General features: G+C 35.9%; 2 pseudogenes; both read right to left on the reverse strand.

Moving 5' to 3' along the window:
* Nucleotides 1-25,065: 25,065 nt before the first annotated feature.
* Nucleotides 25,066-25,149, reverse strand: LOC121040601 (uncharacterized; annotated as a pseudogene).
* Nucleotides 25,150-58,628: 33,479 nt separating this feature from the next.
* Nucleotides 58,629-59,558, reverse strand: LOC121041831 (armadillo repeat-containing protein 1-like; annotated as a pseudogene).
* Nucleotides 59,559-72,089: the final 12,531 nt, after the last annotated feature.

A 72,089-nucleotide genomic window follows, 5' to 3' on the forward strand; every position in this document is an offset into this window, starting at 1 on the left:
ATTATAAAGGGGTCAACCCAACAAGAAGGTCTAACAATTATAAATACTTATGCCCCCAAATTGGTAGATTCCAAATATATAAAATAACTAATAACAGACCTAAAGAAACTCCTTGATAATAATGCAATAATAGTAGACTTTAACACCATATTTACATCAATGGGCAGGTCATCTAAACAGAAAATCCACAAGGAAACAATGGCTTTGAATGACACACCAGACTAGATAGACTTAACAGATATATTCAGAACACTTCATCCTAAAGCAGCAGAAAACACATTCTTTTTGAGCAAATAGAGAACATTCTCCAGGATAGATAACATACTAGGTCACAAATCAGGCCTCAACAAGCACAAAGAGATGAAGATCATACCATGCATATTTTCTAACCACAACACTATGAAACTTGAAATCAACCACAGGAAAAAATTTGGAAAAACCACAAATACATGGAAGTTAAAGAACATCCTAGTAGAATGAATGGGTGAAACAGGAAATTTAAAAAGAAATAAAAAAAACACACAGAGAAAAAATGAAAATCAAAACCGATGGTCCAAAACCTTTGGGACACAGTAAAAAGGAGCATAATAGAAAAGTATATTGCAATACAGGCCCACCTAAAGAAACAAAAAAGCACCTCAAATATGAAAACTAACCTCGCATCTAAAAAAGCTAGAAAAAGAACAATAAATGAAGCCTAAAGCCAACAGAAGGGAAATAATAAAGATTAGAGCAAAAATAAATGATATAGAAACAAACAAACAAACAAACAAAAAACAATAAAACGGATTAATGAAATCAGGAGCTGGTTCTTTGAAAAAATTAATAAAATTGGTAACCTCCTAGGTGTACATATCCAAAAGAAAAGAGGAAGGATCTAAAAACATAAAAACATGGAAGAGAGAGGAGAGATTACACACAACACCATAGAAAAAACAATTAGAGTATTATGAAAAATTATATGCCACCAAATTGGGCCATCTGAATAAAATGGATAAATTCCTGGAAACATAAACTAACAAAACTGAAACAGGAAGAAACAAAAAACTTGAGCAGACTGATAACCAGCAAAAAAATTAAATCAGAATCAAAAATCTCCCAACAAACAAAAGTCCAGGGCCAGATGGCTTCCCAGGTGAATTCTACCAAACATTTAAATAAAAATAGATACTTATTCTTCTTAATCTGTTCAAAAAAATAGAAATGGAAGGAAAAGTTCCACACTCATTCTTCAAGGCCATAATTACCTTATTTCCAAAAATAGACAAAGACCCCACTAATAAAAGAATTAGAGGCCAATATCACTGATGAAAATGGATCCAAAAACTTCACCCAAACACTGGCAAATCAAATCCAACCGTATAGTAAAAGAATAATTTACTATGATCGAGTGGGATTTATTCCTGAGTTGCAAGAGTGATTCAATATTCACAAATCAACCCATGTGATACACCATATTAATTAAAGAAAAGATAAGAGCCATATGATCCTCTCAATAGATGCAGAAAAAGCATTTAACAAAGTATAGCATCCATTCTTGATTAAAAACCCTCAACAAAGAACTGATGGAAGGAACATACCTCAACATCATAAAAGCCCTATACGATAGATCACAGCTAATATCATCGTTATTTGGGAAAAACTGAGAACTTCTATGAAGTCATAAAGACATGCAAATAGGCAAAGAAGTCAAAATGTCACTATTTGTAGACAACATGATACTCTAAATAGAAAACCCAAAAGACTCTATCAAAAATGTTACTAGAACTGATACAGAAAACTCACAGGAAACTCACAGGAAAGAAAATCAACATAAAGAAATCTGTTGCATTTCTATACACCATTAATGAAGTAGCAGAAAGTGAAATCAAGGAATTGATCCCATTTCCAATTGCACCAAAAACCATAAGATACCTAGGAATAACCTAACCAAAGAGGTAAAATATCTGTACCCTGAACACTATAGAGCACTTATGAAAGAAATTGAAGATCACACACCAAAAATTGAAAGATGTTCCATGCTCATGAATTGGAAGAACAAATATTGTTAAAATGTCTATACTATCCATAACAATCTACACATTTAATGTAATCAATATCAAAATAAACCAGCCATTTGAACCTATGTGGATGGAACTGGAGGGTATTATGCTAAGCAAAATTAGTCAGTCAGAGAAAGACAAATATCATATGACTTGACTCATATGAGGACTTTAAGAGACAAAACAGATGAACATAAGGGAAGGGACACAAAAATAATATAAAAAGAGGGAGGGGGACAAGACATAAGAGACTCCTAAATATGGAGAACAAACAGAGGGTTGCTGGAGGGGTTGTGAGGGGGGGGGATGGGCTAAATGGGTAAGGGACATTAAGGAATCTACTCCTGAAATCATTGTTGCACTATATGCTAACTAATTTGGATGTAAGCTAAAAAATATAAAATTAAAAAAAAAAAACAATAAAAAATAACACTAGCATTCTTCAAAGAGCTAGAACAAACAAGTCTAAAATTTGTATAGAACCACAAAAGACCCTGAATAGCCAAAGCAACCTTGGAAATGAAAAGCAAAGCGAGAGTGATCACAATTCTAGCCTTTAAGCTATTTTACAAAGCTGTAGTGATCAAGACAGGATGGTACTGGCACAAAAACACATATATCGGTAAAACAGAATAAAAAACCCAGACATGGACCCACAACTATATGGTCAACTAATCTTCGACAAAACAGGAAAGAATGTCCAGTGGAAAAAAAGATGGTTTCTTCAACAAATCATGTTAGGAAAACTGGACAACAACATGCAAAGAAATGAAAGTGGACCACTTTCTTACACCACACAAGAATAAATACAAAATGGATGAAAGACCTGAATATAAGACAGGAAATCATCAAAATCCTAAAGGGAAACACAGGCAATACCTCTTTGACCTTGGCCGCAGCAACTTCTTACTAGGCATGTCTGTGGAGACAAGGAAAACAAAAACAGAAATGAAGTGTTGGGAGTTCATCAAGATTAAAAACTTATGCAAAGTGAAGGGAAAAATCAACAAAACTAAATGGAAGAATTTAGTTTCTGAATGGGAGAAGTATTTGTAAATGACATATCTGATAAATGGTTAGTATCCACAATCTATAAAGTCTTATCAAACTCAACACCCAAAAACTAAATAATCCACTGAGAAATGAGCAGAAGACATGAATAGACATTTTTCCAAAGAAGACATCCAGATGGCCAACAGACACATGAAAAAGTGCTCAGCATTATTTATCATCAGGGAAATACAAATCAAAACTGCAATGAATAGCACCTCACACCTTTTGGCATGGCTAAAATTAACAACACAGGAAAACTTCTTGCAATATTGGAAGGAATGCAAACTGGTGCAGCCACTCTGGAAAACAGTTCCTCAAAAAGTTAAAAATAGAACTACCACACAATCCAATTATTGCACTACTAGATATTTACTCAAAGGATTCAAAATACTAATTCAAGGGGATACATGAACCCCAAAATTTATGAATTTGAGGGGATACATGAACCCAAACATTTATGGCAGTATTGTTGATAATAGCCAAATTATGGAAACAGCCCAAATGTCCATCAATTGATAAATGGTAAAGATGTGTTTATTTATATATATATATATATATATATATATATATATATATATATATGCAATGGTATGGATGGAGATAGAATGGATTATGCTAGGCAAAATAAGTCAGTTAGAGAGAGACAAATACCAGATGATTTCACTCATATGTGAAATTTAGGAAATGAAACCAATAAACATGAAGGGGAGGAAGAGAGAGAGAAACTCTAAGAGACTCAACTATAGAGAGCAAACAGTGTTTCTGGAAGGGAGGTGGGCAGGGGGATGGGTCAAATGGATGATGAGTTTTAAGGAGGGCACTTGTGATGAGCACTGAGTGTTGTATGTAAGTGAAGAATCATTGAATTTTACTCCTGAAACTAATATTGCACTGTATGCTATCTAACTGGAATTTAACTAAAAAGTTGAAACAAACAAAAACAAAAAACAAAAAACAAAAAAATGAAAATGCACTATATTTCTTTTCTATATGTAAACATCATCTAAATTCAGATATAGTCTCACTAGGACTTCTTAGTGCTAAGGAGCAATTTTGATTGTAGATGCCTTCAAGTTTGACATTTAGGTCAAAAGTAAAAATAAATTTAAAAAGTATCAGTAGGGTGACATTGAAGTCATTACTTAAAAATGATTTTTTAAAAGCGTAACTTGGGGGCACCTGGGTAGCTCAGTCGGTTAAAAGACCAAGTCTTGATTTCAGCTCAGATGATCTCACAGTTTGTGGGTTCAAGCCCCCCATCAGGATCTGTACCATCAGCACAAAGCCTGCTTGGGTTTCTCTCTCTCTCTCTCTCTCTCTCTCTCTCTCTCTCTCTCTCTCTCTCTCACTCTCTCCCTTTCTCTCTCTCAAAAATAAATAAATAAATAAATAAAATACTGATACTTGATGTATATCACAAACACCACTACTTTATGATCTTAGATCTAAGATTAACTGTTTTATTATTATACCTATTTGTTCCTTGCTCAAGTATATAAACTGCATTTTTTCACACACACACACACACACACACACACACACACACACAGAAGAAAGGAACAACTTTAAAAAAAATTAGAAAGAGGGGCGCCTGGGTGGCTCAGTCGGTTGAGCGTTCTACTTCGGCTCAGGTCATAATCACAGCTCGTGAGTTTGAGCCCCGAGTCGGGCTCTCTGCTGACAGCTCAGAGCCTGGAGCCTGCTTTGGATTCTGTGTCTCCCTCTCTCTCTTCCCCTAACGCACTCACATTCTGTCTCTCTCTCAAAAATAAATAAACATTAATTTTTTTTTTTAATTAGAAAGACTATAGATTTGATTTTGTTTCACCTTCTTTTGGGGAAGTGTTTTAACAGTAATATTATAAAAGTAAATATACTTTGAGCTTCATGCTTTTTCATTAAAAGTTTTGCTTTTGTAAATATGCGATTAATATTAGTCAAATCCTTTCTAATCCATGTAACTCTGTGTTTAGAGCTTTGTAACATCTATCTTTTCTGGAGGAAAACCATCATTCCGCATTTCTATTGTGCTTTAATCAACACATAAGCTAAAGACATGCTAAACTTCCCATAAAACTTGTTGAAATTAAAGAAATTATTGAACCATAGAAGGTATAGATTTTGAATATCTTACCTCAAGGAAGAGTATATTTATTAACAGGCAAGAAAGGTGGTATAGATATTATTCCAATCACCTGAAGAGAAATTCAAACATTTACTCAATATTTGGACAACCACTACATATACTGTTTAAATTGTCTGTGTATTTGTTTTTGGGTGTTTTGGGTTTGTTTTTTTTTTTTTTTTTTTGAGATTTGGAAACTTTTATTATCTCTATTTTACAGATGAAAATACAAATGCAAAGTAATTTGCTCAATGATACATAGCTTTAAAAGTATGGAAGCTGTAATTTTGAACCAGATTAACTGTTTCTAAACAATTTTATTGTTTAGAAAACAATACTAGTTTTCATAGTATTCTATGGTAAAAGATGAATAATGATGAATTACACTGGAGCATGACAAATAAATGTCTCGAGAGCACACAAAAAAATCATCTTGACATCCAGCAATCGGGAAAGCCACCAGGGAGGTAACATAGGCAAAGTGTCTGGATAGCTTTATGTCTTTGAGGTGGCTGGTCCACTCCCACATACATGGTTAGCAGGCACCATACCATCAGGATAAGTTCTTGACATTCTGTCTGTAGGTATGAGCACCAAATCTTGAGCAACTCTCTCAACTCTCCTGACCCAGTTCCATATGTCCTTTGCTCCCTGTCTCTTGTTAGTACATTGACAGAAGACTTTCACTCATCATATTGAATATTGCTGGACATTTCTCCTCCACTAACAATTTTGTCTTTCAGCTTGAGTTTGACACCCACAGGTTCCTTGGTACAGTTTTGTCTAGAGTTATTTGGACTCTGCTACAGTGAAGCACCTGGGACAGTCTTCTTCCCAGTTAATCTCTTGGACAAGAAAGTAGACGTGGAGTCCTCTTAATTTTTCATTGTTAGTTTTTCTAATTTTGACAAAGCTACTTTGAGTGCAAACCCAGGTTTAATATAGTGGATCCAACGAACTTGTTTTCTGGAGCCTGACTGCTTGTGTATAACTCTTGGTTTTGTTACTAGCTCTCTCACCCTCTGTGTATTTGTTTTAAAAAATTTAAAACTTATTGGTGGAGAATAGAAATAGTGATTGTAACTAAAGTTATTATTTAAAAATCTGAAGAAAGCATGCTATTATTTTGAAGATTCAATCGACATAATACTTTGTAGCATTATGGATTTTTGTCTAAAATTCAGAAATCCTTTTCGTGTTTGATGGAGCCTACACCCAAGTGGATCAGAATAGTTTTGTTAAAACTACTAAACATATCTACTCTTTGGAAGCTGTTTATAGTGTGAGCTTCTTTAAGGTAAATTATACTTTATAATTTATTTCTATGACAAATGAAAGTAACTTTTATAAAAATATTTTAGAAGATAGAGATATAAAATTTACAAAATGGGTTTGGTTGCTGCTTACCAGCGTAATCATCCGGTGAAGATGTTAAAACACGTTGAGAATTTTTGCAGTATATTTTTGGGGAGTTAATGCCTAGATTTTTACAAAATTAGTCATGGGAGCTGTCATTTGCTTCTTTTGCTTACTCTCCATATCACTAACCTTCGCTAATAACAGAGGCCCCAGAGTTCTTTAGGATGCTTTCCTGTACCTATTCCCATCATAGATGAATAGTTTTCTTTCATCTCACCAAAATGCTGCCATCTTTTACCAGAATTTCAGCTTAATATGCTTTAGCATTGAAAAATACTTATATTTCATGAGAAAGTTTCACAATTCCTCAACATAATGTGAAAGTTCCACGGTCCTAGAAGACTGACATGTAGCAAAGGACAGGGTCAATTTTGTGTCCAATGACCAATTATAAAATAAAGAAAAAAAAAAGAAGAAAGGAAGGAAGTGGGGGATGGATGGAGGGGGAAGGAAGGAAGGAAGGAAGGAAGGAAGGAAGGAAGGAAGAAAGGAAGGAAGGAAGGAGGAAAAGACCTTCTCACCACACAAGCTTAAAGCTAAGACTGTTTTATTCCCATCTGGAAGTGATTGACACATGAAATTCTTTCACAGAACCTAATGAAAGCCCTCAGCTCCACCTAATCCTCATCAAACATTCTCAAACCCTGGATTATTCAAGTTTAAATAACATCTGTGGTGGACAATGAACTCTAGCAGTCTAGTCAAAATCTAAACTAAATCATGGCATGAGAGATATATATGAAATAAAATGAATGTGACATGCATTCACATATGTAGATACAAATACCTATGAAAAGAGCTAGAAGTATGTTTCTAATGATTTTTTGAGGTCATAGAATTCAGCGTTTTTATTATCTTTTCTTTATTTTTTATTTTCTCTAATGTTGTTACTTTCATAATGAAAACTAGAACTTACAACTTAAAACAGGTGTTAGTGAGTAAGAAAGAAGATAATGCCATAATGATAATGTTCTGGTTTGGGATTTCTTTTTTCAGCCTAGTTTTGCCTCAGAAAGCTTTCACATTATGAACAACTTCTTTACCTTCCATGATATAAAATGAGGTAAAGTACTAGGAGGTTGAAGAGTGTGTTTCCTCTTCTAAAAGGAAATATGGGCTGTCCAATCTAGATGGTCCTGGAAACAACTGTATGCTATTTTGGAGTCATTTTAGGATTTTGCTGTTTTTACAGCCTAGAAATTCGCTTTTCCTTTATTTTCTAAATGGCTATGCTAAAGGTTACAGGAATTTTAACTGGATAGACATATGTTACCCATCTTAGTTATTGTGTGGAAAATGATATTTTTCAAAGCAAAGAGTTCTGAAAATAAGAAGGCAGGGTTATGTCTCCACTTTGGAGATTAAAGAATTCATGCCTTTAACTACTCAGCTGTCATAGCTATTTATGAAAATACACTCTCTTTGTAGCTTCAATTGTTAACAAAATTAACAAGACAAATACATTTTGTGCTTCACCAGTCTTTCTAAATTATCTGTTCAGATTAACAATGAGAATTGAGCAAAAGGGTGAATGACTGCAAAGCTAAAAATAAAATTTAAAACAGCCAAAAAACTTGGGTTTCTGTAGTAAGAAGCCACACATTTCTGTATACCTATTAACCCTTTTATACAAATAGTTCTACAATAAATTTATTTTCTTCAAAATAGTTTGGTATCAATATGACAAATGACATCTGCTTTATTTTTTGGCCAAAATATGTATGGATAGTTTGAGAATGAAACCAATTCCTAGAAGTATCAGTGCTTGTCTTGCTAATATAGTCAAAGACATACTATATTTTGCATATTAATTATATTTGTCTTAGGGATCTTCATAGTAATATGAAGCAACTTCATTATTTTTGGAAAATAAATTGAAGCAGAATTTCAAAGAATTTAAATCCAAAGTTATGATAAAGGTAAAATGGATTCATTATCAATAACATACCTGAGGCTGAAAGAGCCATGAAACATACATAAAGTTGCCAGATTTCACAAATCAAAATACAGGACACCCAGTTAAATCTGAATTTCAGATAAAGAGTGAATACTTTGTGATTCAAATGGGACATACTTATACAAAGCAAATATTCATCATTTACATGAAATTCAAATATTTACATGAACTGAATATTATCTGAAAAACCCTGAGTATCCAAGGATTCTTCAGTCCCTACTGTCAGTCTACAGAACTCTATATTCTTGGGCTATATTTTGGGGTTGGTTCTAGAAAATTGTTATACTTAAAATTTAGAGCAACTCAACTCTGTTCATTAACACATATATGAAAGGAATCATCACTAAGATGTACCAGGCTTATTTTAATTTACTTTAAAAAACAAGTTGTTTTATGCATTCATCTCCTTTTCAAAAATTTATTGTTGTTCCTGATCACAAAATAAACTTCTAATCACAATAGCACAGATTTTATTCACTAGGGTTAACACCAAAAGGGATAAAATGTGTTGATAACAATGATTTATTTCTTTTAATGAAACAAGCAAAATCGTGTATCTATTATTGCACCCTGCATTAAAAAAATAAAACTTCTCATGTTCCAGGATGTAGGTTCTGTCAAAAACAAAAATGTTTTCAAGCAGTTATGTATTCATTTGCCAATATATGAATAGAACATTTTATAGAGTCCATGAATTCTTTATATTCTACCCCAATGTTCTGTTGTTAAGAAGACATTGCTTCATCCTTGAGTGTAAAGATTTAATTTGATAACTCGGATGTTTTATTTTCTGATATTTACAAACTTCACAAGACTATAGTTTTTTATTGTTTTTCTTTAGGTTATTTTAGTGGGGTATAAATCTGTAACTATGCTTTTGAAAAGAAAAAGTGATTCACTTTGTTTTACTCACTTATATTCAATTTTATGAGAAATAATATTTTACATAAAGTAAATTCAAGGTATTCAAATAAGAATATAGACCTTTAATGTTATCTTTTTATGAGCAGATTGTGATATTGTCAGGAATATGGGTGCTAGAATTGATGGCCTGGGTTCAGATGCATAAATTGGGGGAAACTATGCAAATTTTCTATGCCACATTTTCTTCATCTGTATGAGAATAACAATATTTTCACATAAGAGAATGGAGATGAGATTTAAGCGAATTAATTCTTGGAAAATGCTTAAAACTGTAAATAGCACTTAAAAGTTCCTACCCTAGTTAAATCACTAGTTTTAGGTCATTACCATATTTTCAATCATTTATACTTGTGATGAACTACTGTAAACATTAATTATTTGACATATACATAGATTAGACATGATTATATCAAACATGTAAAACGGAACTACCATACTTTTTGATTTTGAAACTCAGTAGTATGCAGATATCCAATCATGTATACAAAATATTTTAAAGGGTTGTCAAAGTGTAGGAGCTTCAAGTTACAACTGTTATGGACTGCAAGCATTTTGTGGAACATAGTCAATTCTTGCTTAACAGGGTCTACTACCTTCCTTTGAACTTAGACATTAAACAGAAATGATGTTAGCGCTCTAGATTCAAGAAATGTAATTGTTCTGGACTAAATCCAAATTTAGGTAGTAAAAGGATCTTAGATGTTTTTGGGTAATGATCCCACGATAAAACTTCACATCATAACATAAAAAGATGTTATATAGTTAACTTTTTATAGGATCATAAAAGTCCCATATTTCTTAAACCACATCAAAATTATATCAAAACTGGTTTCAAATTACCTGACATCTAATCACTCTGCTGGAATGATTTTTTTTTTTTAATTTTTTAACGGTTATTTATTATTGAGACAGAGAGAGACAGAGCATGAGCAGGGGAGGGTCAGCGAGAGGGAGACACAGAATCTGAAACAGGCTCCAGGCTCTGAGCGGTCAGCACAGAGCCCGACGCAGGGCTTGAACTCACGGACCGCGAGATCATGACCTGAGCCAAAGTCGGCCGCTTAACCAACGGAGCCACCCAGGCGCCCCTGGAATGATTTTAAAGTTCTTGATGTTTTTAAGCTTACTCACTTTGGGGTGCGTGTGTGTGCGTGTGTGTGTGTGCGCGCGCGTGTGTGTGTGTGTGTGTGTCAGTCTCATAAATGGGAGAATATGAGCAAAACATTGATATATATATGAACATATGTACATATTAAACATTTCTTCTATGTAATTTTAGCTTATTATTGTTGCTGTTGTCACTGTTATTTTGATTTGCTATCAGGAGATTGTAGGGTGGATATATTTGATGCCCAGTGAAACTTCTCAGGCATCCAATATACAAGGACATTACTAGAATCTGATATTTCTACAAATAACTGCATGGCCACTGCTGGCAGTAGAAAAAAATACATAAAAGGGGATCCATTATGCTATTGACAGTTACTTCTCTTGTCCCAGACCAAACATCATTAGGAACTTCAGAAGATATTGCAAGTCATGTGAAGTATGAACCAAGCATGAACCCTTCACTAAAGGACTCAAAATACTCCATTTCTTCTCATAATCAGCCTTACTGAACCACAACCAGAAGCTCTGGTCTCTAAGATAATCCTGCTCTATCCATACTTTCTAAATCCCCTTGTTTGACTCAGTCCTTCCCTTCACCTTTCCTGAATATCATAAAAACATTTTATTTTACTTTCTTTAAAAAAAAATTAAGTGTTTTCTTTATTCTTGAGAGAGAGATCATGAGCAGGGGAGGGACAAAGCTAGAGAGAGAGGGACACAGAATCCAAAGCAGGCTCTAGGCTCTGAGCTGTCAGCAGACAGTCTGACGTGGGGCTGGAACTCATAAGCCGTGAGGTCATGACCTGAGCTAAGGTTGGCTGCTCAACCTTCTAAGCCACCCCATTTTAGGCGTGGCTTAATTTTTTAAGCCTTTTAAAATAGCCGTCCCTATTTTACTAACACTCCAGATCTGTGATTGGCAAAATTCCTTATATACTTAACCCCTTTAAAAATGTTTCTTTTTAAAACAAAATGTTTATTTATTTATTTTGAGAGATAGAGAGCATGCGTGTAAGTGAGGGAGGGGCAGAGAGAGAAGCAGAGAGAGAATCCCAAGCAGGCTCTGTGCTGTCAGCACAGAACCTGATGCAGGGCTTGATCTCATGAACCCCGAGGTCATGATCTGAGCCAAAATCAAGAGTCAGATGCTCAATCAACCGAGCCACCCAGGCACCCTTAAACGAATCTTTTTTTCTCTTCTTGACAGTAATTGATCTTTGGAGTATACCACCTCCCCCTAATTTTGTCAAGTAGAGGCTATTCTCTAAATTGTCATTATTATTACCTTTATGGTCCCACATTCCATGTGTAAACCTCCATTGCCTCTTCCAATCCATAGTTCTTTCCTTCTTCAAAAACTCCAGATTTATATACTACCTAAATTTTGATTTAATCCAGAGCAAATACATTTCTTCAATCTAGAAAGCTAACATCATGTCTGTTTAATGGTTAAGTTCAAAGAAATGTAGTAAACAATGTTAAAGAAAAATTGACTATGTTCCAGTAGATGCTAGCACTCCATAACAGTTTTAACATTGAGCTCATACTCTTTGACAACTCTTTAAAACCTTTTGTATAGGTGATTGGATATCTACATACAAGTGAGTGTATCCTATGAGACATAGTACCACCCATGTATTCTGTCATTGCTATTACCTTCAGGTTTTCTACTTATTTCTCTGCGGTTGATGTGAATTACTGAGCCCTGTTTTCCTCTTCATCTCCACTCCTGTAATTCTTGTAAATCTATCTTCCATGGACATGACAGTAGTATGCTTTTTTTAATGTTTATTTATTTATTTTGAGAAAGAGAGAGAGAGCACGAACAAGGGAGGGGCAGAAAAAGAGGGAAAGAGAATCCCAAGCCGTTTCTGTGTTGTCAGCGCAGAGACAGATGCAGGGCCTGATCTCACAAACCATAAGATCATGACCTGAGCTTAAATCAAGAGTCAGTTGCTTAGCTGACTGGCACTCCGCCTCAGGGTTCATTTTGAAAATGAATCCCATCAGATGGGATCCCCCTCATTATGTCATCACCAGCTGAACCCTTGTAGTTACATGTGGCCCCATATTCTTTAATTTTACAGTGTAAAATTGTACTATGTTATCAGTTGTCAAAGGCTATTTCTTTTATACTTGCTCTGGAACTCTTCCCTTTTTTTTACTCATAAACACTGTCCCAACAGTTACTGGAAGCACTCAAACATATATGTTTGATCGCATACTTCTCCTGTCTCATTTCTCCTCTTCCATTTACTGAGAAAGCATTTCACATGAAAAAGTGCTGAGATTGTCTTTCCTTCCAATGACATTTAAAATGACTTAATCCAGTTTCCACCATTCTTTCTAGAGTTCTTGCCAAGGTTGGATACAATTTTCATTGCCCAAATCAAGGTGGTTGCCTCCTTTTCATTTTAAGCTACTCCTTAAGACTGTTTAATACAATTGATTTCCTTGAAACAATTCTTGATGTTCTTCAATGGATGCTACTTCTCCATATCTTGTAATTCTCAAAATTCTTTAAAAAATCTTTAAAAATAGTTTTAAAAATTTTTTTTTCAACGTTTATTTATTTTTGGGACAGAGAGAGACAGAGCATGAACAGGGGAGGGGCAGAGAGAGAGGGAGACACAGAATCGGAAACAGGCTCCAGGCTCTGAGCCATCAGCCCAGAGCCCTACGTGGGGCTCGACCTCACGGACCGCGAGATCGTGACCTGGCTGAAGTCGGACGCTTAACCGACTGCACTACCCAGGCGCCCCTAAAAATAGTTTTTAAATAGACTGAATATAACAGGAAACATCCCTGGATCCATTTTTGTTTACCTTGCTTTTCTTTTTCTATGTACATTCTTTCCCTACATCATTTCGTCTACATTTAACTTCAACCCATGTATTGTGACTTTCAAATATATATCTTTACTTCCAATGTCCCTGGGTATGCAAAACTTACTGCATAATTATTATAGTTGAATGTTTAGGTAATCATAAAATAAATGGCAACAATTCTTGAATTCATCCACCAAAGGTAAGCCTTTATCAATTTTTTGCCATTTCATCTATGTGCCCTAGCTAAATTCTACGATTTCTCTTCATCTTTAATGCTATCACCCTAATGCAAAGGACTTTGTTTGTCTTGCAGAAGACCATAATTAATGTCAGAAACAGTATATGGTACATGATAGTTATTATGTAAATATTTCAAGTAAGAAGAGAGAAGTTCCACAGGTGTCTTTAGAGCTGTTCTTTTCTTAGAAATAAGAAAAATTAAGGAATTGAAACTTTTTAATCTTTTGTTTATATGTATAAAATTGCAAGAAATAAGCATGGGTGAATTTTTCGAAGTGTTTTTTGGTAATAATAGGTCAAAAAGTATACTGTCCAAGGTCTTGAAAAACAATCCAGTTTTGAAGTAAGAAATACAGGTTTTTCTATCACTTCTGCAATTTTCAGTGTGTTGTTTTTCTCATTATTATGACTATCATAATTCCCAATATCACATCCTTATGTAATAATGATCCAAACAAGAAGGAAAAAGTGATGCAATACTCTTTGTTCTTGCACTACTCTAATTAGAAGAGCCCATTGATCTGTGATACCTGAATGATTACTCCTTGACATAAATACCTTTGACCCAGTAATGCTTACCAACCTCTTCCTACTTACCTCCCCTCAGTTCTCTCAATCCTTAACTGATATGTTAAACACCCCATGTGTATTACTTGATTAATGAGTCTCATGACATACTGTGACAAATTTAAGAAAACAACTTTTGGGCAGGGATTCCTATGACTGTCAGTTAGATTTCATACACAACCAGTTGGTTGAACTTATATTGTATGTAGCATCTCTCTAACAAATAAATCCTTTTACCTCTGTAATTCTGCTGCTGTTCCAATTAACTTGTAAGCACCAACATTTACCTGGTGAAGCCCTCTTCCCCAATGGTGTGAGCACTAGTAAACTACGATCTCTTATATTTGGTGTTGGTCATGGTATTAGTATAGCCATCTTTCCATGGGTAGGAAACAGTGGAGCTGAAGATGTGGTCCCTCTAGGGTCGATAGAAACAAATGTTCTCATTTTTTTTTCACCCTATAATCAAGAAGAACAATTCTACTTCGAAGGTCCTCACTAGCTTCTACTTATTTTTTCATTGGTTATATCAAATCTTCACTCTTTGCCAATAACTGGCAAAGGGAAACAAATTGCCAGGACTAGCTTAGTTTGGCCATGATTAATCATTTAGGGATGATCAACTGGAAGGAAAAGGGAAAAAAAAAATTCTGCTGACTAAGTAACCAACAATGTTTGATACAATTGCCATGGAGTGAGGATTGCCAAAATAAGCAAATAAAAATACAGGATGACCTGTTAAATTTGAATTTCAGATCAGCACCAAATAATTGTTTAATAAAAGATGTAAACAGAATTATCTAGGACAATTATGTAAACATATAATTGTACAAAAATTTATTAATTGTTGATCTGAAATCCAAATTTAACTGGATTTATTGTATTTTTCCCGACAATCCTACATTTAACCAAACTGGGAAGAAGCAAATATTTTTTTTATGCTTGAATCTCAAATGATCTTTCAAATACCTTTCATTCCATAAAACATTTGTCACCCAGATAAGCCAAAGGATAATATTGACACTAAGTCTAGGGCTTCTTCTTCTTCCCTCTTTTCAAGCATTTTCTCTGTTTCTGTTATTTTGTATGCAGGTTTTTTTTTTTTTTTTTTTTTTTTTCCTATCAAAAGCAGTGTGGTGTTGAGAAAAGTGTTTAGGAACTAATTTCAGAGCTAGAACTAATTTCAAACTCGGTTGAACTGTTATCTGTGTAACCAGGGCTATGCTATTGCTTAAAATGCATTTGAGTTGATATGAGATTAAAGTAGTTTAAGATAATTTTAGAAGATATAGGAATATATTATATCATTATTATGTAATAAATAAGTACCAAGGAACCTTTCATTCTGAAGCTCGATAATCTGAGTTCATTTTGCGACGGTGTAAGTGTTCTCCTCTATTCACAAGAAGTATGTAGAAGCTTCGTGGAAAAACAATATTTTTTAAAAAATTTTTAATGTTTGGGGCGCCTGGGTGGCGCAGTCGGTTAAGCGTCCGACTTCAGCCAGGTCACGATCTCGCGGTCCGTGAGTTCGAGCCCCACGTCGGGCTCTGGGCTGATGGCTCAGAGCCTGGAACCTGTTTCCCATTCTGTGTCTCCCTCTCTCTCTGCCCCTCCCCCGTTCATGCTCTGTCTCTCTCTGTCCCAAAAAAATAAATAAACGTGGAAAAAAAAATGTTTTAAAAATTTTTAATGTTTATTTATTTTTGAGAGAGAGACAAAGTATGAGCAGGGGAGGGGCAGAGACAGAGACACAGAATCTGAAGCAGGTTTCAGGCTCTGAGCTGTCAGCACAGAGCCCAACACGGGGCTTGACCTCATGAAATGAGAGATCATGACCTGAGCCAAAGTTGGATGCTTAACCAACTGAGCTACCCAGGCATCCCAAATGATATCATTAATATTGTCACTGAGGAAGTTTCAGACCTCATGGTAGTTTCCACGTGGCCACATTGCCCTCCATTTCATCAGCTCTTGAAACACACAAATTTCAGAGAGTTCTGTGCTCTGCTTCTGCACTGATATTCTACCACCTGGTTTCCAGGAAATAACACAACCATTTAATCGTTACAAGGAGAATCATGTGACCAAATTCATATTGCTGTAGAATTTCTAACAAAAACAAAAGGACACCAAAATATTCAGATGTTTCTAACTCCATGCTGTAATATTTTGTAACAAGGCAAGCTTCACAAGGCTAATTGGCACTCCAGCTAATATTAGTAAATCTATGCTTTTAGAATATGAAATCTAAATTTATCCCCAACACAAACACAAATGAATATTCTCTTATATCAAGGAACTCTTACAGATGACTGCCAAAGGCAGTAGTATTTTGCTAAGTTTATGTTACCACAGCAGTGCATTGGAAAAGCAAGATCATCTTCTACGATTCACCCCATCTGGGGATAGACTACTTTAAACTTTATAATTTTTAAAGAAAAAAAAAGTGAAGAGAGAGGGAGAAAGGAGGGAGATCTTCCTTCTTGAATCATGAGAGAATTTGCTCTAAGAGTTGGGTGATTTAGTTTCAAAAATAACATTTTGAAGAAGCAATAAACATTTAAGACAAAGGAAATATAGCTCAGTTTTCATCCAGTCATCTAGAAAACATTAGTTGACATTTGTAGTTCTATATTCCTTGAGATTTTCTGATTTCTTTTTGTTTGTTTGTTTGTTTTTAATTATGTGGTTAAAGACTCTCCTAAACTTTCACATACTTTTATCTTACACACACAGCTAAGGGCTAGTCTATATTAGCCATTAAAAGAGTATAACGGGCCAAGCACAGAGGATTTTAGGACAGGGATACTACTTGGTATGATACTACAATGGTGGATACATGTCATTGTAAATTTGTCAAAACCTACAGGATATACAGCACCAAGGGTGAACTTTGGGTGCTAATGATGTGTCAGTATAGGTTCACAGACTATAAAAAATGTACCAGTCTGATGAAGGAGGTTGATAAGTGAGGGGTTATGCATGTGTGGGGCAGGAGCCATATGAGAATCTCTGTACCTCCTGCTCATTTTTTTCTGTGAACCGAAAACATCTCTAAAAGACAAAGGCTATTAAAAAATGATGAGTGGATAATACAGCAATTTTTTGTCTTAAGTCACTTGCCTCAATTATAACTATAGATATAACTTGTGCATATTTGATATATATGACTCTTATAATCCAAACTGTTATATTGATATTAAAAATGTAGCAATCTTAATTTTTTTCTCAAACATTTGTGTTGAATATATTTGTAGATTGACTCATAGACATCACAAAATAAAGCGCATACTTCAACTTTGAAGCAAACAATCTTTTAAAAAATTTCTTAAAATGTTATTTTAGAGAGAGAAAGGGCCACAAGTGGGAGAGAGGGGCAGAAGGAGAGAGAGAGAGAGAGAGAGGGAGAGAGAGAGAGAGAGAGAGAGAGAGAGAGAGATTAATCAGGTTCCATGCTCAGTGCAAGTTCAATACAGAGCTCAATCCCACAACCCTAGGATCTCAACCTGAGCCAAAATTAAGAGTTGAATGCTCAATTGACTGAGCCAACCAAGCGCGCCTGAAACAAAAGATCTTTTGAAAATAAATTAGCAGTAGTGGGTAGGACAGCACTCAACCTTTATAGAATATCAATTATAAAATAAAATGAGTTCATTTTTAGAAGACATAAAAATATCATTTGTATTTTGCTTCTAAAATATTATTTCCAAGAAAAATGTTTTAAAATTGAAATTTCAATTAGGGTAAATTCTCATAAGGCATACTTTTTCATGAATATAAACACCATGTAAATATAATGCTAGTCCGCCATTATTTTTCTATTCAAAACCAATAAAATGAGTTGGGGGTCACTCCTTTTCAAAAAAGAATGAAAATCCAAAACACTAATTTACTTTCTTACTTATTCTTCTAATTCAAGATTAGTAAAAATGACCCTCTGCCTTCATTAAAATTGGCTTATTTAAATAAGTATTGCAATAAAATCTAACCAGTGAATGTCAATTACTTGCAGATTTGGAATGAATTTATTTAGATCACTAGGGAAATTGATCTTGTATGTCTTCTCAAACACGGTAAGATTTTCAACATTTATTTCATTTAGATCAGATGAGGGTATGGCCAAGCACATTCCCTTTACTAATTTTCTTTCTTAGCCTTGAAAATCATGTTGTATTTGTGGGCCAGGTGTTTTAATATATTTTCATATATATGTACTGCTTTAGTAGTCTAAGCATAAATTAAAACATAATCACATTTCTTGACACTTCTTTACAACAACTTCCTGATAATGCTTTATCTTTAGAGAGTACAATGACATTAAGAGTTGGTTCATTTATGGCTTAATAGAATTTTTTTGAAAATAGCTTTAAAATTATTTTAATGAGTTGATACTTTCATGAGGTGGTTACAAATAGAATATTTCCTTAATGCAAACCAAAAAAAAGTTCAAAATACAATTTTTTAAAGCTAACTATTTCCAGAAAAAAAATGCCTTAGTACGTGTTATAAAAATTGTATTAGTGAACAAAACACATTTTTTCCTGCTGTTATAAATTGCTCACTTTATAAAAGATTAATATTTAGGGAGTTTTAGAAGAGTAAAAGAAACAGGAGAAAATAACAAAGAGTGGGATGGAAAATGAGATTGAAAAAAACACTAAAAAAATAAACTAGCTCACTTGAGGAATGGTACTTCAATTGAGAAAATATTTTCCATGATAATTTGGTCGTTTTAAATTCTGTATGCCAGTATCTACTAGCTATAATGTTTTTAGTTGTCTCTGTGGATATGATTTGTTATATAAGGTGTGTTTCCTGCAAGTAACTAAAAATCTAAAGGCAAAATAGCTAAATAATAAAGGGGTTTATTATCTCACATAATAAGTTGTGCTGGCAAAATCACATCCCAATCACATTACTAAGAATCCATGTTCCTTCCATCTTTCAATTCTCTCAACCTTAGCAGGTTTGTTAGTTGACCTGTTGGTCCCTCAATTTCTACAGCAGCTGTAAGTACCACAACCATGTGCACTATTGCTTGCACACAACAAATAAACAAACAAAACACTCTTTTTGTTTATTTTTCTTAAAAGGAAAAATATATCTCCTATTTTTCCAGAATGTTTCTCCAAAGCCTCACTGATAGAAATTGTGTTTGCATGAGCTAACTGATGTAATCATTGAAAAGGGAGATTAGCATTATCATCATTGCTTTAGATTAGTTAGGATTCACTTCAAGGTTAGGGCTTGGGATAACATTTTTATGAGATATGCAAAAAATCGTGGACACAAAACAAATCAGAGGGCAATTACTAAGGGAGAGAGAGAAACTGCCATTGGATAATCAACACAAGAGTCTACTGCTGTGCAAGTGTAATCATGCCATTAATCAAAAGCACTAAGAAAGGAAAGAGTTAAGATGGCAGAGAAATAGGGGGACCCTGGGCTTTTCTTGTCCCACAAACACAGCTGTATTGAGGTCAGATTACTTGGAACACCCAGGAACTCTATCTGTGGAGTGGCAGAAGAATCTCCACAGTTGGAAGGAGAAGCTTGGCAGGTGTGAGTTGCATGAATGTGAACTTGGAGAGAGAAAATGGTGGTGCCTCGGAGAGAAGGCGACTCTTTCTGTGGAGAGACAAAATGGAGAGAAAGACAGGGGTTGAGATTGTGTGGCATTGAGTTAGCAGAAAAGGAAAACTTCTTTGGACCATGGCCTGAAAAGTGAGAAGTGCTGAGTGTCCCAGTTCTTTTATTGCAAACAGCTTTCAGAGCTTAAACTCTGAGGTTTTGGAAGTGGGCAACTTTCTCCAGAGTGGAGCCAGGGCATGTGTTGTTAGTGGGGAAGGAACTGGCCCTGTGTGCATTGTGTGGTATAACGATCTCTGGGGCACACTGGGAGAGAACTGTCCCCTTCTTAGAGTACTTTTCAAAGAGGGTTTATTATCCCCCAATGACAAAAGACGCTGCAGGTGCCAGCCAAAGTCCTTTCATCAGCAGAGTGGAGAGGCTCTACTATGGGGGAAGGGAGCAGACCCATGCAGTGCTGTGTCCTTTTAGATTTTGGCTTTTGATCCCAGCCATGTGCCATAGAAAAAAACATAGGAATATTGTGGCACGGGGCAGGTGACTGGCCTTGCTATGCTGTGAGGGCTGCCTGAAGAGCAGGGCTTGAGATCTGCTGTCCAGGGAGGAGAGATTGGGGTGGCACCATTTCCTCCCCAACACCAGCACAGTGGGACTTCAGAGAGCAACACGGTGGCTCCCAGTGGAGGTGGGACATGCTTGCAACCTCATGCCTGGCAACTGCTTATTTACTGGGGCAAGACTGACTCTAAGGCAACACAGCCAGCCTGTCCTCCAGACCAGCACAGCCAGCAACCCCATGTACCAAAAGACAACTCTTTTCTTTTTTTCTTTCTTCTTTTGGAATCAGGCTCATAGTTTGTTGTTTGCTCTTTATCATTCCCTTTTCTTTTCCTTTCTTTATTTTTTTATCAGGCTTTTAAATTCTTTTTTTCTGCTTTTTTTTTTTTTTCTTTTTTGCCCCCTCTCTTTTCTTTGGACTCAGCCTTATAGTTTTTTGATTCTGCTTCATTTCCTTTGTTCCCATTCTTTCTCTTTTTGGGGGATTAGGCTTTCCCCCACCCTTTTTTCCAGGGTTACTTAAACATATTTAAGCACACTTAGTTAAATGTCCAAACACTACACCACTGCAAGCACTGACCAATGGGAATGAGCAGCCAAAATGCAACAGCAGAGTGCACACAGAAATTCTTCCCTGTAGTGCCAGGCCCTGAACCATGTATGACCCCTGTTTCATATAGCAGTACTCTCAGGTACAGGAAACATAATAAGCTTTTAAAATACACAAAAGACAGAAACTTAGCCAAAATGACAAGACAGAGGAAATCTCCCCAAAAGAAAGGTCAAGAAGATATCACAGCCAGGGGCTTACTCAAAACAGATGTAAGTAATATATCTGAAGAAGAATTTAGAACAAAAATCATAAGACTACTAAAAGGGCTTGGAAAAAGCATAGAAGACACAAAAGAAACACTTGCTGCAGAGATCAAGGACCTAAGGACTAGTCAGGATGAAATGAAAATGATATAACTGAGGTGCGAACCAAACTGAATACAGTGACAAAGAGGGTTGAGAAAACAGAGAAGAGAAGAGAAGAAGATAAAATAAGATAAAATTAAAGAAAATAGAAGATGGAAGAAATAGAAGATTGGGGCACGTGGGTGGCTCAGTGGGTTGAGTGTTCTACTTGGGCTCAGGTCATGATCTCATGGTCTGTGAGTTCGGGCCCCGCATCAGGCTCTGTGCTGACAGCTCAGAGCCTGGAGCCGGCTTTGGATTCTGTGTCTCCCTCTCCCTCTGCCCCTCCCCCACTCACACTCTGTCTCTGTCTCTCTCTCTCTCAAAAATGAATAAACTTAAAAAAAATTTTTAAAAAGAAATAGATGATAAAATTAAGAAATAGAAGATAAAAGGTGAGATAAAAGATAAGAAGATAAAATTAAGAAAAATAATGAAAATGAGGGGCACCTGGGTAGCTCAGTTGGTTGGGTAGCCAACTTCAGCTCATGTCATGATCTCATGGTCTGCAAGTCAGTGAGTTTGAGCCCTGCATTGGGCTCTGTGCTGACAGCTTGGAGCCTGGAGCCTGCTTCGAGTTCTTTGTCTCCTTCTCTCTCTGCATTTCCCCTGCTCACATTCTGTCTCGGTCTCTGTCTCTCTCTCAAAAATAAATAAACACTAAAAAATTTTTTAAAAGAAAAATAATTAAAATGAAAATGAAAAAGAGGAAATGAAAATTACTAGATCACAAGGGAGACTTAGAGAATTAAGTGATTCAAAACAAGACAATTTCTGTATCATAGGGGTTCTAGAAGAAGAGGAGATGGGACAAGGGACAGGTTTATTTGAACAAATTATAGCTGAAAATTTCCCTAATCTGGAGAAGAAAATGGGCATATGATTCAAAGAGGCACAGAGAACTTTCAAAATCTGTGAAAACAGGTCAACACCAGGATATACCACAGTGAAACTTGCAAAATACAAAGATAAAGAAAGAATTCTGAAAGCAGCTGGGTGTAAAAGGTCCTTAACTTACAAGGGTAGACACATAAGGGTAGTAGCAGACCTGTACACTGAAATTTGGCAGGCCAGAAAGGAGTGGCAGGAAACATTCAATGTGCTGAATGGGGAAAATACGTAGCCAAGAATTATCTCTCCGGTAAAGTTGTCATTAAGAACAAGAGAGATAAAAAGTATCCCAGACAAACAAAAACTAAAGGAGTTTATGACCAATAAACCAGCTCTGCAAGAAATTTTAAGGGGGGGGCTCTCTGACTGGAGGGAAAACAAAAACAAACAAACAAAACAAAACAAAAAATAAAAACAAAAAAATAAACAAAGCAGCAAAGACTACAAAGGACCAAAGAATATCATCAGAAACACCAACTCTACAGGTTAGACAATGGCACTAAATTCATATCTATTAATAATCACACTGAACATAAATTGACCAAATGCTCTAATCAAAAGACACATGGTATCACAATTGAATAAAAAATCAAGATCCATATGCTGGCTACAAAAGACTCATTTTAGATCTAAAGGCACCTGGAAATTAAAAGTGAGGGGATGGAGAACCATCTATCATGCTAATGAAGGTCAAAAGGAAGCTGAAGTAGCCATACTTACATCAGACAAGCTACATTTTATTTTTTTCAACGTTTATTTATTTTTGGGACAGAGAGAGACAGAGCATAAACGGGGGAGGGGCAGAAAGAGAGGGAGACACAGAATCGGAAACAGGCTCCAGGCTCTGAGCCATCAGCCCAGAGCCTGACGCGGGGCTCGAACTCACGGACCGCGAGATTGTGACCTGGCTGAAGTCGGACGCTTAACCGACTGCGCCACCCAGGCGCCCCAAGCTACATTTTAAAACAAAGACTGTGACAAGAGATGAAAGGGCATTGTATCATAATTAAAGGGTATATCCACAAGATCTAACGATTATAAATATTTATGCCCCCAACTTGATGCACTCAGATATATAAAGCAGTTAATAACAAACATAAAGAAACTTGTTGATAATAATACCATAATAGTGGGAGACTTTAATACCCCACTTAAGGCAATGGACAGATCATCTAAGCAGAAAATCAACAAGAACAAAAAAATGTCTTTGAATGACATATTGGATAACAGATATATCCATAACATTTAATCTTAAGGCAGCAGGATACACATTCTTCTCAAGTGCACATGGAACATTCTCCAGAGTAGATCACATACTGGATCACAAATCAGCCCTCAGCAGGTACAAAAATGTTAAGATCCTACCATGCATATTTTCAGATCACAATGCTCTGAAACTTGAAATCAACCACAAGAAAAAATTTGGAAAACCCTCAAATATATGGAGGTTAAAAAATATCCTACTAAAGAATGAATGTGTTAAAGAGGAAATTAAAGAAGAAATTTAAAAATACATGGAAGCAAGTAAAAATGACAATACAATAGTCCAAACAAACCCTTTGGGATGCAGCAAAGGCGGTCCTAAGAGGAAAGTACTTTGCAATTCAGGCCTATCTTAAGAACCCCGAAAGTTTCCAAATGTGCAACCTAAACCTACACCTAAAAGATCTAGAAAAGGAATAACAAACTAAAGCCTACAGCCAGCAGAATAATGGGAATAATAAAGATTAGAGCAAAAATAAATGATATAGAAACAAGGAAACAAACCAGTAGAATAGACAAAATAAACTAAAAGATGTTTTGTTTAAAGAATAAACAAAATTGATAACCCCTAGCCAGACCCCTCAAAAGAAAAGATAGAGAACTCAAATAGATAAAATAATGAACAGAAGAGGAGAGATCACAAAAACCATGAGATAGGAATAAACCTAACCAAAGAGGTAAAAGATCCATAATCTGAAAACTGTCCAAAGCTTATGAAAGAAAATGAAGATGGCACAAAGAAATGGAGAAGCATTTATGCTCATGGATTAGAAGAACACTGTTAAAATGACCATACTACTCAAAGCAATCTACACATTCAGTGCAATCCCTATCCAAATAACGCCAGTATTCTTCACAGAGCTAGAACCAACAATCCTAAAATTCGTATGGACCCAGAAAAGATCCAAATAGCCAAAGTAATGTTGAAAAAGAAAACCAAATCTGGGGGTGTCACAATTCAGGACTCAAGCTATATTACAAAGTTGTACTCATCAAGACAGTATGGTCCTGGCACAAAAACAGACACATAGATCTGTGGAACAGAATAGAGAACCCAGAAATGTACCCACAAATGTATGGCCAATGGATCTTTGACAAAGAAGGAGACAATACCCAATGGAAAAAAGAAAGTCTCTTCAGCAAATGGTGCTGGGAAAAATGGACACAACTTGCAGAAGAATGAACCTGGACAACTTTCTTACACCGTACACAAAAATAAACCCAAAATAGATGAAAGACCTAAATGTGAGACAAGAAACCGTCAAACTCCTAGAGGGGAAAACAGGTAGCAACATTTTTGACCTCGGTCACAGAAACTTCTTACTAGACGTATCTCCAGAGACAAGGGAAACAAAAACAAAAATGAATTATTGGGCCTTATCAAGATAAAAAGCTTCTGCACAGCAAAAGAAACAATCAACAAAACTAAAAGGCAACCGAAGGGATAGGAGAAGATGTTTTCAAATGACATATCTGATAAAGGGTTAGTGTCCAAAATCTATAAAGAAGTTACCAAACTCAACACCCAAAAAACAAATAACCCAGTTAATAAATGGTCAAAAGACATGAATAGACACGTTTCTAGTAACAAACTATAGAAATGACCCCTGAAAGTATAGTCTTTGACACTTTTCTACAGAATACATCCAGATGGCTAACAGACACATGAAAATTTGTTCACCATCATTCATCATCAGGGATATACAAATCAAAACTACAATGACATACCTTCTACCTCACACCTGTCAGAAAGGCTAAAATCAACAATACAGGAAACAACAGATGTTGGTGAGGATATGAAGAAAGGGGAACAGTGATGCACTGTTGGTGGGAATGCAAACCGGTGCAGCCACTCTAGAAAACAGTATGGAGGTTCCTCAAAAAATTAAAAATAGAATTACCCTACACCTCAGCAATTGCATTGCTAGGTTTTTATTCAAAGGATACAAAAATGCAGATTCAAAGGGGCACATGCACTGCACTCTTGTGTAAAGGAAGAAATCTAAGATTGATGATATTCCAGCAGCAGCTAAATGTCAAACATAGTTCCCAAACATGAAAGCAGGATTTACCTATTTTAACAATTGGTTTGCTCTGTGTGTCTTGAAAGTACATACATTCTATTCATATTTGAGATAGCTGGTACTAAAATAAAAGTTAAAATGGATACTAAAATGTGTTAATAGAAGTAACAACAGCAATCCAGCAGTTTCCAGTAGTAACTGTCAAAATAATAATAATGATAATAATAATAATAATAATAATAATAAGGGCAAGTCTATCATTACAGGCCAGGGTTTAACACATAGTTTTTTTAGTGTTTTCTAAATGTAAATTTGCAGATCTCACACCGTAGACCTTTCTCAAGATTAAAATTTCATAAGGAAATTATTCTGGTGAAATAATAGCTATTATAATAATTAATTGATTGCTTAATATGAGCAAGAGACCCAGTTAAGTATAAATGTATCATTATTTCACTTACTTCTCACAATAATCTTGTAAGATAAGAGGCTTACTTTCCTTATTTTAGAGGATAAAAAAGGTAAAATTTAGAAAGAATGAGTTTTGGCAAAATCAGAGAGAAATTGTGGAGCAGGAGTCAGAGCCCAAGTCTGAAGAACCAAAGGCCCTAGACCTCACTATCTTCAGATTTTTGTTTTATAAAAGATAGGATTTCTCATGTTCTCATCAGATATACCCAAGACTTCTTAGTTTCTAGGAAAAAAAGACAGATTACTGGCAGGTCTGGCTTCACTCCTACTTATCTCTTTTTCTCCAACAACTGTGACTGATTACCCAAAGCTTGCTGATGCATAATATCCTTTCCAACAAAGTGTTTCTCCCATATTTGGAAGTAATATTTCAAATACAAACACAGATGGTTCAATTTATTAAGTGCTAGCTATTTGGCATGTGTGTAGATTGTAATTTTATCATTTAAGTAGGTGAGTATCAGTACCCTTTTTCGATAGAAAAGTGAAAAAACAAGACTCATTTGTATTCTTCTGCCCAAGATTACATAGCCTCATTCAACATTATTTAAAAATAGTCTTGAAGGTCCATCTAGCTCTGGGCTAGTTTGTAAAATTTCATTTTCTGCACAAGAGGCCTTGTTTCCTGTTCCCTTGGAAGGATGTAGGCAATCAGTCTATAGGCTTTTCCTACCTCTTTCCGCTCAGCCGTGTTTCTTCTCTTTCACTAATAAACCTCAAATATTTCACACACAGGGGGACCTGGTGGCTCAGTCGGTTAAGCATCTGACTAGGTCATGATCTCACCGTTCGTGAGTTTGAGCCCCACATCTTTCTCCGTGCTGACAGTGTGGAGCCAGCTTGGGATTCTCTCTCTCCTTTCTCTGCCCTGTTGTGTCTCCCTCTCAAAATGAATAAATTTTAAAAAAATTCACACATAGGCAAAATTGAAATATGTAAGATGTTTTTCTTCATATAAAAAAAATATTTAGTTAGGGGCGCCTGGGTGGCGCAGTCGGTTAAGCGTCCAACTTCAGCCAGGTCACGATCTCGCGGTCCGTGGGTTCGAGCCCCGCGTCAGGCTCTGGGCTGATGGCTCAGAGCCTGGAGCCTGTTTCCGATTCTGTGTCTCCCTCTCTCTCTGCCCCTCGCCCGTTCATGCTCTGTCTCTCTCTGTCCCCAAAATAAATAAACGTTGAAAAAAAAATTAAAAAAAAAAAAAAAAACATTTAGTTGGAAAAAAAAACATATAGTTGTAGTTGAAGAGTATGTGGACCTAGAAATGCAACCTGGTTCAGGAAAGAAAAGTAATGGTGAATTTCTCTGAGGACTCGTCTCACAACCATCCTGTATTCTTCTTTGGGGATACACAGCAGCAGAAGCACTGTTGTGCTTTACTTTGCTTTTTAAACAATTCCAAATGCATTGAAATTGAAAACGATAAATTTAAACTCACATAATAACAAGTAGGGTTGTTTCATATCATTGAGTTTTAATGATATTAAAATAACTGTTTAGGTTGACAATACCTTTGACAAAGTACAAGAGTAATTTTGACATAAGGACACATTGATAATGACTCATTCTATCAGTTAAGTCTGTAATTTCTCTTGATCACCAATAGGCAGTTCATTAAATTAAATAATGCTGTAGAAAAATGAAGCTGTTGATAAGATGAAATGTTCTAAAACAGCATCTTGGTCTAATATTTTCAGTGCAAAGTTCTTATTTTTGTGTATAAATAACCCAAGAACTCCAAGAGGGGGAATATAATCTTTACCTCCATTATTTGGATACTGATTTTATATAAGACTCATTATATAAATCATTGTTTCACTATATGCTAACTAACTTGGATGTAAATTTAAAAAAATAAAAATACGAATCATGATATAGAGGTTTAAATTAAAAAAAAAGAAAAAAAGATTCATTCAGCAATTGAAATTTAATTTTTCATGTGTATATTGAGTGATATTGCTAAAGGAATGTTTATTTTCTGTGTAAATTAAATACCTGCCTATCCAAATTAGCTTTTTTTAAAAATTTTGACCAGGAGTTTAATCCAATATACTCCTTCCTATTAAACAAAGTGTGAGCGCAACTCACTCTTTTTTTTTTTCTTGTTTCTTTTTATTTTCATTATATTAGACAACACAAAAATATTTTACAAAAATTTGTGTCATTTGGTACTTGGAAGTGCTTTCTCTCTACTTCTCGTGGATGTGCTGTAAATGTCTCTTGATGAAAGAAATGTTCTCTATTTCTGTGCCATTAAATTTGGTCACCACTAGTCACCATGTGGGTTTTCAGCACCTAAAAGATAGCTAGTACAACTAAGGGAAAAATAGTCACATGTGGCTAGTGGCTACTGTATTAGAAAATGCAGGTATGGGGGCTCCTGGGTGGCTCAGTATGTTAAGCATCCAACTTTGGCTCAGGTCATGATCTCTCAGTCAGTGAGTTCAGGACCACATCCGGGTCTGTGCTGAAGGCTTGGGGCCTGGATCCTGCTTGGGATTCTGTGTTTCCTCTCTCTCTCTGCCCCTCTCCTGCATGCACTCTGTCTCTCTCTCAAAAATAAATAAACATTAAAAAAAATAAAGAAAATGCAGATATGGACTACAATAAATATACCTTTGACATATATACATATCCTTTATTTACTTCCTTTATGCCCTGAATTATATGTACATATACATGTTTGAGTGTGTGTATACATACGTGTGTGTGTGTGTGTGTGTGTGTGTGTGTGTAACCTTGTTTTTTGACTGCTGTCTCTTCATCCTCCAGTATGTCCAGCAATGACTCCAAACTCCTGGTACTGAAATTTACATACCGTATTATACCAGAGTGGATCTGTATGATTAATGGCATATGGTAGAAGTTATGGTCTATCAGTTCTCAGATTGATTTAGACTGTGACTTCCATCTTGAGCTCTTTCTCTCTCCTTCTCTCTCTCTCTCTCTCTCTCTCTCTCTCTCTGTCTCTCTCTCTCTAACCAGTTGTGAGGAACTGAGACATACCAACTATATTAGATATGAGCTTAGAAATGTCCACTTCCGCCCCAGTGTAGTCTGGAGTTGGCTGTGAACAGGCTGACAGCATGATCACAACCTCCTGAGAGACCCAGACCACAAGCCAGAGTCACCCAGCTAAGCAGCTTCCATATTTCCAACTCTCAGAAACTGTGAGACAATAAATGTTTATTGTTTTGAACTGTCAGATTTGGGCACAATTTGTTTGAAGCATAGATAAATACAGCAAGCAACCTGTTAATCTACGTATATTTATTTGGCAACTGTGTTTAATGGATTATTTTTAATTCTAATATCTTTTATAAGTAATTGCTTTGTATCCTCTAGATAGGCAAATATTTAGTCTTTAAAAAGGACATCCCCCCACGATACTTATTATTCTTATTTCATTTTCTTATTATATGTTTCAAGTAAGAGCAAATGAATACAGTTAAATAATAGTGATGACCCTAACCATCCTTTACCTATTACAAATTTTATTATAATTCCTCTAATGTGCCATTATTAAATAAAGTACTAACTGTTGGTATGATAAAACTAGTTTTATTGTGCTAAATCCAATACCCAATGTAATAAATATATCAAAAATGAATTTGTAATGTTATCAAACATTTTGGCATTCATTGAGATAATGGTTATTTTTAATCCTTTCATTTGTTACATTGAAAGAGCTATGAGACATCTTATGTTGTTGGAAAAAATAAATTAAGTTTGTTTCTTGGCAACACAAATACTTGAGTATTTTCTCTTTAAATCAATGGAAGATTATTTTAATTCAGAAGTTATTATTATCACATAATGAAATGATATCAATATTATTTCTAAATATTGAAATAATATTACTTCTAAGCAATATTACTTCTAAAACATCCTGAACCAGTATAATGCTTAGCAGGTGGTATTTTTCGTTTTTGTTTTTGTCTTTGTGGTCTACACAAATAAATTCCATTCTCCCTATAATTAAGGGCAATGTTTTCTATTCTCTCATGCACATATTCTTGTAAAAGCATCAATCACGGTGTTACACTTATACAACATTTCAATAAATGCTTGGACCAGGGAACAGGTTATTGAGGAGCTGGACTGCTACTCAAGAGCTGGTTTTTAGGTCCTTCAATTTCACAGTATAGTGGAGAGTATTTTCCATATTGACCATTTAGTTCCATTGTAGATTTTAGACTGCATCATCGGACAATCATGGATTCAGAATCATAAGTCAACATTTCAAAACTTTCTTAAAATTTGTTCCTTGGGAAATAAGTTTGTTTGTTTATGTGTTTACATTTGAATACAGTAGGCACACAATGTTAAATTAGTTCCAGGTACACAACAGAGTGACCCAAAACTTCAATGTCACATTAAGTAGTATTTCTTTTTTTTCTAATTTTTTTAACGTTTATTTATTTTTTGATAGAGAGAGACAGAGACAGAGACAGAGTGTGAGCGGGGGAGGGGCAGAGAAAGAGGGAGACACAGAATCTGAAGCCTGCTCCAGGCTCAGAGCTGTCAGCACAGAGTCCGATGAGGGGCTCAAATTCCCTGAAATGCTAGATCATGACCTGAGCCGAAGTCAGATGCTTAACTGACTGAGTCACCCAGCCTTTAACTAACTTAAAGCCTCTACATTAAGTAGTATTTCTAAGCAGTTTCACAGGTAAGTTTAAGACAGAGGCCAATAAAAGAGTAAAAAGATTGCCATTTTACTATCACAGAAAAGAAAAAACAAGTTCCTATAAACTAATAAATGAATGTCTTTCTCCAAAGCATAATGTATTGAATTAATAATAATAAATGTAGTGGTTCTATAAAATGGGGTAAGAATTAAACCTGCTCACTAACTCATGCATTTTAGGAAAAGGAGTTTTCCATCTCCCCTGGTCATTAATTTCCTCATCATGTATTCTTTCTATACTTTCAGCAGAGACTCCCTTGTGTTCAGCCTTTGGCAGTGGCTGCAGTGCTTGTGTTCATAGGCCATGGATTGTGCTTCTTTCTGCATTTCCACTTTGTTACATGAGCCATGTGAAACAAATATGCAGGTATTGGAGATTAGAAACTATGGTTGCCCAAATCATGCCTATCTACACCATCGACAGAGTTCATTGTGTAGGTGGTGACTGCCATTGAAACAGACATATAATAAAACATATCTCTGTCATCCAACTTGAAATTAGCAGAGTCAGCCATTTTGAATGAATAGTTTCCTGAGAAGTATGATAGCCATTCAGAGTAAGAACCTGATGCATATAACTCAGGTTGTAAGAGTTTTCCTCAAATATTAGTAAATTGATACTCATTTCTTGACAATTACTAAGTGTTATTGCCATTTCTTTTTTTATATATGAAATTTATTGTCAAATTGGTTTCCAAACAACACCCAGTGCTCATCCCAACAGATGCCCTTCTCAATGCCCATCACCCACTCTCCCCTCCCTCCCACCCCCCATCAACCCTCAGTTTGTACTCAGTTTTTTGAGAGTCTCTAATGGTTTGGCTCCCTCCCTAACTTTTTTTTTTTCTCTTTCCCCTCCCCCATGGTCTTCTGTTAAGTTTCTCAGGATCCACATAAGTAATATTTTGACATTATATTCTATTTAGGATAGAATCCCTTCACAAATAGAGACATTATTAAACTTCCAGGTAGGGAGTGAACTCTAAATATAGTTACTGGCTCCTGGTGAGTTCCAAGCTTACATTTTTGGTGTTATAGTCAGCTCAAAATATCACATTCTGTGACATTCCAGACAATTCAGAAGGCAGTTATATTCATGCTTCTCGGGGTGCCTGGGTGGCTCAGTTGGTTGAGCGTCTGACTTCTGCTCAGGTCATGATCTCACGTTTCGTGAGTTTGAGCCCCGTGTCGGGCTCTGTGCTGACAGCTCAGAGCCTGGAGCCTGCTTCGGAATCTGTGTCTTTCTCTCTGACCCTCCCCCGTTCATGTTCTGTGTCTCTCTGTCTCAAAAATAAATCAATGTTAAAAAAAAATATGTATTCGTGCTTCTTTTCTAATTAATGCAAAGTATTTTTATTTTTAATTTGTTGATGATTTAATAATAATTTCAAAAATGCAAGTCTTAATCCTCTCAAATCTTTATCCTCTTCTTCAAATTGTTGAAGTTTGTTTCCTTATAATTTTCACGCAAGGCACAGTTTTAATGAGTTAGGGTTAGTTCACAACTATTTCTCATATAAGGAAAAAAATAAAAACTTCATTCAATCACCCAAACAGCAATTTTTATAAAAACGTAGAAAGAGATGGGGATGGGGGAGAGTGAGAAGGTAAGAGAAACTCTGCATTTATGTGTGGAATATAATAAACCTATGTGATGGAAACTTTATGTGTCAACTCGACCTGGCCACTGGGGTGCCCAGACATGTGAGTAAACACTACTATGAATGTGTGTCTATGAGAGATTTTATGGATGAAGTTAACATTTGAATCCGTAGACTGAGGAAAGGCTGGCTGTCACCTAGTCGATTGAAGACCCAAATGGAACAAAAAGCCTAAGAGGCAGCTCCCCTGATCTGATGGCTTTGAACTTGGATATCTGTCTCTTCTGGTCTTCAGAGTCAGACTGGAACATTGGCTTACCTTGAGTCTTGAACCTGCCAGCTTTGAGACGGTGACTTACACCATGGGCTCTCCTGGTTCTCAGATCTTCAGACTCAGACTGAAACTATATCTCACCTCTCCCAGGTCTCCAACTTGCTGACTGCAGATATTAGGACTTCTCAGCTTCCATATCATTTAGGTCAATTCTAAGATATATAGGATAAGTAGGAACATAGGAAATATAGGTTCTGTCCCTCTGGAGAACCCTCACTAACACAACTCATTTAAATTAATGAAATGTCACTTTATACACACACTTTGATGTGATATGGTAGAAAATATATTTTGCTTTAGTAGTTTTTTCGTAAAATGGTCCACCCTAAACACAGCCATAAATGATTTTCATTACATATGATACTAGTGTGCATTGCTATTCAAATATGCTTGGGGGAATTTTAAGAACATGTCTAGGCTTCGTTAACAATGGGTCAACTTTGGGACACCTGGGTGGCTCAGTCGGTTAAGTGTCTGACTCGATTTTGGCTCAGGTCATCATCTCAAAGTTTGTGGGATCGAGCACCATGTCAAGCCCCACATTGAGCCTGGCGTTAGGCTCTGTGCTGAGTGTGGAGCTTGATTAAGGTTCTCTCTCTCCCTCTCTCCTACTCACGTGTGTTCTCTCTCTCTCAAAATAAACTAAAAAAAAAAAAAAGAGGAAACATACTTAGATAAAATGTTACAAAAATAAATAATGGGTCAACTTTATTACTTTACCATCCTTCCCATCCTACATAAAACTCCTGTTGAGAAAATGCTGCAGACAAATTTTGTTCACAGTATGAATTACTCCACAACACTTAAAATATAAGAAATGTCCACATCCTAGTCAACATCTGTTTTTTTCTGAGTTGGGTGTGGAGAAACGGGAACCTCTTGCACTGTTGGTGGGAATGCAAACTATTGCAGCCACTCTGGAAAACAGTGTAGAAGTTCCTCAAAAAAATTAAAAATAGAGGGGCGCCTGGGTGGCGCAGTCGGTTGGGCGTCCGACTTCAGCCAGGTCACCGTCTCGCGGTCTGTGAGTTCGAGCCCCGCATCAGGCTCTGGGCTGATGGCTCAGAGCCTGGAGCCTGTTTCCGATTCTGTGTCTCCCTCTCTCTCTGACCCTCCCCCGTTCATGCTCTGTCTCTCTCTGTCCCAAAAATAAATAAACGTTGAAAAAAAAATTAAAAAAAAAATTAAAAAAAAAAATTAAAAATAGAATTACCCTACAACCTAGCAATAGCACTGCAAGCAATTTATCCAAAGGATACGGGAGTGCTGATTCACAGGTGCACATGTATCTCAATTTTTATAGCAGCACTACCTACAATAGCCAAATTATGTTTTCGCATGTCTGTTAGCCATTTTTGGATGTCTTCCTTGGGAAATGTCTATTCATGTCTTCTGTTCATTTCTTTACTAGATTATCTGTTTTTTTGGGTGTTGAGTTTTGTAAGTTCTTTATAGACTTTGGATAGTAACCCTTTACCAGATATGTCATTTGCAAATATCTTCTCCCATTCTGTTGGTTGCCTTTTAGTTTTATTGATTGTTTCTTTTGCTGTGCAGACGCTTTTTATCTTGATGAGGTCCCAATAGTTCATTTGTTGCTTTTATTTCCCTTGCCTTAGGAAATGTGTCAAGTAAGAAGTTGCTGCAGCCGAAGGCAAAGAAGTTGTTGCCTGTTTTCTCTTACAGTATTTTGATGGTTTCCTGTCTCACATTTAGATCTTTCATCCGTTTTGAATTTGTTTTGTGTATGGTGTAAGAAAGGTGTCCAGTTTCATTATTCTGCATGTTGCTGTCCATTTCCCCAAGCACCATTTGCAAAAGAGACTGTCTTTTTTCCATTGGATACTCTTTCCTGCTTTGTCAAAGATCTGTGGTCCAATTCTGGTTCTCTATTCAATTCTAACACTTGTCACCAGGGAAATACAAAATCAAACCTACACTGAGATATCACTTCACCTGTCAGAGTGACTGAAATGAACAACTCAGGGAACAACAAATGTTGGTGAGGATGTGGAGAAAGGGGGACCCTCTTACATTGTTGGTGGGAATACAAACTGGTGCATCCGCTCTGGAAAACAGTATGGAGGTTCCTCAAAAATTTAAAAATAGAATTACCCTGTGACCCAGCAACAACACTACTAGGAATTTATTCAAAGGATACATGAGGGCTAATTCACAGGGGCACATAAACCCCTATGTTCATAACAGCGCTATCAACAGTAGCCAAATTATGAAAAGCCCAAATGTCCATCAACTGATTAACAGATACAGAAGATGAGGTGTATACACACACACACACACACACACACACACACACACACACTGGAATACTACTTGGCAATGGAAAAGAAGGAAGCAACATGTGACCATTTGCAACAATGTGGATGGAACTGGAGGGTATTATGCTAAGTGAAATAAGGTAGTCAGAAAAAGACAGATATCACATGTTTTCACTCATATGGAGGAATTTGAGAAACTTAACAGAAGACCATAGGAGAAGGAAAGGAAAAAATAAGTTACAGAGAGGGAGACAAACCATAAGAGACTGTTAAATACAGAGAACAAACAGAAGGTTGATGGCGCTGGGGAGTTGGGGGTCAGGGGGACAGGGAAAATAGGAGATGGGCATTGATGAGGGCACCGGTTGGAATGAGCACTGGGTGTTGTATGTAAGTGATAAATCATAGGAATCCACTCCCGAAGCCAAGACTACATTGTATACACTGTATGTTAGCTAATATGACAATAAACTATTTTTAAAAAAAAGAAATTCATTTTCATAACTAGTAAGTGAAATTTGACAAAGAAGAAAGACAAGAGACAAGACTAAAGGGAATAATCTCTTTTTGTCTTGTTTTGTTGTGTTTTGTTTTTCCACTCAGCATCCCTTCCTTTATTAAAATGAGAGAGACAACTTAAGGAAAAAAATATATATATATATAAGAAGTGTCATAGTCTATGTTTTCCAAATCAAAACAAATCTGTCCCTAGGATTCTAAAACTCACTATGACAAGAAAATAGTCTAATAGTAGTTATTTCTTTTGGATTCTTCACTTTGGTTTGTAACATATAGGGGTATAGCAATTCTGTATACTTAGGAAAGAAATTTTTGTTCATAAAACCCTCGAGCCAGCGTCGGCCATTGGAACTGATACAGGTACAGTACTGATTCTCAACACCACAAAGCTTATTAACCAGCTTTCGTAGACAACAATATAGCCAATCAAGCATCCAAGTCTTACCACTTTCAGGGTGCTGGCTGCACTTGAGAGGTTGAATTTTAAGTAAGCTATGGCATATTAATACTTATTTCTATAGAGGCCTGCATGTTTAACTCTCAAACTTTTTTGAAAAGTTTGGATGAGGCAATTGTCCATTTTCCACATAAATTATATCTTCATGTATAATATTTTTAAGGCTTTCATTTAATTCTATAATATTTTTATTTCTCAGCAAACCTCTAAGGATAATTTTCATTAGAAATTGCTTTGGAATTTATCTAGTGTTATCTGATAAATTTTCTATAATTTTAAAAATTTTTATTTTCTTTCCTTTTAAGTTTATTTATTTATTTTGAGAGACAGAGAGAGAGGGAAGGAGGGAGTGTGACCAGAGGGAGGGGGTACAGAGAAAAAGGGAGAATGAAAGAATTCGAAGCAGGCTCAACACTGTCAGCGTGGAGCCTGACGTGGGGCTCAAAGCCGTGAACACCAAGATCATGACCTAAGCTGAAATCAAGAATCTGACACTTAACCAACTGAGCCACTCAGGATCACAATTTTAAGATATTTTAAAAGTTGGGGCATCCGGGTGGTTCAGTTGGTTGCACGTCCACTTTGACTCAGGTCATGATCTCATAACTCGTGAGTTCGAGTCACTTGTCAGGCTCTGTGCTGACAACTCAGAGCCTGGAGCCTGCTTCAGTTCTGTGTCTCCCTCTCTCTCTCTCTCTCTCTCTCTCTCTCTCTCTCTGCCCCTCCCCCACTCACGCTGTGTGTGTGTGTGTGTGTGTGTGTGTGTGAAAAATAAACATTAAAAATATATATTTTGAAAGTCCTTTTTTTATTTCAAAAATAACTGAAAACAATCTTAAATAAAAATAATGCTCATACATACTATCTCTTATCCATTACTTAGTAGCTACGATAGAAAAATACAATTACTCCCATAGAAAATTCAAACCTCAATAAAATGAGCATAAACTAGATAAATATATGAAAATCTAGACAAAGGAATTAGGGCATAGGAAAATAGTCTGTATATGTAGATCATAACCTCTTACATCCTAGAGTACATCATTTAAACTAGTTTATCTCACAAAATGGAAATTGATTAGTAAGGTTGACTTTAGTTTTCCTATATTTCACGTAAGCATTTGAGAAAAGCATACAGACAAAAAGCTTGTCACTTTTCTAGTTCTAAGAGGACTTAAAATTCCTACAATTGAGAATTCAGATTATCTGAATAATGTAAGAATATAAAGCCTGGGAAGGAGATAATAGTATGTTGTTGAATTTTTATATACCAAGACATTTTATATCAGATGAATTTTAGAAAAAGACATGGTTAAGAGATTTCTGAAATTTAATTTCAACAATTGTACCATGATCTAATTAAAACATTTAAAAAAAGCCAGAAACCATAGTGCATAAAATGTACTTATTGCTCTATAAATAACAGTTGAAAGAATAATTTATGGTTCTCAAGATTAAACATGATCTGAGCATAGTCGAAGTATAATAGGGCTATTCATTGTTGAATGTATTAATTAGTGAAAATCTTTTAATTAATAAGCCCTAAAATGAGGTAGTTTCAAATAATAGCTCTTGGTTGGAAGAAACAAAGAGTTGTAAGATATTTCAAAATATCATTAATAATTTGAAACTTAAAACAAGGAAGTTTTTTAAGTATATGACTTTGGCACTGCAAACAGTGGAATTAAGGCCAAATGAGCTCCCCATCAGAAAAGATTAATTTAGATAACATGTGGATCAGAAGATTCAAGTTGAAAGGTAATCAAATTGTATGATCAAAGTGCTCTCTAGAGACCTATACTCCAGCTTAGTTATATCGTGATCCTTAAAGAGCATGTTTTGTCAATTCAATATCCATCTTCCCTAGGGTCCAGAGATTTTATAAAAAGGAGGAAAAAATCATACATCCCAAAGAAAGTCTTCTTTCTGAATCAGCTCATTGATTCCACAGAGAAATGATAATTTGTCGATTAATGGACAGATAAAGAGATATATGTAGAAGATACAGAGACAAACAAATGGAGAAATAGATTTTGAAATCAACCCACCCTTTATTTATTAACCTCAACAGGGTAAGGACAGATCAGCTAGTGAAAGTGTAACTTATGATGATGGTGATAGTAAAAACAACATATGTTCTCATTTACAACATAGATAAATATAATAAGATTTAAGGGCTTGTAAATCCAATATAAACACTAAGGGAAACAATTGAAATATTTTGAGGTGGAATTTAGTAAATTTAAATCTCAATCTTATCTTAATGTTCATGTCATTTTAGTAGACATATGTAATATGTATATATTGTATATGTACATATGTAATATGTATATATAGTAGTGTATATATGTAATATATATCTTCTTATAAATGATACTTATATGCCTAAATAAAAATTTAAAGGTAATACTCTTTTATCTGTTTTTGGATGCATTAAAATATTGACATGTAAGTTCAATTATTTCTTTATATATCTCTTTTACAATTTTTTAAACATAAGGCCATACTATATACTGGTTGTAGGAAGAAAGATTAATTCAAAAGGTATAAATTATTATCTTCAGGTAAGATGCATTTTCATATCACTGAGGAGAAACACCTATGTTTGATACTGATTTAAAATCAAATAAAATCAAATACAACAAAGAACACACATGGGCACCAACAATGCTTATCCTAAAATGTTTTTATAATACTGAAACTCAGAGAAGCTTTTTGTTGCTCATCACAATTATTGTTAAATTGCTAAGGTTTTAATTAGTTTAATTAGGAAAGAAGAGGAAAGGAAATACAGAGCATAACTAAAAATCTTGAGCCCAGCATAGATAAGGCATCCCACCATACTGTGAACTGGAGAAATCCCCTCATCTAAGGAAATAAGAAAACATTATTTCCTAGTTATAATAGCTCCTTCCAATAATAAGGAAGCATTCCAATCTCCATGAATTGCTGACCATTGTGTAGAATACTAAAATAATTAAAATAAATCTTTCCAAAACTTATTAAGATCTATTTAAAATTGTTACTGCATACTAAGAGATATTTTATATAAGTATTATTTTTATTTAATATTGTTAAAATACATTTTACTTTTAAGTGAGAACTTTACTTTTTCTGCAATTGTTAAACATATATTTGTACGGTAATAAAATGGATTATGAGATTAATTCTGGATGTCTCATAAACTGCCAAGATTCCAGTATATGGACAAAGTATCATTAGTTATCTCTAAAAATAGCATTAAAAATGTATAAGGGAATTTAACCATTAAATGGATGGGCTATGTGGGTGATGTTTAGGATCTTGAAAGTTTATGATTCTTTGAGAGAATAAAAAAACAATTTTTGGAGAACACTTTGCTGATTATGATAATTAAAAAAATAAAATAAAAACATTGCTTACCCTTACTTTTTCCTCTAATTTAAGACTTGTTTTTAAACAGAATTCAACTTAATCCTGATTTTATACAAACAAAACTGCTACACATATTTCCTGCTTTCTACCCCTTACCTCTCCTCCCAAATATTTAAATCACCACAGGCCGACCGTAAAAGGCACATGTGCAAAACAATTTGCGAAATTAAAAGAACAATTACTGCTGGTCAAAGGGATTTAAAGAGAATAAATGTGGACATGCACAGCTTAATCCTTGGATGAACTAACCCTTTGGGGTCCAGCTAAACTGTTTGTGATACAAGGCAGTTTGTCTCGATGACACTGTAGTAATTCATATTTATTTAGGTTCTATTGCTGTCTTCCTAAGGCAAGATACTGTTTGTACCAGCTTTTCTCAAAAACAGACTCCATGTGTACATCCTTGATTAGTGACACATATGAAGATTTCATTTTATCCTTTGTTTTTCAATTGTTCCTTGCCAGAGGCAGGCATTTACGAAAGATTTCATTAAAGGACATTATTCCATCCAAATTTTATGTAGAGGCAAAAATAAACTCCTTTTTGTAATAGAAGAGACTTGAGATAATTTATTTTGAAGCTTCTACTTTCTTGCAATATGAAAGGGTGTATTTCATTTAAATTTAAATGAACTTGTAATTTTTTTCACATCGTTTTAGGGGTAAACTCAAAATGGTGACATTAATTTGGTGCATATTTTTGCCTATATCATGGAAATTTTGATATAGTAAGCAAATATTCACTATGTTGGTGTTTTTGATGTTTCTAATTACATTTATTGAATTTATATAACTCTGTAATACATTTCTATCGGCCCATAGAAACACTATAAAATACAGAACACAAAATAGAAAAATATCTCTTAAAATAGCAATAAAATGAGTTTTCATAGGATATGCTCAACTCCAAGAAACCAATTGTTCTTCTGTCCCAACTCTCATAAAGTTTAACAAGAGTAATGGGGATAAAACTAGATCAAAAACTGAAAAGCTAGTAAAAAGAAAAAGGCATTTTTCTTTTCCTATCCCCACTTTCTCCATTCCCTCATCCTCACAGATATCTGTACCATGCAGAATATTTGAAATTACCCCATTCCCAGGAAATAGAGCAATGTATAGCATAAGATTGAACACTATTGTACATTCCATAAGATGTAACATTTTAGTATTGTGCTGTCTCTTTTACAAACAGGAATATATGAAACTTGCCAGATGAAATATATCAGGACCCATAGATGCTCACTAGTAAAGGTAATGCATGTTGCAGGGATATTACTGCTGTACTTAGAAGATGTGTTTATAATCCAAGCGGAACAATCAACATATTAGAATATAAGTATCTGGGTTTTTTTTTCCAATTATTAAAATGATTTGGTATTAAAATACATTTCTCAATTTTATTCCCACAGAACTTAACATTTTAAAGCAATTTTGGTAGCTGATATCATGTTTATCTACTCACTCTCTGTTTTGCCCCACTGGAAAATATGTTCTGTGAGGCCAGACGTCCTAGCTGTGTTGTTCTTGCAGATCCCATATGACTAGGACTGCACCCATCAGAGAGTGGGAGTCAATCACTAGGTGTTGGATCAAATAGTGTAAATGAATGATTGTATTAACGTGTTTTGTTCATCAAATTTATAATGTCTTCTATTCTCATGCTATAGAACTGTCACTGTATCTATTTCAATTTATGTTAATTCCAATTGTCTGCATAATTTCAGCAAAAATAAAACTGCCTTTGACTATCAGTATTAGTTGAAATTTTGTGTCCACATCCATATGATTGCTTGTTTTTACACCAAATTCTGTTTCTATTTATCCTTAGCAAATTATTAGACCAATTTGCATGTTTTATATTTTCCGAGCATTAAGATCAAATAATGTTATTTATTTGTCCACCGCTGTGATTCTTTGAGATACAACTCAAATCTAGGGTTTTATTTTCAAGCTGTAAATATTGACAGAGAACATTGTAATTTTGAAAAGAAATACACATATCTTTTGAAATGAATTTTAACTCTTCTTTTTGAGTCTTTGAACAACTAAATAAGTTAGCATATTCATAATTGAGTGTTTAAAAATGTGATATATGCTTGCAGAAAGATGTTAAAAATTAAAGCCCTACATATATGTGAATTTGAAACATTATAATTGAAGATTGTGTGAATTGATTATAAATATTAAGCATAAAATTAATATGAATATGAATTAATAATAAGTTTCAAGCAACAAAAGCTAAGACTATAATGGCAAGTAGCCCAGCAAAGCATGAACCAAGCCCCCCCCAGCTGAGCCGTCCTATATCGAGTGATCCCAAGCCTACTTGAGATTCATGAGTGAGAACATATGATTGGCGTTTTAAGCAATGGTGAGGTCAGAAATTAGTGCCAGGAATGAAGTCCTCTCTTTGTTTCCTTTGAAACCAATGCAAAAAGAAAAATAAAAAAATAAAAATATTATGATTAATAGAAAAATTAAGAAGCCAAGGAAAATTTTCTGCAGGTGGGGAGAAAGATTGAATATTTCCCAGCAATATCATATTTTGCTATTTCAAGAGTACATCTGGTTCTTTCCAGGGAATTTTTAGATATTTTGTGTTTATGAGAAATGAGGGCAAACTTGTTTTCCCCTCCTAGGAGGTATCAAAGAAGAACAGAAATGTTGAGGAAGAGTAGTAGATAATGGCTGAAATTAGATTATGGTATAGTATGCAACATACTGAAGAAGGACTGTTTCAGTATTTAGATATCTAGGAATATCTTTTCTCTGAATGTAAGCATATAAGTATGTTTAGCACCATATATATATTCCAAAGCAAATGGATGACTGCATTATATGTTATGGCCATATGTTATGGCCATGTTATAATGACCAAATAGATATATCAGATAAGGTCACAGGGCTAATTTGAAGAGTATCAACTTTCCTCTACTGTTCGTTGATGGCTCTAATTACCTTACTCAGGAAAAAATATATTAGTTTCTGTTTTAGTTTGCCAGGATCACTATAACACTATATTGCCAGGATCATTATAACACTATATTGCCAGGATCATTATAACACTATAACAACATACCACAGAGTGAGTGGCTTAAACAACAGACATTTATTTTCTCACAGTTATGGGAGCTGAAGTCCAAACTCAAGGAATAAATAAGTTTGGTTTCTCCTGAAGCCTCTCCCCTTTCCTTGAAGATGGCCACCTTCTCACTGGTGACCATGGTCACCATCACCTGGTCATCCCAAGGTCTCTTGTCTGTGTCTTAATCTACTTTTTTTATAAGCACACCAGCAGATTGGATTAGGGTCTATCCACATGACTTCATTTTGTCTTAAATACTCCTTTAAGGATCCATCTCTAAATACAGTCACATCCTAAGGAACTGGGGTTAGTTAGAACTTCAACATACGAATTGGGGGTGGAAAAAATTTAGCTCAGAAATTCTCTTTTTAAAAATACTGTGAACATGTCAATATTAATGAGAAAAGTAACTGACTTACATTCACCTTAGAATATCAATGATTGTAGAAAACTGTAGTGAGTATGAATCAGAGAGCATCTCGGAGTCACAGGTAGTGTGAGAGTGACTGTGAAAGTAACACAGGCAAACCCTAACCACTACTTTCACTGCCATACACCGGGACCTTTTTAAATTTAAAAAGAAAAAAAAAACAGTTGAAGTAAAATATTAAGTAGTCAGGGATTCCGTGTAAAAGCGATATTTATTAGGCTTAAAACTAAGCCCTCCCAAACTTTCCTATACCAAGAATCGCTGAGAAAGCTTATCAAAGGCTCAGATTCCTGCTCTCATCTCAGAGCATCTCATTGCCATGCTGGGATGGACCCAAGGATCTGTACTGTAAGAAGCATCCAAGAACATTCTGATACAGTTAATTATGGAGCACATTTTGAGAAACTGTAGCATAAGCAAAATGCTAATTTTGGTTTATCCATTAAAAGTGTTAATGCTCACTCTCAGAAAAGGGATACTGTCTGGCTACTTTGATTTTATTTGTCTGAAGGACTCTTTACCGATGTCCTGACTTATGTCATTGTTCTCTCTCCCTGAATTTTCCTTCTGTAAAATGGGGATGTTAACAATACCTGCATTATAGATTGTTAAACCACTTAAAAATATATGTCCTAAGATAATGCTTCACACATAATTGCTCAATTAATCTTAGCTACTGTTATATGGGGAAAGGTAGGATAAGGTCTTACAGTAAAAGAAAACATAGGATATAGCATGTGTTCATTCCCAGAAGTAAATAGCCACAGTGTTAAACAATTTTGAATTAGTAAACCAGAATTCTTAATAAAGATATTAAGAAAAAGTAAAAACAAAACAAACAAAAAACAAACAAACAAAAAACCAGACCTTGAGTGAGGCAGAAGAAAGAAAGGGTATGTGAGACTTAAGAGATAAAGGGAACTAGCCTTCACTGAGAATTTTCCAGGTGCCAAAATCCTGGACATAGAATTCTTTTAAAGAAATAGAAAAACACAAATATGTTCTATACTCCCTATTTTACATAGCAGAGTGCTAAATCTCAAAAAGATGAATTTGTAAATTAAAAAAAAATAAAACAGGTAAGCATTAAGTAAAAGAAGAACTCAAAATTTTGTCTGATGGACGCAAGAACCAACATCACCGCAATAAATTTCTAGGCAACAACCATGCCACGAAGGGTCCCATTTTTCCTATAGAACCAACTAATTCATCAGCAGTGGATTAAGTGACTTTTGAGTAATCTCTGGTCAAAAATCCCGTTGCCAAAGTCTCTGGGCTACCCACTGCTTCAACCTTCTCCAGCAGTCAAGATGCATAAAGAGAGGAAATAAAAATAAACACTTTTTTTGGTGATATATAAGGAATTTTATTTTAAAAATGGTGCACAGTGCATATTCTCACTCAAAATATTTTTTTGTCCATGAGGAAGGGACAATGGGACTCAGTCATTGCATAGTTTTGATGTATTTGAGTACTGCAGTCTGAGTAATACTTATAAATCTCGCACAGCAAATGGTCCCATGGTATGAAAATAAACATACTATTATGTTTAACTATTAAAAGTTAAACAATTCCTATATGTCATTGCTTGACCTTTGAATGGGTTTCTCGACCTCACTTAGCAATGGCCAATCCCCTTACACAATGAACTGAAGAGGTAAAATTAGGGTATCAAGGAAGTGGAGAGTGCACGTAATTCATGGCTTTTGTTATTTAATATTACATTAATAAGCAATCACACATAGGTATCTTAAAATGGCAATAAACTATCCTCTCTCACAGCTCTTTGTGTAGGCTGGTTTCAGATAGAAGTTCTTGCTCCAAATGTCACTTACGGTCGTTAAGTGGTCAGTTGGGTCTGGTATGATCTGAGTTCTGAATGGGCTGGATTAATTCTAATTCTAATAATCTGGGGTGATAAAGTTAATTTGAATAGAGGACCCACAGAATGGAGGCAACCCAAGTGGCCTGGCCTACATCACAAATCTAAACCTGTCATCCTGCAGTTATGGGATGTGCCTTACTGTCAAGGAAACCTAATACACACCAATCACAACTGTGCATTGCAGCTTTACCCTAGAAAATAGGACCAGCTAGGCTTATAAAAGCCTAACCAAGTATGTCTTGTTTCCACCTTCCCTCTTGTTGCCTGTAACATTCTAGAAAACTCACTCTTGCCTCAAATCCCTTGGGCACAGTGTTTCAATGCTTGTGAGGCACCATACTCCCCCAAATCCATGGACTGTTTTCCGTTGAATAAAGGATATCAAATAATCTACTAAATTGTTTCATGTTTGTTTGTTTGTTTTCATCTGACAGGGGCCTCGGCTTGTCTCAGGATGGGTTGATTATCTCTTACTATCAACACTGCATCTTTTTGTATATTAAGTTGGCCTAATGTACAACATGAAGATTTCGGGGTGGTCAGAATTTTTATACGTAGATTGGCTTCTCTAGGGAATGTATTCCAAAATGGAGGGTGGGGACCAGAAGCCAATTAAGCCTTAGGCTTGGAAATGGCACATCACTTGGGCCATATTCTATTGGTAAACAATCACAGACCCCCTACTCCCTGGCCCTGATTCAAGAGAGTACAGAAATCATCTTCAACTCGTGATGAACCAATAGCAATTCATACTGCCAAAGAGCGTGCGGAACTGGAGATATCATTGTGACCATCTTTGGCTGGATAAAATCAGTGAAGGAGAACCACCATTAGAATTACAGGTTAAGAAGTTTACTAACGGAATTGGACATTATTACATGATTGTGGATCCAAGGCAATAATGATACAAACATAAGAGTTGAAGAAATAGGAAAACGTGTGTAGAATTTCCAGGAAAATATTGAAGTTAGTTACAGCTAGCTTCTAGAGTAGCGGTGCGAAGGGGCCTGGCATGGTAAACTGGGAAAGGGTTTTGTTCCTTTGCTCTTTGTGGTTACCTCGTCTCTGAGTTTTGCAACAAAGCATCTGGGGGTGGACTTTGGGTTGCTGTTGTTTAACATGACTGGCAGTCATGGGAGGCAGGGTTGGGTGCAGGGCAGGCAGGAACAGGGACAAATTGGAAAACAACTGTACCCCTTGGTCTCTCCAAAGACAATATACCTACCTCAAGTCTGAAGGCTGAGGCTGTATTTCTTCCCTCTGCCTCCCACTCATCCTTTCTAATTTGGAATTGCATAGGTAACAGGTTCCTGGGATATATATTTCCTGATATAATTAAGTTGGCCATCGAACAGTACAACATATATATCCAGTGACTGAGCAGGGTCTACAAACATGTTTGCAAGTGCCAAGTATTTAAATAATCTTACCTGGCCGGAAGAAAAATATTGAATGAGTTGTTTTTGTCTTTGAGATGGATAACCATGTATCGTAAAGTGTCACAATAACTATATAGGTCCATCAGGTGTAATCGGGCATATGGCCCGCGACACTGATACGTTTTTATCAAGTGGCTTTGTATTGCTTTAGTATTAGTCACCTAACTACCTCTTCATTCATTTGTTCAACCCACATTTATTGAGAACTACTGCGTGCCAGATATTATGCACCTCCGATGGCTTTATTTGCAAAGTTGAAATATTTTCCTTTCTTATTTTATGTAAATTTCATACTGTTGAAAGCCATTTTTAATCAAGAATTCATATATCTGCATTGAATCATAACTTCGGGAAGCACTCTGGAAGGTTATTGAGGCAAAACTACTCCTAAATCACTGGTTCCCTCCATTTTTCCCCAGTGTAGCTGTCACAATCAGTAGCAGTAAAATGAAGCGACTTGAATGATGACACATCAACTCCCATTAATAGCTGAATGGATATACAAAGGTTCTGGGGAATGTCTACGTTAGCAATGGAAGTGGATTCAAATATGCTAGAAAATTGTTTCCCATTTCAATCTGATTTTTTTTAAGTATGTGATTTAACATCTTGTAAATGCATTAGTGCTGCGAATACCACCGAGAAAAAAAGAACACATTTGTAAAGACTTCCTTGCCTTACTTTGTTGTGATGTGTGAGTTGAAAGTTATTTTAGCTTTTAGGAATATAAATGGTTTCAAATTTCTGCTTGCTTTCCCCCCCCCCACACTTTTAATTTCCCACTAGCAAACCCCCTCCATGATCAAGACAGAAAGGCCGTGTCATTGTCCTGTACAAATACTTTCAGCAAACTGAGAAATTGCTTAGGAATGATATTATATATTTTCTCTTTCTCTATATCATTGATTATCCATAACATCCTCAATCAGACAACAATCTATTTCAACTTCACATAAAGGAACTAAATTTAGTTGAAGGGTAAAACTGAAAGCAAAAGTGTATGAAAGAGAACAAGGAGGAGGTTAAAGAGACAGTTTTTTTTTTCATTATTATCTGTCAATTAGACATTAAATTATTGGGTTTTGGATCTGACCTCAAGAAGTTATCTTTTTCACACACTTTCTATAAGTGTGACATTCTAAATTTGTGTAAAATTCAGTTACTGAGACAATAGGCCAGTCAATGAGGAAAAGAATAGATATATCCTTTGATTTTAATCGCAAAAATGTATTTTTTAAAGTTGCAAAATGACTGTAATATTAAATAAATTTCAGCCTTCAACTCAGCAGTTCTGAGTTGAAATGAGAACACAGCCTTAAATGACTATATTGTCAGCACAACTTATTCCAAGGACGGCCTTAGTAGACATTTAAATATTAACTCTTTTTCATGAAATATTTTCCTTATTTCCTGTTTACAATTAATCAATACACCTAAAGTCTTATTTTCTGTGATATTAACCCTCTCATATTTTTCTTCTAGCTTTCAAAATCTGACTCCAAGAAATGGCAGATATTACTTCCACAGTATGTAACATAAGCATTACTTTTTTTTTTCACATTACCAGCTGACACATTTGAAAACTTCATTTCAATCTATATTTATCACAGAATCAAAAATACCATTTAAATTCTGTCTCTATTCATACCCAATGTCACAAAAAGTCCATTCTCTTAGTTTAGTTCATGAACTTCGGAATGTAGATGACTTTCACATCAACCTCTTACTGGTTTTATCACCAAGTTTCAGTTTAACTGTGCTAAGCCTTTAAATACATGATCCCTTCTAACACAAACATATCTCCGTGCACACAAAGACACATACACACACGTTCCAGATCATTTGGCAAGCACGTAGCAGAATTTGGACTTGAATCCAGGAGTTTCTATCCCTCCTTTATCTATTCTCTTAAGCAGTACATTTACTCACTTTTGTCTTCCCATAAGACCGTGAAGTTGTTGAGGACAAGAACTGTATCTTAATCTCCTTCAAATACCCAGGGCTTACTCTAGAGCCTAGAGCAGCGTTATAACCCAATAAGTATTTAATAAATGAATCTATTTAAATAGGAAAATCACATTGGGCGTTTCCTGTAGAATTGAGACTATTAAAATACTAGATTACCTGCCCAGAGTATATTAGGCAAATGCATTTACTATGTGCATGACTGGTTTATGTAGTTTTCCCAGGTGACATCTTTTGGGGTCAAAGAATAAACCTATATGTAGAATATTTGAACACTTATGGGAAATAGTTTCGTGGTTAGAACTGCCAGTGATGGCTGTGAATTCCACGTCAGTGAAGTTATTTAGACAAAATGTGAACCGGACACTGGACCTAGCCAGTAGAGAATAAACAATAATGGAAAGGATTAGTAGTCTGTATACTAATTAAGGCCATTTCATACCCAGTTTTGTATCCATTTTCTTTTATAACTAAGCCCAGAAAATAACTCTTTCTACCACAGTTTCCACAAAGAGATGACAACAGAGAACACACTCATTGGACGGCACATCAACAATTTCTTTCTCTTTCAAGCATTCATTTATTTTTTTAAACTAACTTTATCCGAATAAAAACATTTAAAAGGTTTAGCATGCAGATTACAAAATAGCAAACCTCTGGGGATGACTATATATATTTGTGTCACAGCTGTCAATGCTAAGAGGTCCTAAAACATGGTCCAATAACATAACAAATCAAAAGTGACACCGTTAATTCAAGGAAAGGGACCAGCCTACACGATGTAATCCTTTTTTTTTGCTGACTTGCACAAGAGCAAACATCAGTATGTAATGATGCATTATGACACCAAATAGCAGGGGTTAGGGGCAAGCACAGACCGAAATCTTTTCTGCAGCATTTATGAAAGATTCAGAGCCACTTACTGTTCTTTTTTGCTGGCCTAAGCATGAATCAGTTTAACAGCTCAATTTACAATGTTATTGCTCATAGAGGGAATAAAAAATATATCAGATGTTCTAAGAAATCTATGTAAGTGAGAAATTAGTAATTTTTGACTGTGCAGTGAGAACACATGTGTTTTTTCGAAAGCAATTTAGTATTCGTGGAGAAAATGAATAAAAATTTATTCTTTTTTAAAAGGACTAAGCTTTTGGTAGGTGAATGTGTTTGAACATAAAATATGAAGTGATTTCACATGGTTCTGAATTAGCTTCTGCAGAGCTGAGTAATTTTAGCTTATTTCCCTATGTTCAATTGAAAACTCCTTCTGTCCATTCTACTAGAATTGGGCATTTTACAATGAGATTGATAACTCAAGTGGCAATAATTAAATATCAAATGACTGAAGCGAATATTGCCTAAATGGATCACATTGAAATCAACTGAAGTCAAGTTTCAGCCTGGTGAAAACAATAAGACTTCTAGAACAATCAGGTTACTTTAATTGAGAATACACAAGCACACAGAGCCCAATTCAGCACTCTGGTTTAAATTCCCAAGTTAGAAACAAGTTAAATTTGGCTTATTATTTTAAGGAGTGCTATAACTTAATTAAGTAGAGCAGTTTTTTTTTTTTTTTATTTTTTTTTCAACGTTTATTTATTTTTGGGACAGAGAGAGACAGAGCATGAACGAACGGGGGAGGGGCAGAGAGAGAGGGAGACACAGAATCGGAAACAGGCTCCAGGCTCTGAGCCATCAGCCCAGAGCCCGAGGCGGGGCTCGAACTCACGGACCGCGAGATCGTGACCTGGCTGAAGTAGGACGCTTAACCGACTGTGCCACCCAGGCGCCCCAAGTAGAGCAGATATTTTAAAACTGGCTCAGGAATATAAAGACATTGGTAAACTAATTCTTCACTTGTAGGATTATTCATAATACAGTGAAAAAAAAAGCACCAAGTGCTAGGGGACGTGCGTTTTAATTCTGGTTTTTATACTAATTAGCTCTGTGACTAGATTAAGACCTACCGTGAAGGACTTATTTCTTTTCAGTGAGGCTCAGCTTCCAATTTCCTCACATGCAGATTTAGTGTTTCAGATCCAATAATCTCCAAGGTCTCTTTCAACTCAAACATTCTGGAATTTTGTGATACTACTTTTGGATACACTTATTATTCCAAAGATTGCAGAGAACATTCTTATTGGTCATGGCCTCAAAATAGATGGAAGAAAAAACCAGGAGAGAAATTTTACATTCTGAGTTTGCAAACTTATTAAGCTTTAAAGCCTCCAGCAGAATGATATGAAAAACACACTCCTTCTTGGGTGAATTTTTACAAATTCAAGTCAAGATATTTTATCTTGAAAATGCAGACTACAGCAGGAAAACATTTAGCCCCTAGAAAGAGTGGAACCAACAAGATGGCACAGAAATGTCTGCTGAGTAAGGTCTCTGTCATCTGAAGGGTAGTTTTGGGTTCTGAGGTGGTCACTGTCCAACTGGGTGATGATGGGGGAAGTTACCATCTGTGGGGCTTTATTTTCCTTATTTTAAAAATAGAGACACTGAAATCTAACTTACATAGTCATTTTCAGACTCACATGAGATAGAAACGAAGTGGAATTTAAAGTAAAAAGGAAAAGAAACTAAGTGCCTAAGTGGCACTGTTCGTTAAATGCTCATTAAATGTTTGTTAAATGTTAACATTCTCTTGCAGGTAGTCTTTACCTCCACCACTGCATTTCTTTGTCTTTGTTTTTGTTTCTTTTGTTTTTGTTTTTGTTCTTTCCACTTACGTTTTTAGAACTGTTTGATGGGAATGTTTCAATGTGCCAGAAAGTAGTAACAGCTTTTTCGCATGTCAGTTCACCTAGCCATTTCTTTAAAAGTAGATCCAGGAAAACCTGCATTGAAAAACTCAGAGATGAGTGCTCTGTGGACAGTATGGTATTTTAGAGGAAAAAAAAAAAAACCCAAAAAACCCAGCCTCTTGTCCTTCAAAGAGCTCCTAACACAGTGTTTTGGTGCCTGAAGTGAAATTCAAATAAACACTGTTAGTAAAAACAGTAAATGCTCATCATACTGAGAATTTTTCGACATTGGAACAATAAAGCATAATTTTGGAAGCTAGAGACACTTAATTCTATTGCTCTTGTCAGACTGAATCGCTGCAAAAGCTATAGCACTAGGCCAAGTGGAAAATAATGGTTGTGGTTAAATACATTGTATATTTTTATACAATTTTAATGAAGTGTTAGTGTTTATATCTTGATGGATGGAAAAAATGCCTCCCCCAAGATTTCCAACATCTTTATCTCTTCTTCCATTTCCATATCAAGTTTTCCTACTCTTCATGTAATATAAGAAATCAATTGCACAGCAAAGATACATTAGGGTATCAACATATTTAATCATGTTATAGATAGCATTTACAACTTCGTGTGTTTAGTGATAAAATTTATTTTTTTTGGCATTACTTTTTCATGTTTTGATATTTGGATACATTTTCTTTCCACATTTTGCATTTTCCTTGTGAGTTAGCTTCCATCTGACAAAATGATTAGCTAGTAATGTTTGTGGCTAAGCATTGTACTGAAAGGAAGAAAACTCAGCACGTTCATGTAACTGACGGGAGCAAAGAAGGTGCGGAAGCTTAGTGGAACTCTGGTCAGCCTTATGATCATTTTAATTCGTGTCATGTTGCTATCTTCTACTCATTGGAGAAGACATGCGTCAAGGTTGTTTAACAAATAACTGTTAAGGACAAAATAATACATTAATCCTAGGTCTTGTACACTTGCTAAAATGGTGCTTGTGCTACATGACCAGCTCTCTTAACCCAGCCTCAACCTGAAGACTCTGTCTCTGACCTCAAGAAAGTTACTCTTGCGGACATACGTGACTTATCGAGAGAACATTTGAGGAAGCACGAATAATAGAAAATAAATTCTTCTTAAGTGCTAACGGGATCATGGATCATAATATATAACAAATTGTGAAGATAGACCTAGGGACTAAGTACAAACTCTTAACAGTGAATCAATACAGGAACCAAAGTCAGGCAGGAAAATGCAGCCTGCCATGATCCACAATTTACTCAGACCACCAAGTTCGAAGGTGTATATTACCTAAAAACTCAGGAATGGAGGTTATAAAGTAGCTTCAGTCAGCTTCAGTCACCATTTCCTAGTAGGCACTTCTTTTTTTTTTTTTTAATTTTTTTTTTCTCCAACGTTTATTTATTTTTGCGACAGAGAGAGACAGAGCATGAACGGGGGAGGGGCAGAGAGAGAGGGAGACACAGAATCAGAAACAGGCTCCAGGCTCTGAGCCACCAGCTCAGAGCCTGACGCGGGGCTCGAACTCACAGACTGCGAGATCATGACCTGGCTGAAGTCGGACGCTTAACCGACTGAGCCACCCAGGCGCCCCAGTAGGCACTTCTTTAGAGAATGAAATGGTGCCCCTTAAAAATTTGATTCTACAATTAATTCTGCATAGCCCAATTTGTTTCCTATTTTAAAGACAGGCATCTCATCAGTAACTATGCTCGATGTTTCTAAATTTCATCTGCACTGGCATTTAAAGATCCACCCTCCTTCCAAATAAAGATTTTTGTTGCTGTTAGTTTTATTTGCTTGTTGTTTTGTTTTGTTTTATTTGGTTGTTTTTTTGTGTTTTGACGCTGATGAGGACGGCTGATTCCTGACGGGGGAGGAGAGAAGGAATTTTTATTCAGGAAGGAATGGTAAAGAAACAACATAAATAATTTTGAGGACATGCATCTGGAGAAAGTGATGCAAGCACATTTTTTCTGTGTCTATCAACAGAAAGCAGGAAGACCTCACCACACATCAAACCAGGGGTCTTCTGTAACTGGAAGCTGAATACAAAGCTGTTTCAAGGATCCGCTATGTGAAAGGATCTGTGCAACAATGAGAATGGCTCTAGTAAGCGACCGCGACAATGGTGGGTGCACATTTAAGTCTTCCTGCATGCCCAGGTGTATGCTAACTGTTTTTCGGACATCATCTCATAGCATTCTCTCACAGCATCTCCAAGGTTGAGGCACTATTATGATCAACTCATCTTCAGAGAGGAGGAATCAGGGACATTGAGCTACAGTCAATGGGTCTCAACTTGGAGACACATTAGAAGCACCTGAAGATGATTTAAAACTACCTCCAGGGCTTGAATTTAGACTCTCTGGCAGGTGGGGAGAGACACTGGTATTTTTTAAGGCCCCTTTCAGGGTGCTAATATGAAACCAATGTCGATAAACACCAAATCATGTAACTTCCCCCAGTTAACACAATGAAGGTGAAGTCGGGATCGGCCCTCAGCAAGGTAGACTCTTCATGGTCCATTCAGCTGTCCTGTATTTGGGGAAGCAACAGCAGGCTGGAATTAGGAGTGTAGTATATCTCTGTTCCAAAATTATGAGTGTATATTATGGCAGGTCTTCAGCATCATGTTCTTGGACACTCCTTCCTTAAAAACCCTCCTGTGGTTTCTCATTACTTTTGCAGTAAAGAAAAAAAAATATTTTACTTGCTCTACAAAGACCAAAGCCCTCAGAACGTGGCTTTGTCCTAGCCCTTGAAGATGCTCCTCAAGCAGTGGTTTTCCCATCCCCTCTGTCCCTGGGTTTTCCCAGAGCCTATGGCCTCTGCTTGGATTATGTTCTTTTCTTCTTCTCCAAATTAATCCCCGCCCCACCTTTTAATTTTATCCCAAGGCTCACTTCTCAGGGAAAACATGATTTTCATGACTAGGTCGAAGCCTTCACTTTCCCCAGTCTCCCCATTCACCTTATGGATTCTCCAAGCTTCAAGTTCCTTTGTCTCCATTTACAATTTCACTTGGTAACCCCATGCACAAGATTGCTGGAAGGAAGTCTCTCACTGCCATCACTCTCCCTGGCCCCAAAGCAGTCAATTAGTGGGCATACCTCTATTTCACTTTCCTCATGCCATCTTAAACTCTAGCTGTCGTACATCAAAATTTATCTCCCTGCTCTGCAATGTAGTTCTCTTTAAGTTTTTTTTTGCATTAAAAATGACAGCATTCCCTTCACTGCCAGGGCTTGTGTTGTTAGAACTCCTCGTGAGTACTTACCCTTACATAGACAACCTTGACAGTGGAACGCTCAACATATCTTCTTGGTTTGTGTTCTTCTTTTCATTTTTACTGCCATCTTCAAGTTCAAGGTCTCATCACTTCCACTTTAGACTACCACAGCACTGTTCCACATGTGTTGGGCCATACACATCCGAATCATTAGATTCATGGGTTCAGCTCATTACAATACAGTGCCTTATCCCAGTTCAAAAGAATCTGGATCCCTGGGGCTAAAGCTTTAGGATCTGCATTTGAGGAAGTTCTTGGGTCATTCCTCTGCACACAGAAGTTTGAGAATCATTAAACTGAAATAACTTTAACTCTGTAAGCGTTATCCAATCCTAATCTTGCCTGCTTCAAGTGAACATAGATATTCCTTCCACATTAATATCCAAGGAATTATCCCAAGAGCAAAACACTCAAACAAAAACACATATATTCTGAAACTCCATTGTAGGCCTATAGAATTAAGAATCCATTTAAAGTTTAGAAAGGAGGCACTTGTTGGGATGGCACTGGGTGTTGTATGTAAGTGATGAATCACAGAATCTACCTCCGAAACCAAAAGCACACTGTATATACTCTATGTTACCTAACTTGACAATAAATTATATTTAAAAATAATAAAGTGTAGAAAGGATGTTTTCCCTTCTCTATTTTATTCCAACTTATTTTTCTACATATACTCCATTCTTTTCTAAAGACAAATTACAAGACATATTTCTGGAGATTTTTCTCTGTATCAGGTTAACACTTCTATGCCTGTTACAAATAAGTTGCTTTTTTCCACTTAAAATGGGCTCGCTCCAACATATGCCTCAAATTTCAAACTTTTGTGCTCACTGCAAATGAAATCTTTTAATTACTCTTTGGTGACCACTTGAGTGGTGACAGCCAAAAAATTTATTAGGTGTCTAGAATTTTAATGACAGCTTTTCCATGTTTTCCCAACCTAGTTTCATCATGCTTTTCAAAATATCATAAAGACTCCTGAAGCGACTCTCATCTCTCCTTTTATCTCATGTGGCCTGTGCTTCCCAGTTCGAAAGAGATGTGTCTTCATATATTCAGGTATTTGGTACATCTGCTGCTTCCACCTAATCCAGGTGGCACCTTTGATGTTGGGAAAATTCAGATGCCGCTGCCTTGAGAACTCAATGCAAGCATTGTATCCATAGAACCCAAATGTCTGTAATTAATGAGTTGGCAATGATGCCCTCTTCTGGAGGGCATCATTTCCTATTGGAGGAGAAGCACTTCTTTCTTGTCTCTTCCAAATGACACCTTCTGCCCCCAATACTTTTGGAGTTTCCCGCCCCCAACTACTTTTGATCACTGATGCTTTCATTTTGTTCAGGTTTCAATAATTAACGAATAATACCCCATCTTAATTTACAAGCAACTGAGAAATGAGAAGTCAGATTAATGTGGATTAAGCAGCCATGACTGTTTAAAACTGGCCTCAAAGATGGAGTTTAGGTATGGCCAAAAGGCCACGTAGCACTCACTTGAATTAGAATGACCAACTCGACTGAATAACCAACAGGATAGGCTCCTTTTTGTGAGGCAGAAGAATGGACAAGAATGGACCTGCTGGACAGAAAGATTTCTTCCTGATCTTGATATTCTGTTCTATTTTGGAGAGCTCCCCACAGAACACTCCAGATTGATCTATGCCCCTCGTTCACTTCCTTCATCTGATTAGAAAGTTTGGAAGGAAACAACTTCACAAGAGACCACCTCCTCATTCCCCTGCTTTCCTTTTCTCTTCTTTTCTTTTCTCATTTTTCTTTATAATCTGGGTGTCCAGTCTCCCAGAAAGAAGATGAATCTTATCTGCTTCCTCATGGCACAGGTATAAGGGGCAAACTTCCTTTGGAAAACACTCTGTAGTCCAGTTTGACCAGGGTTATGCTAGGTAAATCTTTAATTATGAGCCACATTCTCCAATATTTTATCAGGAATCAAGGTGCTATCACCGAAAAATGTTTGTTTGTGAAAATAGGCTATTTCTCTAGTATAAAAAAACAAAACAAAACAAAACAAAACAAAAAAAAACCCTCCTTTTACTCTCTATTCCTCTTGGAATAAAAACCAAAGTACACATACTGGCTGGCCTCAAGTCCTTTTCAAGATGGGTCCCTAACACCTCTCTATTCTAATCTCCTTCTCCTGCTTACCTCAATTCTCTTTCCTGTAGTCATTTTGGCCTTCTTGTGTGTCTGTAAATACATAAGACATTTACTTGACCTATTCCTCCACCTGGGTTCTCTTTCTCTAGATAACTCCCTCAAGCACTTACCTTTGCTGAAGGCTCACCTTCTCAGTAAGGCCTCCCCTGAAACCTTATTACCCTGTTCAACACTGCAACACAGTCCCACCTCCTGTACCCCCATGTTTACTTCATGTTGTACACTTTACTTTTTTTTTACATCATCTCCAAATATACTCTGCACTTTACTTATTTATTTTATTATTCGTTAAATCTTTCTCCCAAGTGAAAGTTACACTAGGGTGGCAGTTTTTGTATTTTTGTTCCATGACCTATCCTAAGCACACAGAATATTTCCAAGCAAGTAGGGGGCAATCAACATGGGGGAGAAGTAAGCCTGGGACAGAGGTCATGACCAAGGCCGAGGTCATGACACTAGTACCTATATAGACGATATCCCTGGAGTATAAGAGCAAAACAAATGGTAATTATTTAAAAATTATAATTTGTTTTCCCATTTTGTACCACTTGAGTGCTTTGCTGCTAAATATGTTTGTAACTTCAACCAATATATAGTGTTACTTACTTTTCTAAACATTAGATCAAATTATTTGAACAATGCCTAATACTACAAGTCATTTAATATGTGACAGTTTTGTGTACGAGAAATTGACAATGTATTTGCTATAATTAGATCTATATATATATTTTAATTTATTTTTTTAATGTTTATTTATTATTGAGACAGAGAGAGACAGAGCATGAACGGGGGAGGGGCAGAGAGAGAGGGAGACACAGACTCTGAAGCAGGCTCCAGGCTCCCAACTGTCAGCACAGAGCCGGACGCGGGGCTTGAACTCACAGACCTTGAGATCATGACCTGAGCCGAAGTCGGATGCTCAACCGATGGACCCACGCAGGCGCCCCTAGTTCTATATATTTTTATGCGACAGAATGAATAATTAAAGCTTAGAAACTCTCCCTGCTGACTATTATGTGTTTGACGGAAATTTGTTGTTGATGTTATCATTATTGTTGGAATGTACCAGTGTGGGCGAAGGGTTTTTAGAGAGAAATAATCAAAAGTGGGGCCAACATATATTTGTGGATTGGTCTGTGGTATCCATTCAACTTTCTTGCAGTCTGCTTACCTGTGATACATAGGCTGGAAAGTTAAACCCCATGGACCTAATTCTTAGTATGTAGAGTTTTGGTTGGAGACGAGGGACTGCCAATTGGGTATGTTTACTGAGATTTGAAGGTTGAAGGTAATAAAGAGTACCATTCTACAGTTAATGTCCATGCTGAAGATATTAGGTTCTCTACTGAAGTGTTCAGATGTCCATTCACTGTCTTCATGGGTGACAGACAGCTGTTATAGTTCTATAGCTTCCAGATTTTTGATTTACAACTAGAGTGGTATGTTCTTGAATTCAACAATTCTTCCTAGTTCCTGTCATTCCTGTTTAGTGCAGATATGGAAGCTCCCATGTTGCTCTAGTCTGTATGTAGTATCGTTTAGCAATTGTTCTTGAGGACAAGCCTAGACTCTGCTTCTCTAGCTGTTTCAAAGGTTTTTCAATTACCTAATTACTTGTAACAAAAAAGAATGTGTTATGTTTAAAATAGTTGGAGAAAATTATTTTCCTTCCTCTTATCTGGGATTTATTATCACATACTGTAAGAATTCTCAAATGATACCTCCAACTGTATTATTCATATATTGTGCCCTTGGCCCAAATGCAAGTTTCTCCTACATTAAAACTAAATCATTTCACTTGCATCTGTATGAATTCTTGATCATTATGAATAATAATGGGTGCATAGTAAGCACTTACTTATTTCAATGAATGCATTTTCATATTCTTACTATAATTGTATTTAGAGAATACATATTTATTAGATACCTTTTATGTTCTAGATACTATTCCATGTACAGAAGTAATGAAGTGGGTTTTATTTTTCTTACTTTTTTTAAACTATGTTACCTATTATTATTTTACAATATATTTAAAAAAAAATGCAGTTTCTGTTGCCTTAACTGCTATAAGACCCTCATAAGCAAAGCAAGTCCACCTGTAGCATTTGTCCTTTTTACCACTAATTGGGGGAAAATGTCCAATAAAGTGTAAAATGCAGCATATGCAATCATGGAATCTAAAAACTTTTCATGATAACGTGTTGCAGATTGCACTTGACAGTTCACCACTACAATGGAAACCTGGACCCTTCTTGATTCACGCAGTCTTTGAGACCCAAACTGGAGTCATCAGGAAAATGACCTGTATGCAAAGTTTGCAGCTGTGCTCAGTTAATTGGCTCCATCCTCCAGGAGTAAGCCCACCCGGGACACTGAGCTGTTCTGCTCCTTTGTGGGACTCTATTTCCACAGGCTTATCTCAGATTGGGACCAGCATCTCTTCTCCAATCTCACTTTTCACCCAACTCGCTGAGCCTTCATATCCTTGGTTGATACTATTGTTGATGCCAAAGTGTCTGCTTTCAAATCTGAATGGACCTGCAACACGCATCTTTGAACAGCCATTTGAAAAGTAAAGCTTAATAACACCTTTCATTTATAACAAAGTCTCTTCACAGAGATTTCTCCAAGACTTATTACCAAGACCATCTATGTGCAAAACCACTGCTTTGGAGCATTTGCTTGTAGTTCCCAGAAAAAAAACAAAACAAAACAAAACAAAAACTGAGCTTTCCTTCTACATGAATTCATTTATTTTAAACCAACACCATCTGCCATCTTGAAAGACCTCATGAAGAATGTCATACATTTCAGAAGCCAGCAGTTTTGTTTCTCCTGGAATTGTAGTCTTCTGTATAATATTTTGCAAACTTAGGCATCATCCCCAGTTCTCTGTCCATCTTTTCTCTGTTAGCGTGGCATTCTGCCAAGTACTGACGAGCAAACAAAGCCAAATGGACAACAGAGGGGTTGGGAAGGCCCATAAGTAAAATAAGGTCAGGCAGACATCCACGATATCGTAGACAATGGTTCTTCTACTTAGTAGATCTTTTGGTGGATCTCGTAACTGGTTAACTAATGTGAGAGAATATTAGGTTCTTTATTCATAGTAGAGGAGGAAGAATTCATCCTCTATGCCATACACAAACAAAATCTTCTTAAATTCACGCCAGAGCTTCAGGAGTCCAGAGCCTGTTGCACTATCAAGGTCACACCAACACATGAGGTAGAGGGACCCAGGAGTCACAGAGTGGGTCCCTCTATTTAAAAATTTTTTTTTTTCAACGTTTATTTATTTTTGGGACAGAGAGAGACAGATCATGAACGGGGGAGGGGCAGAGAGAGAGGGAGACACAGAATCGGAAACAGGCTCCAGGCTCTGAGCCATCAGCCCAGAGCCTGACGTGGGGCTCGAACTCAGGGACTGCGAGATCGTGACCTGGCTGAAGTCGGACGCTTAACCGACTGCGCCACCCAGGCGCCCCAAGGGTCCCTCTATTTAGAGCCATGATCTCAGCAATGGCAAATGACCAGGCTAACTCTGGGAACCAAGCAGTGAGAAAGCTGGTGACAAAAGGTTCTACAGACTCACCCATGACCCTGCAACATCCATCAGCCCTTGATTTTTATCTTATGGGGCATATAGATTAGTGGAAGTTTTCAAGTAGCAAGGCATAGCAGAAAATGTCTTTATTTGTTCCTGTTGATACAAGGTTGTCTTAATTTTACTCTGAAACAATACATTTTTGAGCATTTTTTTTTGGTAGCTAGACACATTTCTTTCTCTCAGTAGTTTTTATGACATTCTTTTTAAAATGGTGATGATGTTGGTAAATTCCAATTTTCTTATCAATCCCCCAAATCATGTAAGATCATATGTCAATACACAAATATCTAACTGGTTTTCACTCTCTGTTTTAAGTATCTGTGGATTCATAACAAAGTAAGCATTGATGTTTTAATATTAGAATCAAATTCAAAGAGCAATAATTACCGTTTTATATATTAAATGTTCTATTATAAATTATATTTCATTGTATCAAATAAAATAACTTATATATTAAAGAATTCCTTTGAAAATGGGAGAATTTAGTATAAAGATGTAGTCAAAAACTGGTTTGTCTGATCCCCAGAATTCCACCACTGTATTTCTTCTTTGCATCTATGTATCTATCTATAGAGAGAGATATCAAAGTTGAAGACATCCTAATACCTTCATTATGAATCATCATTATAATACTAAAAAACTCTTCCCTGCTGTTTGCAGATGATTGAATATGTCCTGTATGACTTAACAAGACACATTATTTAATATCTTTGCAGAACTGAGGGAATGCTCGGAACGCTTCTAATACCATTAAATCTAAGATTATTCTTACATAACTTGTCTTCATGGTCATGACATTTTGACATTATGATCTTCCTCAAGCTTTCGAATAACAAACAAACCAAACTGTTAACTCTTGAGTTTTGAACCATATTATCTCCTTCATCTATCATTGAGAGAATCAAGAGAATCACTGGTTTTTCTGACCAATGTTGTCAACCATTAATTTCCATACCTACATTGCTGTAGATTTTTTCAAGGAAACTCCAGTACGATGAACTTGGTGATCCTAATGTCAAAACTCACTTGAAGGTTTGTTGTTGGTTTTGTTTATGTATAATGTGTGTGTGTATAGATATACACACATACACAGATATTTAGATAGGTATTTATATAGACAGATGATAGATTATAGATAGATAGATAGATAGATAGATAGACATATCCCAGATACCTTAGTGTAAATATGGCCTTTCACATTCTTTCATTTGGTGACATCACCAAAGTTTCCCTAAGAAATAAATTTTTATTTTTCTTTCATGATTTTAAATATTCTTGCTGACTTTTAGAGCACTAGGAAGAAACTCCCATTTCTTCAAACATCTGAGTGTAATTAGGACCACCAATGACCTCAGAGATTAGGGAACAATTAATCCTTTTAAACTGACACCAACTGTTTCTACTCTTACTATTAATGTTACCACCACTGCACCTTTAAATTCCTACTGTCTTTTTTACACACTCTGCCTCAGTCCTTTGGGGAATTATTATTGCAGCAATATATATATATATATATATATATTTTTTTTTTTTTTTTTTTTTTCATTCTCGCTTCAGTGCTTCACAGATGAGTGCAAATTTCTGCAATTTCCACTTCTCCCTCCAAGTCTTTTCTTCCTCACCCCTGCCTGGCTCCTTTTTTTCAATCCTCTGACTCCTCTCATGTAGCTAAAAAGGACCCTGTGTTTACACTGATAAATTTAAAAAGATTCATGCCCTTAAGGAACTCATAGCCTACCAGGGAAAACCCAGTGATAAACAAGCAAACGTAATATGTGTTGCCCACTGATGTCACCCAAAGGGGAAGTCGTCACCTATCCCAGAAACCTGATTGTTTCCAGGGGCAAGAATGTGACAACCTGTTTTCTCTGGGCTCTCTGCCTTGATGTCATGCCTGACATTTTCAGCATTCTGGGAAATGGAAGAAGTATACAAATATTGTCCAGAGTACAGAGAACGGAAAAACCTAACAGGGCCATATTTGAGAAAAATTGAGCAAACCACAGCAGAGAAGTACCTAATAATTGTTCAAACTAAAAGCTAATAGTAGTAGAGTGCAAATCATACACCAACCAAAGGTCTAACTGTACTAATACTTTATATGTGTATTAATTAAATTATTAATGAAAGTGGTTTACATGTGAGGGAATGAAGGCCCTAAGAAGATAAACCTGTCCAAGATTAGAAAGGGAGTGACAGAGATGTGACCTGAGCCCAGGATGTCTGGCTACAGATACAGGCCTCTTAAACCCCATAGTATATAATTTCCTCGCACAATCTGGAAATTTTTCTGGGATGCCGTAAAATCTAATTGTGCCACACACATATACATAGCACACATGTGTTCACACACATATACATGTAATATTCATATAGCATCTAACAGTTCACAAAGTATTCTCACATGTAAGTCTCAATCACATCCACAACTCTCGATGTTAACTAGGATCACAATGCATAAAAAAAAATCCTAAAGCTTCTAAGTCTGAAGAGAGTTACTCAAATTTACATTGATTATAAGATTTGCCTCTAAGTCTTCCAACTGCATGGCCAGACGTTCCCCATAACTATATCAATATTGCTTTTAAAACCTGATATAAAACCCAAATAAGAAAATAATAGATAGATACAGCTGGGACTGATCTCCTTTACGGATGGTTTTTATGTGTTGTGATTGAAGACACTTGTTAGTCCTTCTCAGTTTCATCTAAGCAGTGGAAACGGCATATAGTAATTTATCCTCATGGAAAGCAATTAGATTTTCAAAGATACTGTGGTTGAAATTATAATTATATATTATATATACATATACATGATATTCACATTATAATTATATTTATAATGTGAAATATTTTATTAAGATTTCTTGGAATATACAAGATATCACTCTACCTCAGGGCCTTTGCACGGACAGTTTCTTATGTCTGAAGGGCCCTCTTCCTTATCCACATGGCTTGCTCCTCACCCCCTTGTCTTTGATCAAATGTTTCTTCTTCAAAGACTTTTTGCTGATCAATCTTTAAAACTGTAGTCTTCCTTCCCACTCTCCTACTGCTGGTTCCTCATTTTCTTTCTTTCCTGCTATATCCATTAACATTTATGATCATCTGGAATACATTATAGGTATTTATTTGCTTATCTTTTGTATACATTTCCATGGCAATATAAGCTCAAAAAGAGGAAGAGTTTTTAATTGTTTTTTATACACTACTCTATCACAACAATTTTCTGGAGTATGTTAGGCCTTCTATCTATTTTTCATCTATCTATCTATCATCTATCTATCTATCTATCTATCTATCTATAATCTATTTATCTATCATCATTATGTGTTGAAAAAAATACATGTATTTTTTACTCTCTAAGTTAACCATACAACAAGTTGTACATGGATCAGCATGTACCATTTTGATGTGTTACATCATTTTCATGGCTAATATGTCTGAATGCATATTTGCACCAAATGACACAATTGTATTTTCCTTACCATAATTATACAGCTAGAAAGGGTAAAAATAATAATGGATGATATCTATATCACCTTACATGTGCCAGGCACTTTTTAAACACTCTACTTACAGTAACTCATTTATTCCTTACAATAATACTTTGAGACAGCTATTATTATATTATCCTCACTTTATTGGATGTTAAAAATAAGGTACAGATGGTACATGGTCAAACTGCATAGTCAATTATTTCTCTGAATTATATTTTCATCTACTTTTGGTGAAATCTTTTATTGTTGATATAATGTTGCAGATATGCAACATCCAACAAAAACACATTTTTTTTTTAATTTTTTTTTTCAACGTTTATTTATTTTTGGGACAGAGAGAGACAGAGCATGAACAGGGGAGGGGCAGAGAGAGAGAGGGAGACACAGAATCGGAAACAGGCTCCAGGCTCTGAGCCATCAGCCCAGAGCCCGACGCGGGGCTCGAACTCACTGGACCGCGAGATCGTGACCTGGCTGAAGTCGGGCGCTTAACCGACTGCGCCACCCAGGCGCCCCACAAAAACACATTTTTACCAAATTGTTATTAACTGTAAATGCTCCTTAATGCTTTCTTGTGTTTCATAACTTATTTGGAACTTTTGTATATAACACTGCCACTGATTAGAACAATTTTGCAATTTAGATTACCAAACAAAGCACCATCGTATGCTTGGAAATATTTGTAGTATTGCTATGAAAATGACTTTCAGATAAATTTTGAACAAAGAGTTATGCTAAATAAGTGAGAATAGGAAAATTAGTCAGCATTCATTCTAAAGAAATAACACAAATTTCTATTAAGTATTTTCAGCTAGATTGCAAATGCTTCTTATGAGAAAATTAATCTTATTCATAGCATACATTAAAAAATGTAAGCATAAGACTTCAAATACACGGAGAGTTATTGATGTGCTGTATGCTTCATAAAGTTTATTCCTCATATCTGTTCTGTTATTAATATAAAAGAATTATATATTAAAAATACAGAAAAGGTTTTTAGATCATTTAAAATCCATTAAAAGCTGAGATATTCTTATAATTAATTTTCCACTGAGATGAGAATTCAGAACCTTGAAATAACTTGCAGATGGGCATTGTCATAGTGAAGAGAACCTTTGTCATCTTCCAAGAATTATTTTACTCCTTAGAAAAAATTCAAAGAACATTTGTGTTCCACAATCAAGGTTGGCTGGCTGGTTCTTGGAAGGAAGATTGGGTGGCTTTCAATGCAATTTAATTTTAATGATATTTATCGAACTTAAAATGTTTTTCCTGTTAGCTTCTTCTTATTTTTTTTTTATATTTAAAAAATTTTTTAACGTTTATTTTTGAGACAGAGAGAGACAGAGCATGAACAGGGGAGGGTCAGAGAGAGGGAGACACAGAATCCAAAACAGGCTCCAGGCTCTGAGCTGTCAGCACAGAGCTCGAACTCAAGGACCGCGAGATCATGACCCAAGCCGAAGTCGGCCGCTTAACCGACTGAGCCACCCAGGAGCCCCTAGCTGCTTCTTTTTAAACGGAAATACCCCTTGGAAAGAAGGTATTTGTCAACTCAGTTTTTTATACCTTCATTCCTTTCCTGATTCTTGAAAGAGTGACATAGACCAAGGCAACTGATTCTGTGCTAATAATAATAGGGAAAAAAAGGTTTTCATCACGGCACGTCATGATGAACATTGTCACTAGCATAAGTTTTTCATTAGAACAATTTATTAGTTGTTTATTATTGTGAAACATATTACCCCTAAAATTACGGATAGAATACAACACACATTTATAACCTCATAGTTTCTGTGAACCATGAATCTGTGAACTGCAGTCATCACAAGGCTAGATTGGATCCTCTTTCTGGCTTAGTCTCCTGACGATGGGCAGCGTTTAGCTCCTCCGATGTTTTCAAACTAAGAGGTCAGTCCCTCACAAGCTGTTGTCTCGAAACCTCCCTCAATTCCCTGTCACATGGACCACTCTATAGAGCAATTTACAACATGGCCCCTTGCTTCATTAGAGTATGGAAAAGGGCAAGACACATTGTCACCACAAAGAGAAAGCTAGCAAGCAGAAATCACAGAGCTTTGTAGTGTAATTACGGAAGTGATATTATGTCTCACTTGGCATATTTTATTCATTAGAAACAAGTCACTAGGTCCAGTATACGCTAACAAAGCTAATAATCATCTTTAGCTTGTAAGATAAGTTATTTATTCATTTAAAAACATATGAGAGAACTTCATTTTTTATGGTAAATCACAGAATATCAGTTTAATTTCCTACAATCAACTGGAGTGTTTCCTTTGCAAATTAAATGTGTTCTCATGTCCAAAATGAAAACAACAACAACAACAACAACAACAACACATTTTATGGTTTCACCCTATCAATAGAGAGAGCATTCTTGACAGAGCATTCTGCACTCAAGAGGTCAGTTTTCTCACTACCAAGTCTCCTCCAAGCCCCAATACAAATAGACTCTCCTCCACCACGCCATCGAATCGCCCTTTTTGTTGTTTTCCATGTCAACAAATCCAAAGGACATTGGTTGGCCTTTATTAGCTGACCTAGTGTCATTGTTTTACATAGTTGTTCCTTCCTCTCTTGAAACAGAACTTTCTTTATCCATGCACTGTGCAGTCACACTATACAGTCACAATATGGTCACAAGGGATCCACTGAGACAGACAAATCTCCATTTTCTTCTGTGTTAATTTGGGAACCTAAGTACTGTGGCTACAGAGAGATGGGTCTTTGCATCAGGGACACATTTTTGAGAGGGGCCTTCTTTTCCTCAAAGAAAAATCAATAGTGATGAAAGCTCTCCCAAGAAGGAAAAGGCCCTTGGGGGCAGAAAGATCCATCTGGCTCTAAAGCTGCCTTCCTGGAAACAGAATTAGTACACATGGTTCCCTTCTGCCATTTTCTCTTTCCCCAAGGGAACTGAATGACTTCAGGAGTTGAACACTTAGGAACAATGTATTTAATCAAGAGTGAGGAGAATTAATTATTAGCACCATATATAAAGGTGCCTACCATAGTCTTACATATTTTCTGTCCCAATCCATGGCTTATGAGAAATTCTTCAGACATAATAAAGGTATTGTTTTTGATAAAAATAACACATATTGCTAGAAATGACTTTATTGCCAAATGTTGATTTTAGTATTACTGCCAAGCACACTAGTTATAAAATTACACATATTCTACTAACTGCTATTTTGGGACCATGTTATTTGAAACAGGTGATTACTGAAGGTGTTGCAATTTTTCTAGCATATTGCTTATTCAATATTTGATAAGTGTTGCTAGCAAACTATTTGGAATGGAAACATTGAAGACAGGTATGAGATATTTGGCCAAGGTTTTGTGATTACATGTGAAATATTTTGACAGGAGCTATGTATAGGGAAAAACCTTTAGAGACAAAAAAACAGGATTTTCTAGTAGGTAGCTAATGTGATGTATTTCTTTAAACAACTAGCTAATCTGAATACATTTTCAAGTTCTAGTGCCTTCTTGATCTCTATTAACACCAAAGACATCACTTTGGGTGCTAAAGTAATAATTTCAAAACAATGTAGAAGTGACTTTTGAATTACTTTACATGAAAAAAAATTATTCATACATAGCATTATTAGTATTTTCTTATGATATATACACATTATCCCTTGTATCATAGTTTCTTTTCTACTTATTTTTATTTTTGCTATTTTTTAATACATGTTTTTTCTTCTGCTATAGCAAGGGTTCAGGATTTGGAGATTCTGACATTTGTTCTGTTCTCTCATGAATTCTCTGGTCTTTAGTTTCCTGGTCTCTAAATGTGGATATTGGACTCAATGCTGTATAACATCTCATCTAGATGTATCCTATGAGTTAATGAGCATCAGTTCCTTCCGAGAAAGATTTGTACCATTCTTTCACTTATTTTCTAATGGGATTTAGTATGTGGTAGGCACTTCATAAATATTTGGGAAAAGATTAAGTTAATGCATATTAATATTATTTATTTATATTTATTTATTTATTTATTTATTTGAGACAGCGAGAGACAGAGCATGAACGGGGGAGGGTCAGAGAGAGAGGGAGACACAGAATCGGAAACAGGCTCCAGGCTCTGAGCTGTCAGCACAGAGCCCGACGTGGGGCTCGAACTCACGGACCGCGAAATCGTGACCTGAGCCGAAGTCAGACGCCTAACCGACTGAGCCACCCAGGCGCCCCGATATTATTTTACATTAACTTTATTTAATATTTGTTAAATATTAGTGTGTTAGATAGGATCTTACAAAAGGAAAAAAAGACATCAGGTAAAACCTAAGTTAATCTGAAAAGGCAATACATATTTAATTAATAATGCATCATTATTTGTTCCTTAATTGTGATGAATGCACCGTATTTTATAAAATGTTAATAAAAGGGGATACGGGGTGAAGGGTATACAGGAACATTCTGTAATAGCTTCTGAATTTTTCTATAAATCAAAAACTATTCTACAAATGAAAGTTTGTTGAAAAGCAAACAAAATATTTCTTTTGTTCATTGGGTATGGAGGTTGTCCTTTTCTTAATGTTTATTTTCCAAATAATCCTTAAAGTTTTATCAATTAATTTGTCCTGAGAACTTGTTAGGAAATATTTAAACAATAGAAAATTAGCTACTTTTTTTTGTTTATAATTAGCACATCTGGGAGGTATAAGTTTATCCTTTAAAACTTCAGCCTCTTTTCTTTTCCTCAGATCAAAAACAAACGTTGAAAAAAAAAACTTGTTTTTGTATATCTCTCCACATCAGCACATTTTTTTTTACTTTTAGTCACAAATATGTCAAGATACTAAAATATCAAATGATATAAAAGGCAAATCAGCAATCAGGACAAGTTCTTCTTCCCCGCAGAAACAACGATGAGTCACTTTACACAACTGCCTTAAGAATTCAAGGTCAAAATATAGTCTCTTTAATTGTTAAGTGCTGTCAAATACGATAAAACAAAAGTTTTAAGTAAAATGAAACCAGAAAACAAATAAATCTGTAAGGCAGTGTGAGTCTTGTTTGTGGATTATTAAACAATCTAATTTAAAAAACTGAAGTCATTAAACACTGAATACAATGAAAATAATTGGAAAAACTTGCTTCTAAACCTCAGCTGAAATTAATCAGTTTCAAACATCAGGGAGGATCTAGTAAGTAGACTTAACGTCTAGGGTCCCAATAAAAAGCATGCGTTTATGTTAAATGATTATTATGTAAATAGATACTTTGTTAAATCTAGCTTTTTAAAAGTATACTACATATTAATGATATTTATAAGTAAAGAAGCATAAGGTAGGTAAGACAATTTTTTTCAGGGAACTGAATACATTAAAAGTGTATTGAAAAAAAGTGTATTGAAATACATGCAAATATTGGATATATTGACTACATTTATAAAATGAATGTATTTCTACTATGTGTGCTATATATATGTTGTTATATGTTCTTCAGTGTAAATCTAGCTTTATATATTATTGCACCGACTTTTCTAGGATGTGATTTTTAAGTCTGAAATAATCATTTGGATATTTGTAGGGTATTGACCTTTGTGTAATGCTTGCAAATTATGTCGGTATTATAATTTTGCTTGCATGCTCCAGTTTACGATACTTTAAAAGTGCTGTGCACTGATAGGTCAATGAATATGCATTGCATGAATGAATGAATGGATGAATGATTGGCTTCATGAGGTACTAAAGATGCTTTCTCTATCTACAATACACTTCCTCCTAATCACTAGTGATCAAATCCTCGTGCAGTAATGAAGGCCCATTTTAACTGGTAGTATTTCCATTGAATACTTTTCTCCGCTTTCATATACTGCTTCACTTTTTTGAAGCTCCACAATACTTTGTAGCTTCCTTGCATCACTCACATATCTATGCTTCATATTTTTCAGTCCAGTGTGTACTGGCCAGTCACCTTGAAAGAACGCGTCTTACTCAGGTAAATGCACGCCAGGAACTTGAAGGAAAGTAACCCTCTAAAAGTATCCACGCATAAACAACTATCAACACTGTCCTCAAGTCTTGCGGCTCTTTTTTAGCTATATCCTTTTTATTTTTGTTTAATGTTTACTCACTTTTTTGAGACAGAGACAGAGACAGAGTGTGAGCAGGGCAGGGTCAGAGAGAGAGGAAGACACAGAATCCGAAGCATTTTCCAGGCTGTGAGCTATCAGCACAGAGCCCGATGCAGGGCTCGAACATAGGAACCATGAGATTATGACCTGAGCCGAAGTTGGACACTGGCTCCAACTGAGCCACTGAGCCACCCAAGCACCCCTAGCTATATATATCCTTTCTTATCTCTCTGCTCCTATTCCCATTACAATTCAAAGTACCGTCTTTATACTGATCATTCTAAAATCTTTTCTCCTTGCTTGGCTATGGCACCTTCAATTTACTTCATGGTGCAGATTTTAAGATGTGTCCTTTAGTCTCATGTCCCTCTACAATTGGTCAGATGCACTTCTCTGCACCTACTCTCATTCTGACCCCCTCAATCCTTTGAATTTAATAAATAGATACTCTCTCCATCTTTTCTTATTTGTGTTCTTGTCAGATTATAAACTGTTTCTACTCTCAGTTCTGCCGTATAAACTTGAGTGTCTCCAATTTCTATATTCAATTTCTTTCTCAGCAAAACAGCGAACAGTAAACATAACACTGGTAAGAGGACCTGCCTATTTGGAGTAGTATCCGGCAGACATTAAAGGCTCTGTAGAAGTTTGCTATTCATATTTTTAAACCCGCTTATACACTCACCTCTACCTTATAGAAAGCTTCTATTCAGTGTCACATTCCAAAGAAATACATTTAATTTTCAAAAGACATCTAACACAACCTGTTACATCCTTGGTAACTCTTCCAAACTATATCCATCTCACAACAGTGTTTCTAAAAAGATATGTTTATAATCCATGTTTGCAGTTTACTTTTTCCTCTTCTATCTTTAAGTCAACTCCAAACAGGATTTCTTCCACAAAGTTTTGCTGAAAAAGGTTGCAACTGACCACCTTCATGCTGAGGCTAAAAGTCAATGTATCGTGTTCATTTCTTAATAGGCGTTTTTAAAGAGTAGATTGGGGGGGGTGCCTGGATGGCTCAGTCTCTCTCTCTCTCTCTCTCTCTCTCTCTCTCTCTCAAAAACAAATATATAAATAATTTAGTAGATTTAGGTTTACAGCAATATAGATCAGAAGTTACAGAGATTTGGGGATGTCTGTGTGGCTCAGTCAGTTAAGTGTCCAACTGTTGACCTCGGCTCAGATCATGATTTCATGGTTCATGACTTTGAGCCCTGCATTTGGCTTTGTGCTGACAACCTGGAACCCGCTTGGAATTCTGTCTCTCCCTCCCTCTGCCCCTACCCTTTCATTCTTTCTCTCAAAATAAATAAATAAACTTTAAAAAATTCTTAACAAAAAAAAAAAAAGAAGTTACAGAGATTTCCCATATACTCTCTGCTCCCGTGCATGCATAGCCTCCCTCATTATCAACACCATCCCCCCACCAGAGTGGTCCATTTGTTAAAACTGATCAGTCTACATTGCCACAGCCTTATCACCCACAGTGCAGAGTTCACTCTTAGTGTTGTTCAACCTAGGGGATTGGACAAATGTATAATGACATGTATCAACCATTATATTATCATACAGAATAGTTTCATTGTCCTGAAATCTCCCTCTTCCTTTTTGTAAATATTGAGCAATATTTTAACGGATTACCATCCCCATCCTTCCTTCCATGATCACTGTTTTCTTTGTCTTCTGGGATACTATATTCTTGATTTTTTTTTCTTATTTCACTATCCCTTCTCAGTCTTCTTTGCTGGCATTCACTCCTCCAGTAGTCACTAAAATTCTTCCCCATATTCTTTTCATTGTATTTATCACTAATAGGTATCGTCAAATTACCATGTCCAAAAAGTACTGTTTATCTCTACTAAAAAAGCGGCCATCAAAATGCAGTCTACCAATGTCTTCTCCAACTCAACTGATTCTCAACTGTTCACTCTCTATCCAGTTGTATGGCTAAAAAACTGGTATCATCTGTGATTCCTCTATATCTTCTCTAGCTTCTCTAATCTGACTGGTTCTCACTGCTAATATTCGACACATCCATTTTCCCATTGCCTATTTTTGTCTCCAAATCACCAAATTTTATATCTAGCCTTTGCTTTGCCTGTACATTGTGGGGACTCCCAGATAGATTTATTCTCTGTTTTCTTTTATTCATATGAGATATACTTTCATGGATGAAACTAAAACATCCCTAGGTCTAAACTCTCAGTCTTAAATCTTTGTTTCTTATCTCACCAAGATACTGCATCCCAAGAGGATATCTCTTCTTGGATTGATAAACATCAGAGTAAACATTCAAAATGCCCCACTCAATTTCTCTGTTGTTCCACTTTCTTTTTATCTATTAATTTTCTTTTGAAATCTTTAAAAAATGACTTCAATGTTTACTTTCTCAAGAAAAATAGCTATATTCAATAAATTTTATTGTAATACCTAATTGCAAATCGTATATGATTTAAGCATTAATCATACTCATGACTGAAAGGCTTGAAGGAAT

This window comes from Herpailurus yagouaroundi, unplaced genomic scaffold, assembly GCF_014898765.1.
Source record: "Herpailurus yagouaroundi ecotype Mexico unplaced genomic scaffold, PumYag 28, whole genome shotgun sequence".
In the NCBI taxonomy this organism is placed as follows: Eukaryota; Metazoa; Chordata; class Mammalia; order Carnivora; family Felidae; genus Herpailurus; species Herpailurus yagouaroundi.